We start from the raw sequence: 60,948 nt of genomic DNA, 5'->3' as shown, positions 1-60,948 counted from the left end.
GAGGCCCTTTACTCAAGCCTTCCCCCCTCCCGGGTTATTTTTTACTGTTTTTATGTGTATGAGTGTTTTGTCTCCATGTATGTGTTTGTACCAACCACCTGTGTGGAGGTCTGAAGCATCAGGTTCCCTAGTATTGGAGTTATGGATGGTTGTAAACCATCATGCGGCTGCTGTGAATTGAACCTTTGTCCTTTGCAAGACCAGCAAGTACTCTTGACTGATGTGAGACATCTTTCCAGCCCAAATGATAAATTCTTTGATGAAGTATGGTTGAGAGAAACCTATGAAATTATGAGCTTAGCTTGCACTCATCAGATGTTTAGGTTTTGACTTTCTCAGGGTCAGAAGTGGTTAGAATAGGGGACCATGAGGAAGACTCAGGGGTACAAGCCTTAGAATCCTTCTGTGCCACAGACAGTCTTAGATCCTTGTGGCTGATTTTATACCGGAGATTTTGGGAAACAGCTGGGCAGGGATGGACACACCTGGTGTCATCAGCCGCTTCAGTGTCACTAGGCGTGTACTTCCTTTTCCTGGGAGGAGTTATTCATTTGGAGTGACAATGTGATCCAGGCAACAACTGAGGGGTGTCTGAAAGAGGTACTTAGGGAACTAGAGACATCGCTTTGTGGTTAAGGTGAAGGATCTTCCCGACGACTGGTTAGCAGATCGCATCTGCTAACGTGGTGGCTCAAAATGGACTGTCACCTCCAGTTCCAGGGGATCCGACACCCACCCTCTTCTAGCCTCTACAGGCACTGCAGACATGTGGTGCAGACACACGCAAGCACAATGCCCAGAAACATTTTATGAAATGTTTTTAGTATTCTCAAATCTAGAAAAATCTGATAGGCAAGGAAAACCCATGACAGCCCATCCTCTTGGCTGAGCTGCCAAGAGGTAGATTCCATAGATGTCAGGAGCAGTCTAGTGTTTGCGTAGGCATTTCGTAGAGCCACTGCATGACTGGTATTTGAAGAGGAGCCAGGCTGGCTTCGCTAGGAAGAAGCCGCAGGGGCTCTACAGGTAGGAAAGGCCTTTACACAATGCTGGAACTGATGCGGTGTGTACAGATGAGGATGTCCGCCTGGCTGCCTCTCTACCCTACAGTTCTGCTCCCTCCGGACACGCCACGCCAGACATCGTGGCTATGCCTTCTGCCTGCGCAGCGAAGCCCTGCCCAAATACTTGAAGCATTATTTATTGACTGTTAGGCTAGAACCGGTGCATTCCTTGCTGAAGCAGCCTCCGCCATCAGGGGGCGCAGAGGTGCCTTTCCCCCAACCCCCAATGACATGGGAGGGGTGTGGGGTTGAAATTAAATTCACAGCGGAAAGATCTAGTCCTGGGAATTAAAGGATCAGAACTAGCCTAAGCCGTTCACTACAAAGATGGGCGGCTGCGAAGACACCAGCAGCTGTACAGAAGGAAAGGAAATTATTTCTATCCCGTCCTCCTCCTGCAGCTGCTCCCTCCTCCCTGGTCAGCATTAAGCCTGTGAACAGTTCGCGGATGAGGAGCTGAGGACTGTTGCCTCAGTTTCCTGCTCATCTACCTTGTACCAGGTCTTCCGTGTTCGCAGCAATGAGGCAAAGGTCCGAGACTTCCGCCTCGGGCCTCGGTTTCTGGAACTCTGGAGAACCGGCCCCTCTCTTGCCTTAGGAGAAGGAAGGCCGGTGGCGTTGGAGCTATGTTGGATGTCCTTCCCAGAAACCTCGGGCCTGAGCCGGACGGAGAGGGGTCTGGGTTCACAATGTTCGAATCCCCATTAGCGGCTGCGCCTGACCCACCTGAACCCACACCACACAACACGGTGGCTCCCCTCCTCCTCCGAGAAGGCCGCCCTGCTTTGATCCAGGATGCAGCACGCCAGGCTTAGAGCGGGCCGTTCTGGCCACAGATCCAGGGCTTTTATTGTCGGGTGAGGGTGGCTTCTTAGATCTAGGTTAGTTTCCCATTCCTCCTTTTTCACCCTCAACGCCCGACACCTGCGCGGGAGGTATGACTCAGAATAGCGGTTCCTTCTTACTCCCAGGGCTGGTTCCTGAAGTGCCACGACTTCTCCGACCCTAGGCGGAGGAGTAACCGGGTAGAGGCCGCCGGATCCGGCTGTTCGAGCCCCCAGCCCGGAGAGAGCTCTCCTCCCCCCCCCCCCCCCTGCGGGTCACTAGCGCGCCGCGCCCGGCAGGACGGTGACCTCTGCGGGTCACTAGCGCGCCGCGCCCGGCAGGACGGTGACCTCTCCACCCTTTTGAATGCCCCGCCCCCTGTCCAGTTGGTCTCCACCCCACCTCCCCATCCGCACACCCGCTGACTTGGGTTGGAGCCACCCTTGTCAGTAGCCTGGTTCCTGTGCACGTTCGTTCGGGTTGCTGCCGCTCACCCATAGCACCTGTAGACACTGTGTGCCCAACTGTCCCGGAGTACTTCGGGCCAACGAGGGCCATGATTCTGCCGGCTGGAACCCCCGAGACCAGCTTGCTGCGGGTTTTGTTCCTGGGACTGAGTACCCTCGGTGAGTCAAATACCCGGTCTGGAGGGGCTTTGATCAGGTTAACCCGATCTTAGGGAGGACTTTAGGGAGTGGGTCTGAAGGGACTTTTGTTTGGCTTTCTTGTCCTTCCTCATTACTCTCCACTTTCTGGGCACCACTGGTTGGTGCTGCACTTTCTGCCTTCTATGGCTAGAACGGCTTCCAGCTTTGGTGTGGTGTGTGGGGCTGGGGAAAGGGATAAAGGCATCTCCAAGCAAGACCTCTAGGATGAGTTAAGGCTGGGATGAGTTATTCCTGTCTATTCTCCACCCCCACTCATCACAACTGGATAAGCTGATGAGACTGTGACTAAAGAGCTTAAGGATTTAGTTCCAGTCTCCCCCAACCCCCGCATCCCCCCCCTGTACCCCTCATTCAAGCTGATGTGAAAGATCCCTGGGGAATGCCTGGTCCTCAGCCTTGACGCAAGTACTTCGAGCAGTACTTCACGTCCCAGCATTTCCCCCACCAAGTTCCTTTCTTTCCCTCCTGCTTCCTGCCCTGGAAATCAAAGGAGATGCCCCAAAGCCTGACCATGAGGTCATTGGGACACAGGAAATTCGGGAAGAGGTCAGTTTGCTCAGACTCGTCACACAGCACACTTTCAGGTCCACCCTCGTGCTTATTTCTCAGATCCAAAGGAACAAGGAAAATAGGGAGAGGGTGGCAAAGCGTCCAAGAGGAAGGAAACCCCCTGAAGCAAGGGCTTGGGGTGAGTTTCCCAGGACAACTAGCTTCAGCAGGAGTTGAAGGTGGCCCAGTGCTATATCAGCAGAGAAATGACTCAGTAGGAATTAAGTCCATTATAAGATATTCCCCGGGGCTGTTTTGCTATCTGCGTTTAGAATCCTCTGCTTTAACTTCTTCCTTGGCCTAGAGGATGTCAACGCATGTAAGACCCAGAAGAATGTAGAGTAAATCAGTGACATTGATGGTGGTCTCCCTGCTCCCGCCCATGGCCTCTTTCAGCCTGGTCTGTGTCCTAGGGGTGTTGAGGGCATGAGATCTTAAGGTTCCCAGATAGGAGTCTCATGAGCTTCTGAAGCTTGGAGTGTTTCCTGTTCCTTCAGCTTCTCAGCAATGTTTTTGCACCTTCAACGTTTCTGTTCTGCGTTCTTCCTCAACTTGGCCTTTACAGTATTGGAGAGGGCAGTGTCAGCCTCCAAGCCAGAGAGGGGGGAAAAAAAAACCCTATATTGGCTGCCTGAACATCACAGGCATCCACCCTAGGTCACCCATGGCCCCTCCTTTGTCTCTTTCAGCTTTGAGTTTGATTTTGTCATTTCAAAGATCCAGAGCCTGAGTTGCTACTGATGCTGTGAAGGCTGCCCTTCTTGGCCTCTGGAGGGTTAAAGGCACTCGCCGCTCCTGGGGAAGGCACAAGGCAACAAGGCCCTCCTGCTCCATGTGCTCCATGTGGCTGAGAACTGCCCCTGGAGCGTGAGAAGCCCACAAGGGGAATTTCTCAGAGAAAGAGGGAAACTAAAAATAGTAGCCCTGGGGAGCAGGGCCCATTTGCTCTGCTTGGGCCCTTGGCCCGCTCTCTCCCTCCGGTCTCAGATTGGGCCAAATGATGCTATTCTTGAGCGACTCCCGGAGCCCTTCATTGGAACCCAGCAACTCCCCATTTTTTCTTCTTGAAAAAATGGTCCCCAAAAGGTCTGATCAGTTAGGGGCTTCTTCTGTTCCAAGTGACGCTAGAGCAGAGGGCTGGGAAAACTCAGGAGCCCCTTGCTCACCTCGAAGCAAATGTGTCTACCACTGTTTCCCACCTCCCACTGCCAGGCCCTGCCCCGCACTTTGCAAAATTCAAGTGCAAAACCAAGAGCTAGGGTGCTCTTGGGGAGGGAAGCTTGAGTCTATCTGATGATAGACACTTTCCCCTCCTTATTGGCCCAGGGAGAAAAGGCTGGGAAGCGGGGCGGCCAGAGGCTCCCGGTGCGCCTGGCGGTAGCGGAACAACCTGCAGGAGGAGTCCCTGGGGGGAAGTGGACCTTCTCAAGGCGGGGTTGTTTTCGCCTGCAGAGCCTCCGGTCTAGCGGGCCCGGCTTCATTGTCTTCTGTCTTATCGGCGGGAGCAAGTTTCCTGCTCCGACTGCAGGGACCCGCCAGGAAATGTCAGGGGTGGGGGGTGGTGGGGATGCCACGAAGGACAAGGAATAGGGGTGGGAGCCTTGGTTAAGACGCGACGGGGAAGCGATGGGGGAGGCGCGCATCCTGGTCCCGTAGGGCTCTAAGCCTCCGCCTTCCGCCTGGCTTTGCTGGCGCTGATAGTCTGGGACCTCCGAGCCTAGGCTGCCCGCTCACCTTCCCCAAGGTGGCAGCTTGTCCTGCGTGCAGAGTGCTATGATCCGGGAAGAACAAGGCCCAGGACAAGAGCCACCGGTGTCTCCAGGCTCGGCACTGTGCTAACTCATTTCCCTCACCTCCGAAAGGCGGAAAGCAAGTGTTCTTGGCTCTGGAGTGTCATCGGTGTCCCGTAGCCGAAGGGGCACCCTCTTCCCTCTCCCCAACACGCTGGGGAAGCTTTGTACTTGTAGGAAGAATGTCCTCACCTCTCATCCTGAAACTTCCTACAACTCAGTGGCATTTCGCTCTGACAGCCAGGACCCCCAAAAGTATTCTTGAGGGTTTGGCTGCGTCTCAGGTGTGCGATTTCCTAGGGGAGCTGACTCAGTGGGACTGAGCGGAGCTCTGGGATTCCCCTAGTCACCAGCAGGCGCGGGAACTGGGGAGCGCAGGGCTCCGGCAGGCTCTCAGAGTTCAGAAGGAGCCGCGAGGTTAATGTGTAACTGCGTTGCGATCTGCCATCCGGTTGCGAGCTCGGACTTGAGGAGTCTGGGTGACCTGAGCTGGCATCTCCTTTCTCCCTTGCCTTTCACCAAGGAGACTTGGAGGAGCAAGCGTGTGCCGTGCTGGTGTGGGTCAAAAGCAGGTCTGCCTTCAACCTTCTGGAATCGGCCTTCTGGAGATGAATCTGCTCAGACTCTGTCCCTCAGGATCAGAATGAATACATAGAAATGTGGTTCCACCCCTACTCTAGACACAAGACGTCGGAGTGAGGAGAAGCAGGACTCTGGGAAAGAGGTCTCTGGGAGCGTCTCCAGGCTTTGTCCTCGAGGGACGCGTTTTCCCCTCAAGCGACGGAAGTTAGGCAGGCTCCTTCGACCGACCGGGGAGCCCACCCTAGGAGCTCACAACTCCCTTGCTCTGTGTTTCAGCTGCCTTCTCATGGGCTCAGATGGAGCTGCACGTGCCCCCGGGTCTCAACAGATTGGAGGCGGTAGAGGGAGAAGAAGTGGTGCTCCCAGCCTGGTACACGATGGCACGCGAGGAGCCGTCATCCCACCCCTGGGAGGCGCCCCTCCTGATTTGGTTCTTGGAACAAGAAGGGAAGGAACCAAACCAGGTGAGGGGGAAATCTTAGCCAAGGACAGCCGAGGGGTGTAAGGATGAGCTGACAGAGAATGAGCGTGGAGGATAATGTCATAGGGAAGAGAAGACGGCCTCACAATATCAGTGCTGGTTCTCATTGTCAAGCCCAGTACACAAACTGTGGTAAAAGTGCCTGTGGGAAAAGCACAGAGGCAGGGGTGGGGTCGGGGTGGGGTGGGGCGGGGCTCGGGGGTGGGGCTGAGGATAGAAGAAACACGGTGTGAGTAAAACACAACCCTTTTCCGTTTTGGTCTCATCCTGTGTACCTCACTGGCCTCAAAACTCAGAGACCTGTCTGCCTCTGCTTCCTGAGTGCTGAGATGAAAGGCAGGGCGCACCGCCCCTGCATCACCAATTTCAAAAGCTCCACAAGTGTGCTGACATTTTCTGGGCTTGGCATTGTCAAGTACAGGCCCCATCTCTTCCTGGATCCACCTGCCATTATCAACCCTCCTCCTCCTCTTCTTCCTCCTCTTCTTCCTCTTCCTCTTCTTCTTCCTCCTCCTCCTCCTCTCCCCTCCTTTCCCCCTCCCTCTCCTCCCCCCTCCTCCTCACAATGCTTGTGTAGATCTGGCATGTACAGGCCATGGTGCTAGTACTACAGCGTTCAGAGATAAACTTTCAGGAGTCAACTCTTTCCTTCCATCTTTATGTGACTTCCATGGATTGAACTCAGATCATCAGCCTTGGCGGCAACGTTTTATTTTATTTTATTTTTTTTTTTTTTTTTTTTTTACCAATAGTGAGCCATCTTGCCAGCCCCAAACCCCTAACCTAAATTCTTTATATTTGTAAAAGACAGTATGGCCTCCTGCGGTCACTTGGCATCTCTGTTCCTTCACTACACAGGACTGGCACTCACTGGTTCTTTGATCCAGAAGCTAAATAAAACCATTTTCAGATTCCCTCACTGTACATATTCCTCACATGGTCTTGGAAAATGTATTCAAGGAAATCATTTGATCTAATTACCTTGGGGTCTCTCTCTCTCTCTCTCTCTCTCTCTCTCTCTCTCTCTCTCTCTCTCTCTCTCTCTCTCTCTCTCTCTCTCTTTGTCAGCATCTCTCTATCTAGTCCTTCTAGTCCTGGCTGTCCTGGAATTCATTATGTAGACCAGGTCGGCCTTGAACTCCCAGAGATCTGTCTGCCTCTGCTTCTGCCAAGTCTGGGATTATGCATTGCTAGGTGTGGAACCTAGGAATTCCTGAATACACTAGGGCAAGGCAGGCACTCTTATTCAAACTCCCATTTAATTTTTGTGTGTACATGCATATTTGGATGTGTATGCATATTGATGTGTGTGTGTGTGTGTGTGCGCGCGCGCTCCTGTGTAGGCCAGAAGTCAAACTTTGGGCATCATTCTTCAGGTGCTATCTATTTTTTTTTTTCTCTATTTTATTTTTGAGACAAGGTCTCCTATTAGCAGCCCTGAAGCTCACGCGCTGGGCCGTGCTGTCTCACCAGCAAGTCTCAGAGACCTGTCTGTGTTTTCCAGCTTCAGAGTTATATGTGTTCCATCTATATGACCTTATATCAGCTTCTAGAATATTTGTCAGGAGGGAAGAAATAAAATGACACTGGCCGGTACAGTCTTTGGATCTTTAGGAAGGGGTCAGGGAGAAAGTCAGTTCTTGGAACAAAGCAGACAACCTTGAGGGTGAGATGTTTCGGGGCTGAGCAGGGGAGAAACTGTAAGTGTTTTAGTCTTTTTAAAAGGGTTGCTCTTTCTAACATAGCTATTTTTCTCATTCCATCTTTTCCATTTCAGCACACTGTGTGCTAGGTTAATGGCTGGTGCTGTATTGACTCTGTGGAAGACATTTGTGAGGAGTGTGTGGGGTTCTTCCAAGCCGTCAGATGCTGAATATCAGTTCACTCTGCCATTCCAATTCTGTCCCAATTGTGTCAGACATCACTGTTCTTGAATTAACTGCACAGTTAAGAAACCGCACAGTGCTATTACAAAATAAATGCTCCACCATGCTGAGGTTTTTGCTTTGATTTTTAAACGTGAGTTCTAGGGTCTGAACTCAGATCTTCCTGTGTGCAGGCCAAGCAGGTCAGAGACTGAGCTATCTTCCCAGCCATGTCCTTTTCAATTAAGGGGGAGAAAAAAAATCTGTTTTTTTTTTTGTATATTTGTTTGTTTGTTTGTTTCATTTTTTTGTTTTAAAATTTGTGGCTTTAAAGGTAGAACCTCTAGGTTTTACACAGTTGTGATGCACAACCTAGTTTTTTTTCATACATGCTTCCTCTTGCATTGCTCCGTCTTCTCCCAGTATAGTACTCCCCTAAAAGTCACCACAAAAGCAGAAGAGGTGATGGCCCACATGGGAAGTGAGGGCTGCCTGGAGCTGTGAGTGGGTGGGTGGGAAGATGGGTTAATGAAAGGTGGTTCAGGTTACGAAGACTGAGGAGGAAGACAGATGCATTGGAGACCACTAACGGACATCTTGTTCCCACTAGGTGTTGTCTTACATTAACGGCGCCATGTCAAATAAGCCTGGAGTGACCCTGGTCCACTCTATCAGCACACGGAATGTGTCTCTGCGCCTGGAGGCCCTCCAGGAGGGAGACTCTGGGACCTACCGTTGTTCTGTCAATGTGCTTGATGATAAAGGCACAAGTATGGGCAACAGCATCAAAAGCATAGAGCTCAAAGTGCTCGGTGAGTAGGAAGGGCACATCTCTGGGTCGGTCCCCACCCCAGCACAGGGAGGTCTCCCTCTCAAGCAGCTGAGCGTAAGACCTGGGGATGAAAGGTGGGATGACTGAAGAGATTGGGGGATGGGAACGGCAGGCCCTTAGAGTATGGATTTTAACCTGTCTTCCCCTCTCTAGTTCCTCCAGCTCCTCCATCCTGTAGTTTACAGGGTGTGCCCTATGTGGGGACCAATGTGACCCTGAACTGCAAGTCCCCAAGGAGTAAGCCTACTGCTCAATATCAGTGGGAGAGGCTGGCCCCATCCGCCCAGGTCTTCTTTGGTCCAGCCTTAGGTAAGGAAATTCCCGGAGGTCTCTGATATGCTGGCTGAAGATGAGGAAAGATGAGAGGTATCTCACAGACTAGAATGATGAGGGCAGGCTTTACGGAAAGGGCCATGGAAAAGATGATATATTATCAGGTGCTGTGCTCAGAGCTTCTAAGAACTGGGCTCTCTCTCTCTCTCTCTCTCTCTCTCTCTCTCTCTCTCTCTCTCTCTCTTTTGAGACAGGGTTTCTCTGTGTAGCCCTGGCTGTCCTGGAACTTACTCTGTAGACCAGGCTGGCCTCAAACTCAGAAATCTGCCTGCCTCTGCCTCCCAAGTGCTGGGATTAAAGGCGTGCGCCACCACTGCCCAGCTCTGGGCATACTGTTACTGAGGTCTGGAACAAACAGCCCTGATTCAAGTTCCAGTCCTGTAACTCAGTAACTTGGTGACTCTTTTCCCCATTCTCTTGTTTGTAAAATGAGATTTATACACACCAGCTATAAGAAATATTTGGGGGTTGTGTGTGTGCGTGTGTGTGTGTGTGTGTGTGTGTGTGTGTGTGTGTGTGTGTGTGTTACTGGCAAATTTAACTCAGGACCTTGTACATGAAAGGCGGGTACTCTACCACTGAATCATACCCCTAGTTTCTTTGGGTTTTGAGACAGAGTCTTATATATAGCTAATGCTGGCCTCAAATTCATGATCCTTCTGCTTCAGCCTCCTGATTACACACTATGATCAGTGACTGAAATATTTGAAATATGGGTCATTAGATGACTTTAAAAGCTCATTATTCATTGCTAAAGGCTTTGCAATGGTATTTTGATTGTATAAAAAATAAGAGGTGGGGTTTTTTTGTTGTTTTGTTTTTGAGGCAGGATCTCAAGTATCTACCTATGGCTGTTCTAGAACTCAAAATGTAGACCACGTTTACCTTAAACTCACAGAAACCTGGCTGTCTCTGTCTCCCTAGTGCTGGATTAAATGTACGCAACAGTACACCCAGCCTCATGGATATTGTTTTCAAAGATATATTTTGAAGTATTACTTTAAATATTTTAAGCAAGTTTATTATTATTATCACTATCATTATTATTATTATATTGTGTGTGTGTACACATGGAGGTATGCATATGTGCCATGGCATATACTTAAGGACAACTTTGTGGTTGTGAGCCACCATGTGGTTGCTGGGATTTGAACTCAGGACCTCTGGAAGAGCAGTCAGTGCTCTTAACTGCTGAGTCATCTCTCCAGCCCATCTCCTCCCACTTTTAAACTCATGTGGCCAGGCTCTTGTGGCAAGTGCCTTACTCGCTGAAGCGCCTCATCGGCCCACAAGTATTACTTTAACATGTCAGTGGGGGAAGAGGGATAAATAACAGGAGCATGGTAAAGTGTTATCCACCACTGGGTACAAATAGTTTTTCCCCTTTATACTTTTCACTGGACCATTTTATTTTATTGGTGCTATGGATAGAATGCAGGGTCTTGCACACACTAAACATCAATTTTACTACTGAACCGGCCCCCGGGACCCATTTGACATTTTTCCTCAGATATACATTGAGTGTGCATGCTTGAGCACGTGTGTGGAGGCCAGCTGTCACCCTTGGGACAGGAGCTGTCCACCTTAGCTTTTGAGAAAGGGTCTCTCACTGGGATCTATGCTTATTGTTATGGCTGGCCAGCATTTACCAAGCTATTTCCCCAGCCCCTCGTCTGAGCATTTTAATAATTATATGATAATTTTTAAAAGAGCTCAGTGAATAGGTTTCTTGTTAAGGATAAGCAGGTACTGAGCTTAGGCTAAGCTCAGCCCAGAGTCCACAGCCAAACAAATGGTCAGCAAGCTTAGTCTATCCACGCATCACAACCCCAGTGGCTGAAGAGTATCACCCCCATTTTACAGACGAAAAAGTGGGGACCCACAAGGGTCACATGGACATTGGGGATATCAGCTCTTCTAGTTTCTAGTCAAATCTTTCTGCCTGATCATCCCCCAACCCCCATTGCCTTTCAGAAACAAATGTCAAAATGAGGATTTGTTTTTTTCCCTGCATAGCACTTTTGTTCAGGGATCAGTTGGGACCATTGAAGAATAGAAATGGAGCAGGCATTGAGCTAGCCTGTCTGCAGATCCCAGAGTAAAGCCACATTCTTCCTGCTCATAAGGCCAGAGATCAGCAGTGACTCTCAGAGACTCAGAGGTCATTCCAGAACTAGGGCATGATATATGGTTGTTTGTTGGTTGGTTTGTTTAATGGAAAACTTAGCCTTTGGACTGAAAGCTACATTTGGTTTCATAGATGCTGTCCGTGGCTCTTTAAAACTCACCAACCTTTCCACTGCCATGTCTGGAGTCTATGTCTGCAAGGCCCAAAACAGAGTAGGATTTGCCAAGTGCAACGTGACCTTGGATGTGATGACAGGTCAGTAAGGGGTAAGTGTGGTGAAGAAGTGTGGTCAGTGGGTGGCTTTGCAGGAAAGAAAAGGTCTGTCTGCTGTGGCTTCTCATTGATTCCTGACTGGGAATTGGACTTGGTCAAAGGCAAGTACAGATGTTTGGTCAGTGTCTGGCCATTTTCTACTTGGCAGCCCTCTACCCCCATTTTAACAGAGAGAAGCGCAGATTGCCATGGAGATGGCTGGGTGGTGGAACTTGAGTGAATAGGGACCAGGTAAGTGTCCCGTTTCTGACACTAAGGCTTTTTCAGGGTCCAAGGCTGCAGTGGTTGCTGGAGCAGTTGTGGGCACATTCGTGGGGTTGGTGTTGATAGCTGGGCTGGTCCTGTTGTACCAACGCCGGAGCAAGACTCTGGAAGAGCTGGCCAATGACATCAAGTAGGTGTCCCTGATCTTTGAGGAGGGGACAACTCTTCTGACTTTTCTCTGGCATCTGGGAATTCAGGCCTCTCCCATTTTTAATAGAGAAGTGGGCAGTGGGTGTAAAAATATTCCTATGGGAGATTTTTTTATTCAATATATTCTTTATTTACATTTCAAATGCTTTCCTCTTTCCTGGATCCCCCCTCCCTGCAAGTCCCATAAGCCTTCTTCTCTCCCCCTGTTCCCCCATCCAACCCTTCCCACTTCCCTGTTCTGGTATTCCCCTATACTGCTGCACTGAGCCTTTCCAGAACCAGGGACCACTCCTTTTTTCTTCTTGGGCACCATTTGATATGGGGATTGTGTCTTGGGTATTCCAAGCTTCTAGGCTAATATCTGCTTCTCAGTGTGTGCATACCATGAGTGTTCTTTTGAGACTGGGTTACCTCACTTAGGATGATGTTCTCCAGATCCACCCATTTGTCTAAGAATTTCATCAATTCATTGTTTCTAATGGCTGAATAGTACTCCATTGTGTAGATATACCACATTTTTTGTATCTATTTCTCAGTTGAGGGACATCTGGGTTCTTTCCAGCTTCTGGCTATTAAAAAATGCAGAATAGTGGAAACAACTCTTTTTTTATTCTTTCTTTTTTTGATTTTTTTCGAGACAGGGTTTCTCTGTGTAGCCCTGGCTGTCCTGGATCTCACTCTGTAGACCAGGCTGGCCTTGAACTCAGAAATCCACCTGCCTCTGCCTCCCAAGTGCTGGGATTAAAGGCATGTGCCACCACCACCCTTTAAATCTCCTATGGGAGATTTTAAGGGAGGAGGGGGTTGATGTATGTGTGTAGAGGAACAGTAATACAAGCGTGTAGAAATTCTTTTCCCTTTTCTCCTTTTGGCTTCTGATGTGTTACTTATTTGATGTCCAGGGAAGATGCCATTGCCCCCCGGACCTTGCCTTGGACCAAAGGCTCAGACACAATCTCCAAGAATGGGACACTTTCTTCGGTCACCTCGGCACGAGCTCTGCGGCCACCCAAGGCTGCTTCTTCAAGACCTGGAGCATTTACTCCCACACCCAGTGTCTCTAGCCAGGCCCTGTCCTCACCAAGACTGCCCAGGACAGATGGGCCCCCACCTCAGACAGTATCCCTGACCCCGGGTGGGGTGTCTTCTTCTGCTCTGAGCCGCATGGGTGCTGTGGCTGTGATGGTGCCGGCACAGAGTCAGGCTGGGTCTCTCGTGTGATAGCCCAGGCACACGGTAGCTACATCTGGTATCTCACCTTTCTGTAAAGGTCTCCCGCGATGCAGAGGACTGAATCTTGGGAGGATGCCCACATTCTAGACCCCCAGTCCTTTGCCCCTACCTCCTTCTATTGTTGGAATACTGGGCCTCAGGAAGACCAAAATCTGGGTCAAAAGACAAAAGGAGGAAATGGAGCTGAAGTTGGGGGTTGAGAGTGAGGAGGCTTTACTTCCTGCTTCTCTCTGTGAAGCCAGATGAATGCTGCGGAGATCTGAGATGCTACCCACCAAGGGCTCCGGAGGAGACTGCCAGTCAGTGATGCCCCTGGCTCTGTGACCTGAAAGCTCCCTTATCTAATGCTGTCCGTTGTCACTCACTCCATCTCCCTGTATTAATATAACCTGTCCTGCTGGCTTGGCTGGGTTTTGTTGGAGCAGGGGATAGGAAAGACATTTTAAAAAACCTGACTTGAGATATGTTGTTTTTGGTTTTATTTTGCAAATTTCAATAAAGATACATTGCATTTGCACGGACAAGTAATCAAATCACTTTTTGCCAACTAGGACCTCTCCGAAGCCGAGTTTCGGGAGGCTACGAACTCACCTACCTACTCAGGTTGTGTTTCCAGGACACACTCACAGGGCTTCCTAGCTTACAGTTCTTCTAGAGTCTGTAGAAGGACCACTCATTGCCATATGAAAAGAGAAAGTACCAAGAGCCTGAGGCTGAGGGGCCCCTAACCTGTTCTGAACAGCAAGGAGGTGAGGATGAGCTGTGGCACTTGCTGCTGGAATTCTGGGACCCTGAGATGGAGTCTCCACACACTTCACTGCATCTTCCTCTCTGGCACATAGGAGAGGAACGTCACCCACGTCTCCTTAGCTGTGCCACCGGGTCCTTAACAAGCAAACCTTCCTACCCTGTGGGTAGCAGGCCCCCTTTTCATTTGAAGAAAGGCATACATAAGATGCCATGTGTGGACTGATATCCTAATCCTACCATGGTCTTCCCTACCAAGTGTGCGCTCTTCAGATTTCAGGTTCTCCGTTCCTGGTGCCTCTGGGAATGGAAAAGTGGGTGTAGTTTCCCTCGAGAGAGAGAGACTCATACCCCAGGCAAGTGGTGGGAAGAGAATCTCTACAGAGTCTACAACAGCTCCTGGAACACATGCTTGTTGCCTAGGGCCTCCGAGGTGACATCATCACCGGACAGTCGGGGTATCAGAATCCCTTCTCTTCTGCTAAAGGTACTTTCCTTGCAAAGTGTCGGTTCTGAACCCTTGTCGCTAAGGTGCCCATCCCAATCCCAGCACAAGGGCCTGAAAGCTTCAGAGGTTGGCGGGTGAGGGGGAGGAAAAATTATCCCAGAATCCAGCCCGGAGGAGGGAGGAGCGTTTTTCTTACCTGAGGGTGCCTGCCTCTGCCCTTGTTTGCTCTGAGATAGCCAGTCTCTCTCCAGCCCAACAGAAGGCGGCTGCCCCCTTCGGGCTTTCCTAGACCCAACCCCTTACTTACATCCTTCAGACCGATAGAGGACAGGACCCGGGAGACAGCAGTGGCTATGGCCTGGCCTCTGGTGGGGGCTTTTCTCTGCGGGCATTTGCTGGGCTTCCTTTGCCTGAGCGGTGAGGAGAGGCTGGGTGGGCGGGATCAAGGCGAGAACTGGGGGCAGGGCAGGGCTTCCCAGGCCTGCTCAGTTCCTGCCCCTGGGAGTCCCTGTGCCAGGCTGGGAAGGGGCATGGAAGGCTGGGAAGGGAAGCGAGAGGCAAGCTAAGGAGTTTGCCTTCTCTCACCACCTGAGGATTTGCCACTGCAGGACCTTTTCTTATTTCCTTTTCTGCCAATACATCCTCATACCAGGCCTAATCGTGGACCTTTTACCCACAAAAAACAGGGTTAGGCCATGGGCTCCTCCCTCCCGGAAACCTCACGTTTCAGGAGGGAAGGGGTTGAATTGTAGGAGGGGGCTGTGTTGTGGCAAAGGAGGCCTCAGTCTCTAAACAGCCACAGTAGTGTGGGAAAAATCCTCTGGATCTGTGTTGTTGGGGTCCTTGGTCCCAGGGCTAGCTGTGGAGGTGACGGTGCCCACTGAGCCACTCAGCATGCCGATGGGCAAGACGGCCGAGCTGAGCTGCAGTTACAGAACATCAGTGGGTGACAACTTTGCCTTGGAGTGGAGCTTTGTGCAGCCTGGGAAACCCATCTCCGCCTCTGTGCCTGTAAGTTGAGGGCAGGGTGCCTGCTGGGGTTGGCCAGAGACAGAGGGCTCACCCAGGAGTGAGGTTGCGGAGGACTTCAGCCATTTTGGCCCTACGTTCTCACTTCCAATTCCACACAGCTCATGAGTCCCAACTCCCCTGCGCAGATACAGCCTGGTTCAGCCACTAAATTGACTGAACCCGAGGGTGTGATTGATAGTAGACTGTTCTGCTTTTTTTTTTTTTTTTTTTGGTTTTTTGGATTTGGTTTTTTTCGAGACAGTGTTTCTCTGTATAGTCCTGGGTGTCCTGGAACTCATTCTGTAGACCAGGCTGGCCTCGAACTCAGAAATCTGTCTGCCTCTGCATCCCAGAGTGCTAGGATTACAGGCGTGGGCCGCCACCGCCTGGCTTACTGTTCTGACTTTTGCTGCTTTGCAGAAAAGGGGTTCTTTTTGCCTCCCAAGTGCTGGGATTAAAGGTGTGCGCCACCACTGCCAGTCCCAGAAAAGGGGTTCTTATATGCCTCTTCTCAGATTCTGTACTTCACCAACGGCCACCTGTATCCTACTGGCTCCAAAGCAGATCGGGCCAGCCTTCTCCACGACCCACCCACAGGAGGACTGGCTACCCTGAAACTGACTGACCTTCGCTCCTCGGACACCGGAACCTACCTCTGCAACGTTAACAACCCACCGGACTTCTACACCAACGGGTTGGGGTTAATCAACCTTACTGTGCTGGGTAAGGCACGCGGGGGATGCGCTAGCGTCCTCCTACGCTGACCCTGCTACTCCTACAGCACCCCCACCTCTAGTCTTGATATAGAGAGCAAGCATACTCAGCTGCACTGGGAGCCTCGAGAAAAAATTACCCTACTCTAGATGGTCTCACTACAACTCCACCCCACGGTACCTCCCTTAGGGCCTCGTATCTAAGTGTGGAGAGAGGGGAGAGGGTAGGGAGAGGGGGAAAGAGAGGAGGGAGAGGAAGGGGAAGGGGTAGGGGGAGGGAGAGGGAGAGGGGGAGAGGGAGGGGAAGGGGGATGGGAAGGGAAACAGGAGGGGAGGGGGAAAGGGAGGGGAGGGGGAGGGGAAGAGGGAGTGGGGAGAGGGAGAAGGGGGAGGGAGAGGGGAATGGGAGGGAAACAGGAGGGGAGGGGGAGAGGGAGGGGAGGAGGAGGGGGAGGGGGAGAGGGAAAGAGATATGCACTAGCCGAGTACTAACCATATATGGGGGTGTTTAGTCATACATAGTTCACTAGCTCCATCATTCAGGAACCTCCCACTGGTGGCTCAGATTTGGATTCTGTCCTTCCTAATGTCAGTGACAGGGAAGGGAAGTGGCCATCAGAGAAACAAGGCCTCCATAACTGAGTACCACATTGTGCTTAGAGCTCCCACCTCACCATAAATCAGAGCCGGTTCAAAGCTGAGCAAGACGTCTGAAAGGTGGACAGGGATGTTTATACGAAAAACAAAAGGCCCAAGATGGGGTACGCGACACGTGCATTCAAATATCTGAAGGGCCTTCATGTGGAGGAGAACTTATAATTTCTCTTTATGGGCCCAGATTGCCAAGAAGTGAAACCAATCCGTTGACATTATATTAACAACGTGCTTGGACTCAGCATGAGGAAGACCTTTCTAGGACTCAGAATTCCCAGTAGTAGAAATCACTTGAGTGGTATAGACTACTATTTGGCAGAGGAATTGAAAAAGGAACTGTTGAACCAAGTAGGTCTAGGGTTAGAGGATTACTGAGGTTCTTCTGTGTTTTCTGCAGTGCCCCCCAGTGACCCCTTATGCAGCCAGAGTGGACAAACATCAGTGGGAGGTTCGGCCGCCCTGAGGTGCCGCTCCTCTGAGGGAGCACCCAAGCCAGTGTACAGCTGGGCACGCCTTGGGTCTTCTCCTACACCTCCTCCTGGCAGCATGGTTCAAGGTAAGAGCACAGGGCATTGGAAAGACTGGATGGAGACTTAGGGTCTGGTCTCTATACCCTGTTCCCCATATCTGTTATGACCAAGGCCTATTCCTCCTCCTTTTCCTGTATTGATGCCTTCTTGTCTGTCTTCCTGCTGGTGCTTGGGAAACACTTCTCAAGCTAAATGTCTTCCTGGATAGCACGGAAGAGAGCAGAGGGCAGGGAACAGTCTCACACTCCCTACTTGTCTACCTATCATAGACTTGTTAAGGATCACAAGTTTCTTCCAAACTTTCTAGAGAGGCAACTGGAGTAGCTTGGACTGGTTCAAACGTTTGGTGAGTTTCTTTGGAGACCTACATCTAGAAGGTTTAGCTTCCTTTTGTTGGTCCCAGATGCCCTGTTTCCTTGTGTAGTTACAGTCCCAGTAAACTGCTTTATCCAGCAAATCTCCTCCCCTAGATCATTTCCTGATGTGTTGTTCTATGCCTTCTGAGGTAGAAGAAGTAGAGTTCAGAAAAGCAGTTGGCTCAGCTCAGATCTATTTTAGAGGATGAATGTTTAGTTATTAAGACTTTCGCTGCCACCCAGGATCTGAGCTCATCCAGTAAGTGTTCCACTGTCCATTATCACCTTCCTGGACATGCGGTTCCTCCTCCTCCCCTTCCCTCCTCCTCCCCACCCCCTCCTTCAAGAAGGCAGCAGCGTGGGGTGGCAAGGGCACAGACATTTTGCAGTGACTTTGGAGTTCCCCCCTAGGTCTTCCTTTCTGAGGCAGGATTCTGGCCAATCGTGGTTAAACCTTTCTTGGTAGATTGTTTGAAGGACTAAATGCATCGAGCTTTCATGGTAGTAATATGGGCTCACCGTGAGTTGAATACACAATAGCACATATCCTTCTCACTCTCTAGATGAAGTGTCTGGCCAGCTCATCCTCACCAATCTCTCCCTAACCTCCTCTGGCACCTACCGATGTGTGGCCAGCAACCAGATGGGCAGTGCCTCCTGTGAGCTGAACCTCTCCGTGACTGGTAGGGGATGCTGGGTAGAGGCCTGGCCAAAGGCTCGGCTTGGGGGAGATTATATGACACTGCTATCTGAAGGTGGGCCAAAACTCTGAGGGTCATGTCTCCCTAGACTCATCTGAAGGCCGAGTGGCTGGGACCCTGATTGGGGTGCTGCTGGGTGTGCTGCTCCTGTCAGTCGCTGCATTCTGCCTGATCAGGTTCCAGAAAGAGAGGAAAAAGGAGCCCAAGGAGACATATGGGGGTAGTGAACTTCGGTGAGCAGGAGAGCTGGGGGTGGTGCAGAGGGAAAGGAAAGAGATCAGGGTCCAAGTGGATGTGTTCAGACTTCAAGTCGATGTCATTAAAAGCCTTTAAGGGAAGGGAGTTCTGCTTAGCCCTGGCACAGGATGGGGAGATCGAATCATGAACTGGGATAGGGATGGCTCAGTTTGTCGGACTGCCGTGTGTGTGTGTGTGTATGTGTGTGTGTGTTATATCTTACCCAATGCATTTAAATACATATCACTTGATGCATTTATCTATATATCACTTACCTGATGCATTTAGGTATATCTATCTCAGGTAGAGGTAATGGGAGGAGGAGTTTTATTTGTCTTGAGATTAGTTTTTCTGGTTAGGGAAAACACAGAAGGCCAAAGCTCCCCTTTGTGGTATACTTGACAATTTAGCTGCAAGGCATGGTATCTTGCATGTAGAGATTAATGTAATATTTCTCTTTCTTTCCTTAGACAGGGTTTCACTGGGTAGCTTTGGCTGGCCTGGAGCTCTCTGTGTAGAGTAGGCTGGCCTCAAACTCATAGAAATCCTTCTGTCTCTGCTCCCCAAGTGCTAGGATTATAGGTGTGCATCAATGTACCTAATCATTTCTCTGTCTGTCTGTCTGTCTCTCTCTCTCTCTGTGTGTGTGTATAGTTTGCACAGGTTGTATGTGTATGTGAACAGAGGATAATGACCTGTCTAGGAAGGCCATTCTCTTATTTTCACTTATTTATTAGTATTGTTTATACTGTACACATGTGGAAGGGCATATGTGCTCTGTCACCCATGTGGAAGCACGAGGACAACTTTTTGGAGTAATGTTTCACTGATCTAGAGCCGGCCAAGCATGCTAGATGCCCAAGCGAACCCCAGAGATCCACCTGCGTCCACCTCTCCAGCTCTGAGACAATGGGCTTGTGTCTGACATATTTTATGATAATTCTTCGGCTTGGGTTTAAGGTCTTTCTGCATAGAAATGAAGCGCTTTACCCACTGAGCCACCTCCTCAACTCCCAGGACACGTCTTAAAATGTGGCCTTCAGATGACTAGACAAAGCCACCAGGAACTTGTTTAAAACACTCAGATTTAGGCCGATTTCTATGCCTCCCAAGGCAAAGTGTATGTCAGTGAAGACGGCCTGGATTCCCTTCATTTTAAACAAAGTCCCACAGGTGATTCTCAGGACAGCAAAATGTAAATGTCCCCGAGTTAGAGGATGGCAGGTGCCTACAGGATGTTTCTAGCCTCTGTATGACTTTGCTTGTATCCTTCAGGGAGGATGCCACCGCTCCTGGGGTTTTTGAGCAACCTTCTACGAGAGCCGATTATAGCAAAGGGCTCCTGGAGAAGTCTCCATCCGCCAGCACTGTGACCACCACCAAGTCCAAACTCTCTATGGTTGTCTGACGTCTGACCCACGAGGGTGGTGAGGGGCAATGTTAATAATTAAAGCCTTTAGGTACCACGCTACCTTGTTCTCTAAAGAGATGAATTCCTCTTTGTGGCCCAAAGAGTACTATCAATAAGGGAAGGAATAAATTAGAGATCCCAGAGATGGCGTTGCAAGTAGGAAGTTTGGTTGAGTCAAAGGGATGGGCTTCAACCCAGGTGTCTTTGTATAGCCCCACCCTTTTACCCCACGCCTTCCCCGGGGCGTCTCTTGAGTTTTGGTTTGATTAAATGAGATTTGTTCTGGCTTCCATTAGTAACCTTATGCAAACCCAGCTTCCCTCACTTCCCATTCCCTCCCACCCCCCACCCTGCACCCCTCTGAACACTTAGACATTCCTCTTTATTGTTCACATTCCAACCCAGTATGGTAACATGCACACGCAGAGATTAAAAACCTTCCAGTCACAGCCCCAGGAGCCCAATGCGGGGAGAGGCTATCATGGGGGCCGGGCTGCGGAAGACTCCTCCTGCCGGAGCCTCCAGGCGCTCCCGAGGCTTTTGCATAAACAAAGGAGAGCGGGAGGGGCTGCTCTCAGGGTGCTTTCTCAAGAAAAAAGGGGGCGACAGGCAGGTGTGGGTAGGACTTCACTTCCCATTAGAGCAAGGGTCGTCATCAGATAACCATGAAAACCTCCTCCCCTCTTTCCTAGCCCCAGGTTTAGGAGGTTGAAGTTAAGCTAGGGTGGAAAGACGCGGGGCGCCCCCTTTCGTTGCCCACAGAACGAAAGGACTTGGTTGCTTTTCTTTTTCTTTCTTTTTTTTCTTTTTCTTTTTCTTTTTTTTGAGAGTATTTGGGCGACGCATTGGGCGCCCTCTGCAGTACGCGCAGCGAAGCGCACCGAGGCTGCGGAGGCAGAGCTGCATGCTGGGCGCGTGGACGGGTGGGTGTGAAGCGAAAGGACATTTTTAGGAGTATGAGGTTTGGGTCGAGGGTGGGGAGAAAGGGCGAAAGGAGACCACGTTAGACTGAAGAGCTAAAAAGGGCACGGACTTGGCTACGCCACGACGAAGCCAGCCTGGGAGAGGGAGTCTCTGGGACGCGGCAGGGAGAGGGGAGGGCTCCTGAAGCTGGCTGGTTGGTGGGAAGGAGGGGCTCACAAACACAGTAGGGAAGTCTTGTCACTGCGAAGGGGACGCGGCATCCGACTCTCCTCTGGAACTGAGGAAAGAGAAGATCTGAGAATCCGCCTTCTGCTGGCACCGTTCCCCCCTCCCTTTCGGGGAGTGGCACCTAGACCACCGCCCCGGCTCACTGAGCTGAAGTGTGCCCCAGGGCAGCTACGTGAGTGAGCCTCCCCGTGCTTATGGCCGTTGGCCTCTTGTGCAGTCAAATGAGGGTGACTGTGGGTACGTGTTGGTCCAGGTGTGTCCCTGCTGCAGCCTTAGGCGTCTGGACATACCAGAGGCCTACAAAGTTTTATGTTCCTCGGCAGGGAGGGGCTAAGGGCTAGCAGAGAGAAGAACTAAGGATCTGGGTCATTTCTCCCACCAAGCATACTCCCCTACAAACTCTGCCGCTTTGGTTACCTTCTAAAACGTTCAGTTCTTCGGTCCAAGGCGAGGCAGACGAGAGGAAGGGAGAAACAGGTTAGCTCTTGACATATCAGCATCCTTGGCCTTCTCCCGCCCACTTGCCTCGGTGTTCTAGGTCCCCACCCTTAACTCCCTTCACCATCTTCTCCACTTCCAGCCCAACCTTAGACTTCCCCAGCTTTTTCCAAGCAGGCCCGGAAGACAGCGCCTCCCCGCCTGCGAAGCACTCCAGCCAGCCTCACCTGGCCTAATCTCCGCTGGGGCCGCCGCCCGCGCCTCCCCGGGCGCCCCCAGCTCCGCCTGGTCCCCCGGGGCCCGGCCCCTTCCGGCCACACTCTCCGCTCTTTATCTTCTTCCTCGCCATGTGGCCCCGGAAACTCGCCTGGATTTTGGCTGCAGCGGCGTTGGCTCCCGGATCATCCAGCGGGATGTCTAGAATATCGTCGTCTGGCTTGGAGCAGGCGCTCTCCTGAGGATGGGGAAGGTTAAAAAAAATGGGGGTGATAAGGGCCAGACACGGAGGGGATGGGGATGATAAAGACCAGACTCCCAGCGGATGGGGTAGGCCTAGTGCCCTGTAGGATTGGGAGGACCTCGAGGGTGGCAGGGGTAGAGAGCGAAGCCTGAGGGCTAGCACGGCTCCCAGGCAGCAGCCACCGAGAAGGTTCTGGGCCAGGCGGACACAGGAAGAAGTGCATGGGAAGATGGAGAAAACAAGGCCAGCTAGTCCCATTTGAAAGTATCCTTTAGTTTCAGGGGCTGCCGAGTTGAGTGTAAGTTGAGTCTGGAAGAGCAGCAGGCACGCCTGGAAGTGACCACCCTTTGCTCTCAGAAGATGCCCGGCAGCTCATAAAAACCTTTCTCTGTACAGGATTCCTCAGGGCATGGGCACACATTGCTGCTGCCGAGCAGTTTTCTCCGCAGCAAGACTGCACCAGAACTCAATTCAGGAGAAGATGGCGCCACTGCTCCTGGAGTCAGCCAGAGGCCCAGATGTGGGGTTCCCATTGGGCTTGCTAGCTCCTATTATTTCCCAGGTTGGACTCAAATACCCCAAAGAGGTAAACCAGCAATGACTGAAAAGGAAACAGAAGTCAAGAAGTTCTTTCCTCCTGTCCTCACGAGAGGAAAGGAATTAGGACCATGGCTGCCATTTAAGCTTTTCCCTTGTCCCAGGTGCAAGAGCTGTGTTTCCCCAAGCATTTTAATTCTTCCTCAACAATAAAAATGGGGAACTCTTTCATTCTTTCTTGAGTTTACCATGATAAAAGCATTATCAAGAAACATGATAATTAAGATTGTTAAAACAAAAACAAAAAAAACCCCAAAACCCAGCCTTACCTGGGGTCCCAGACAATTATCAATAGCTGCTAGATTTGAACCGTGTTATATCAAAATCTAGAGTTTATTTTAATGCCTAAGAAAGGAAATGCAACCAGCTGACCGGCTTAGCTGTACTCTTGGGAGTCCTGTGTGATCTTAGGAGGTTATCTCAGCTTTTCCACTCTTAGATCTTTCATTTGAAAATAATCACAACGATAATATTCACCTCTATGGGTTCTGGAGAAGAGTAAATTGAAGGGTTTCATGAACGTTCCTGCCATGTTCTAGTTGATCAGCAGAAGTAGCTATGCTATGATTGCCTTGTAAAGCAGTGATGTAAAATGATCAATTCTGTAAGTTGGAAGTGGTCCATAACAACAATCTTACACAACTCATCCTAATAATATGCTATGTACCATGATACGTTTAGCCAGTGATATATCCCATACATGATGGCAGTCCCCAATTATATTAATGATTGATGCTGTAGCCATATTAGTTTACGTATACACCCTGTAGTGTTTGAGCCATTATGAAGCTGGCTAGTGACAGACACATTTCTCAAAACATACTTCCATCATTAAGGAATGTGTGATATCATCGAAGCCACCTCTGTTACCCAGGGTTCCTCCTTTCCCTTTATTGCATTAACTGTGACTCCTACTATTCTGCACTTTCTGAGTGCTGGGGACTAAATCTATGGCCTTGTGCGTGATTAGCAAATGTCTACCATTGAACTACATGCCTAGACAGAAGGCTATGTTCTTATTGCCTCTACCTACAGAACGCTGCAGGCATATTTTCATGCCCAGCTTCTGTTCCTCCATCACCCTGCTCTAGGTGAGAATCGAAAGGATTGGCGGCCAGGTATGGATGGTGGTGGATTTCTGAGCTCTCAGTCCTGTGGAATTTTGGAGTCTGAGGAAGTGAAATCAGGAATTTAAGGCCACTCTGGGCTACATGAGATCTTTCTCAAACACACCACCACCACCACCACCACCACCACCACCACCACCACCACCACCACCACCACCATCCCACTACACACAGAATAAGAATAAAGGATTTGGAAACTGATGGTATCAATTTCAGAGGCTCACTACTACAGTCATCAGTAAGGACTGGGGAGAGGAAGTAGCTATGACGCCAGAAGGGCCTAGAAGAAGCCTTCTATGGCTTCTGGGATTTTGTCCTTGGTTTTTGACCAAGAAAAGCTCACTGCTTTCATGGTCTTTCACTTCTTACATGAGGGGGCCAAGATCTCACATTGTAAGTTAGCTTCCCTTCTGCCTCATCCTGGCCATCAGCTAATTGGCAGATACGGGCAGGGTATAAGTGAAGATTCAGCCATCGGTCTCTGACAGGTCTGCCCCAGGAGCATAGTTCTTAAGTTTTAATTAATTAAAATTAATTAATTATTATTTTGAGTCAAGGACTCGTCATGAAGCCCTGGGTGACATTTAATTGGCTGTGTTAGGCCATGCTGCGCTTGAACTTCCCACAGTTCTCCTACCTCTATCTCCGGAGTGTTGGGAATACAGGTGTGGCCTACCATGCCCAGCCTGTCAGCATAGCTTTCTACTCCAGAAGCCCGAGGCAAAGTTTACAAAAGATGTCCCCCTCATCATGTTTCCCCAGCTGCCCTCATTTTCTGGGCCTCAGAGTTCCTTAATTTGTGCCCAAGATGCTTCTCGATCGATTTAACCACAATTCAGGGAGTTGTCAAGGGAGTGTGGACAGATAGGCCTAAAACACCCTCTGTCTTCTTATCTCTCTTAGCTAGCTCTGATGCTCTCTCTGACATCTTATACTTCGCATAAGATTCTGATCAAACCCCTTTGGCTTTTCTGGTTCTCTGAGTGCAATTCTCTCTTTGGGACATCCTCAGGAAGTAGGCTTTCCGAAAGAGGACAGACAGCAGGTACGAAAACCCATTTCGGATCCCTCTCCTTGGTCTTGCCCCGCTATTGGAGGTTGTGGTGGTTTGGGTGGTTGATATTTTTTTCCAACCACCCTAAGACCTGACCTCATCACCACCCACCACAGAGGATCCAGAGAATGAAAGCTGGCAAGACAAGTAGAGTCACCCCAACGCAGCCTAGCATAAGCTTGTACTGTTCTTCCCTTGAGTCTGCTCCTTGCCCGCTGGCTGGTTCCTTAGGACGGGCTGCTCACGACTTCACATAGGCAGACCTGGAAGCAAATGGGATTGGAATCTGGGAGCAGCTCACTCGTTTTGGTGCTTGGGCAGCTGCCTCTCTTAAAGCCAAGGCTGATGGCAGTCTGTGTTGAGGGCCTCAGAAGGAACTGGAATCTGGGGCTGGGAGGATGTACTTGCCAAGCAAGGGGGAGCCATGGATGGCCACATTCCTTGCCTCTGAGACTCTCATTTTCTTCAGGGCCAAGCAGAACTTAGCTCAGGTGAATAGTACCCTTCAGCTCCCCAAATCTGAACAGCTTTAAGAACGACGCCTGTCAGCTGTCGGTTATATATCGGGCCCTGTGTTGAGTACGTGGGACATTTTATGCTATGAAATCCCCATTTTAGAAGTCAAGAAACAACCTCTGAGACATTTTATAACTCCCTCAGGTCGCATAGCAAACAGTGAAATGGTCCTCTTCAGAATTCGTACTTTTTCCCCCTGCCTCAGGGCTGAAGGTTACTTCTACACTGTGAGCTGGTAGGCAGTCAACTAGACTACAAAGAAGACAGGAGTGGGCTATCGAAACAGATTTCTTTTCCTTTTCCTGTTAAACAGAGGCAGGAAAGTCATGTATGTTTGTTCTGTCAATAAGCCACTGGAATATCGAATAATAAATAGCTCCTTTAAAATACATTCCCTTAAAAAAGAACACCGATCTGTTTTCTTCTTCTTCATTTCTCTCTAAGCTTGCTTACCAAGGGGGAAAAGAAACAAGCAAAGGCGAGACTAGATTCTTCCCAAACATCAGGGGGGTTGGTCATGGAAGAGAACCCCAGAGTAAAACGATGAGATGAGGAGACATACTGTTCTCTGACTGCACAGGGCTGCCTGGTAGCAGCCCTGCCCTGTCACAGTCCCCCACCCTTCTTACCCCCACCCCCATCCTCTTCTTTCTGCCTCCCTTCAACTCCACAGAACGAGACTGATGCTGAATATTGCCTGGCCCTTTGGTTCGGCGGACTTGAGACGTGAAAACAGAAGAGGAGGTGTCCCTGGACCCTGGACATTGAATACTTCAATGTCCCTCTTCTTCTAGGGCACACTGATGTCAAACACATCAGCCACACCCTCGGCTCTTATCTATCAGTATGAGTTATCTGGTGTGAAGCTATCTACCTGCCATGTACCAGTGGCTTCCTGGGTATTCATAAGCACTAGCCAGGAGAGGCAGGGTCAGAGGCTGGAGCCCCACATCTCACCCTCTTCATCCTTCTCAGGCTTCCTAGAGTCTTCACCCATTCATGTCTTCCCCGCTGGAATGTTTCCCTGTTTCTTTCCCCAATCGTTCTTGGCTTCTCAGCCTTTTCTTTCCTGCCAGGCAGTTACCCTCCCCCTCCCCCCTTGTTGACTCATATCTCATAATCTGCCATCTATTATTTATTTATTTATTTATTTATTTATTTATTTATTTATTTATACTTAATGGAACATTGCTGGGGATGAGGGGCTCTTCCTCAGCTGAGACTGAAGCCCCACACCTCTCCTTTCCGAGCTAAAAAGTGATTCTTGGGCTCGGCATGTAGCTCAGAAGCAGAGTACATATTTAGCAGGCTTAAAGTCCAGAGTTCAATCCCCAGCACCAAAAATAAGTAAGTAAATAAGCAAATAAGCAAACAAACTGTTCCCTGGAGAATAACAAACAGCTTCCTTGAAAGAACCCCGGGGTCAGTGTTCTTCAAAGGGCGGGACTGTATGTGATTGGCATGCTTCTTTTTATTTTTATTTTTTTCCCCTGGGCTATACATTTACTGCTATGAGCATTTACGGTAATGAAAATCAGTATGCTTCAAAGAGGGATTGGAGGGCAGTCTTTTGAGTAGACAGGGCTCCACACTTGTCAAAGGTACCTATTTGGGGGAAAAAAATCACATTTCTAAACCCCGTTTGTACAACTGTAAAAGATCTACCTACCTGGGGTGATCGGGCACACTGGCAGCTATTACTGATTTAACATGGGTTAAAATGTCAGCAGTGGCTTGCCCCTAAGTTCTCACTGCCTCTTGGCACCTGGACAACACGAAATGTCACCTCTCAAAGAAATGGTCTATTCCTTCCTTCCAAACTTATTTATTTTGCACATTGTGGGAGAAAGATGGGGTTCCTGCTGTCGTTAAGTAACCTCTGGCGTCTTTAGCCAGACTGACAGAAAGAAAACATTAGGAGTTTGGGGTCGTCTTTTTCCATAGATCGGAGGCTAAGAATAAGCAGACACATTTTATATAGGTATGGGTCACTCAACTCCTTTTGCCGGGTCCTGTGCCGGCTGCCTTCATACAAGAGCCCTTAACACGATCTGCTTTGGCGTTAGACATTTGCAGCATCCAGTTTCCGTGTAGGCGCTGACACAGACACTTCCTCCCCTTGCCCACAGGGCCCTCTCACGGTCACTCACCCAGCACCTTCCAAAGGGGAAGGTCTTGGGGGCTGGACCAACTCCACGTCAGAACAACACTGACTAAGCTCTTTGCTGCCCACCACCACCAAGACCAGGGTGGGTTTTCCCCGCCTTCTCCATCTAAGGGCTTAGAAGATCATCTGAGGTTCGTGAAGATCTTGCCACAGTCCACGACGGCAGCAGTGGGATCGTGTGGGGGTCAAAAACAAAAAAACAAACAAAAACAAAAAAACAAAACCCCAAATCAAAACCCCAAAAACCCCAAACAAACAAACAAACAAACAAAAAACCAAGGGAAAGGACTAGCACACCAGCAACTTTTCACTGTCTCCGTGGGGGAAGTTCCACCTCTCGTCTAAGCAGCAGCCTTCCTTCATGAAAGCTCTGCTCAGATCCGGATCCAGCCTAGATTGTCTGGCCCATGGGCGCTCAGACGCCCCCGCGAGCTGGGGAGCATTTTCCCCAGGGCTTGGCTCAGATCAGGCAGGCGCCTTTCACCATCCAATACAATATCTCAGCACCATCCTTCCTCACATGGCTCCTAGGTCTTCCGCACCCACTTCCCATCCCTCACTCACCCAACTAGAGGTTCTCGGGTGCCCCTTGCCCAAGAGCACGCTGAGTTCAAGTATGGACTCACCGTGCAGCAGTCCATTGCGGGTGTTGAGGGTCCTGGGCTGGGGTGGAGTCTGGCGCAGAGCGGAGGTGGGTTTGTACGATGCTGGGTGGCAGCTCAGGGGCTGTCGGGCACTCCCGGACCAGCACGCAATCTTTGCAGAACCAGCCTCTCCTCTTGGGTCCGGTCTCCCGCGCTCCGCAACTCTTGCGAATGTAACCTGAGCCCTGCGGCCTCGAAGCCAATCAGGATACAATTTCTGTAGGGTGGGCGGGGAGAACTGGAGCGAGGACCACTCCCTCTCCCGACTCTCTCCGCCTCGCTCGCTTTAGTGCCCCAACCTCTCCGCCTACACACTTCCATGCATTCCTCCTACACACCCCATCTCCCAAATTCAACCCCCCTGCTTTCTAAATCGCAGACTGCCAGGCAGATGTACGTTGGAGTAGGCACAAGGCCCCCAACATCCAGGGCACAAACACACATCTGGGTGCAGCACGCCCTACCGCCCATAGATAGAAAACCACGTACCCCACCCACCTCCCCGTACTTTCACAGCCCAGAGTCCCAAACATTACTCCCTGTATCTCCCCTCTCTGCAAAGAGATGCCCTCCTCACTCTAGCTACAGAGAAAACGGATGATAGACAGCCTACATGATGGGCACACAGTGACACAGCCCTCCAAGCCTCGTGCATCCATCTATACTCCCAGACTGAGTGGTGTGGCTCTCTTCCCACATACAGACACTGCAGACACAATAGGCAAAAACAACTACACAAACAACATCACCCTGTGAAGCACGGGTAAATTGTAGACCTCCTGTTCGCTAGCACATAGACAAAAATACCTGCATTCTTGCCGCTGGCAATGTCTGCATTAGGTGTTTTCTTTTTAAAATTTTTACCGAGAACATTGTATTGGCACACGTAGATTCTACATAATAATTGGTTTTATTGTGACTTATTTATGCCCTTTAAATAATGTTCACCTGGTTACCCTGTTTCGCCACCTCCTACTCCTGATAACCCTCATTCTTTCCAACCACAAGTATCCCTTATTATTGTCATGTCTTTTTGGGATGGGGGGGAGGGAAGGAACCCTTTGAATTTTGTTAGTGTAGTTTACAGGAGCATGGGTAAGGCTTCTTTATAGCATCATAGGCATCATATTGGTGACTGTACCCCTAAAGTAAATGTCTCTCCCTACCTCACCAACTATTAACTGTATATAAATCTTGAGGGTGCGGTGGAACCTTGTAAGCCTCTCCTCATTCCAAAATAAATAAATAAATAAATGAATAAATAAATAAATAAATACATAAATAAATAAAAATAAAATCACGGATGCCCAGCACCCACTTTGAATGAATTTATATGCTGGTACAGACGTAACACGCCCACCCATCCCACTCCTCACACTAGATTCCTAACTTTTGATTCACTGCCTCAAAATAAGACACAAGTTAGCCACCCTCATACTTGCTCTTTGGAAGAGAATGGATGCTGTCAACTCAGTATCACTGGTTTTGGCCCTTTGGGCTTCTGCTGGGGAAGGATGTGGTTTAGAGAGAGGCTGGGAAGCAGTCATATAGAAAGGAACATCTGGGGTAGGCAGCTTGACCTTTTTGTGGTCTCTTAACCTCCCAGTCTGTCAGTGTGGTATAGCTGACTGTGTCACCTGATACCCAGGTGGTCAGGACCCCTTTGAGAAAACTCAAGTCCTCCTCAGCTAAGTTCTCCAAGTAGGGACAGGGAAGAAATTCCTGCTTAGAGTAGAGAGGAAGAAATGCCTGGTGTCTCTGAGTAGAACAGGGGACCTCAAATAGCTGAACGGCAATGGGTCCGCTGTCACAGGGCAGCCACAGTGGGACTGTTGAATGCTTCTGTCCCACTGAGTGTCTGTGTCATGGCTGTCCCTGTTAAAGGGAGAATGAGTAGGAGGGATAGACCAGTGTCCACTCAGGTTGGGGACATGATTAGCCAGCTTGGGGATCTAAGCTGAGCTGGAGGCTGACTGGGATTCCAGGGTTGAGTGTAGGGATGTCTCTCCCAGCATGTTTGGGACCCACCCACCCCTGTAACAGCAAATCTGTTCCCCAATCTGTCTCTGGCACATCTTTAGTCCCCCCACCTCCACCAAATGGCAGGATGTCCTAGGAACTAAGGTCCTTGCCTAAATAACAAACACATCTGGAGCCTCTGGCTGTGCCAACTTCCCCTGGGCTTTTACACCAGGACCCAGCAGGGAGATGGAAGGGGGGAAACTGAGGGGCAGAGAGGATATCAGATCTGGACTCTGCTTTTCCCAAATTAGAGCTGAGGAATTCGGGATTTGGTGAGTCTGCGGTAAAGTCTTCGAGTTGCTAGGCAACGTTACTCCGCAGGCTCTGCTGCCTCTGGGCCCTTCTTCCTGCTGGTCAGAACCGAAAGGAGGGGGTATCTTCACCCCCCTCTTCCAACTCCCACACAGCACCTCCCTCCCTTCCTCCTGCAAGACACCTTTGTGTGGGGTGAGGGTGTCTGAACACTGGCAGACCCATGGGATACCAGATACAGCAACCGTCAGTTCCAACCACAAAACAACCATTTCAGCAACAGCCCACTTGAAGTGCCCACACAGTACTGGCCTCAGTGCTTGGCATGGGGGATGGGCAGGCTTCAAGGTGAGGAAAAGACAGAGAGGGAGGCAGAGCCCAGATTGAGAAGACAGACACACTCACAACTCAAATACACAGAAGTAAGTCACACACACACACACACACACACACACACACACACACACACACACACACACACACAGATTCAAAGGCATACAACACTGGCTGCTCATATATCTTCAGGAACACTCTGAGCAGGCTGTCACACTGTGACATCCAACACTTCTTCCTGTTGGATTCCATCACTGCCTCAGAGCACAGCTTAAGGCTAGTGGGAAGCCTCTCTTCTGGACAAGGTGCCTGGACTTTGTCAGCAAGGTGAGCTGATGGGGCTCTGAACCTGTGGTTTTTCTACCTGAGCTTGGAGAAGGGACAGGAGCAGCCTCGGGCCCTTCTGTGTGACTGCATGAACCTGGTCTTAGGCAAAGTGATGTCAGGTTGTGCTTCTTACCACAGCCTGCTTAGCTTTAGGGTCTGGGTGTAGGAGATCAAGTTTTAGAGAACATCTTAAAGCTAATTTGGCTTAGACCTTGGACCTCGTTCTTTTTGACGCCTCCACTTTCAACAGTCCTGCCCATTTGCCAGCTCCCACAGCTGTCAAAGGGAGGGACTGTAGACCTGGAAAGAGGAGTTCTAAAACAGGTCTGGGTTAGGGAGGGAGCGGGAGCATGCCAGGACCCTGGGCTGGAGCCAACAGGAATTGTGGGAGCAAAGACTAGAAGGTAAGGCAGGTAGAAGAGAATGGTGCAACCAGCGAGAGGATAAAACTTAACAGCGTAAAGCCTCCGTAGTCCAGTACATATCCTTCTCGGGACAGATGGAGATGAGATTTGGAGAGGATTGGTCCTAGTAAGCAGGCGGGAAGGGTGAGGTGTCATGTGACTATCTATTTGCCAATACTTGTGGCTTCCCCTCCTGGGAGTGGGCCCTCTCTGAACATAACATCCCCGCTCAAGCCCACAGACAGACTCCATAATAAGAAGGGGTGGGAAAGCTGGAGGCTTGTGCCTTTGGCAGAGCCGATCCGGGGCTTCTAAGGTCAGGTTCTACCCATTTGAGTGGAGGGAGTGGGGGTAGCAGGAAATTCAGTTTTCTCTGCAAATATTTCAGCTTTCGCTGTAGTCGTATTTTTAGCAACCTGGTTGGCAGAGAAGGAGCCTGGGTACATTTTTAAAGGGGCCTGTGCCAGACTGGAGGGCTCTTTCCACCCCTAACCCTCATGTCGGGAAGGGAGGGGGAGGAATGAGTGCACATGACAGGAGGGTTGCATTCAAAAGCAAACTCCAGAGTTGCTGGACCTGCTGACCGTGAAGTCATCCTTATCAGCAGTCGCTGTTCATCACCAACACCCTTAACGTCTACAACATCATCAAGAAGAGTAAATATTTCCTGAACTCGTGCTGTGAAGAACACTATGGGGACACAATATAGAATTGTATAATATGTAGTTCATCCTCCATATCTATGGGTGTGAATATATGGACTAAGCTAACTGTAGGCTGCCAATATTCAGAGGAAGAAAAAAAGAAACCTCATCTATACCGCTCAGGCTTCCTTTCTTGTCATCCTTCCATAATACAGTACAAGAATCATTTACATAGCATTTACATTGAATTAAGTATTATTCATAAGCTAGAGAAAGTTTAAAATATACAGAAGGATCTGCATAGGGTACTCGCAAACATGTCATTTTAAACAACTTTTAAATCATTTTAAAAACACTTTTTATGTGTGTGTCTGTATATGTCTCTGGGTGGGTATGTGCAGTGAATGTAGGTGCTTGTGGTGAACAGAAGATGGCGTTAGATTCCCCTGCAGCTGGAGTTACAGGAACCTAACAGGTGTGGGGTGGGGTGGGGGCTGGAGCCAAACTTAGAGTCTCTGAAAAAGCAGTATATGCTCTTAATGGTTGAAGCATCTTTCAGCCCCAAATATGTCATTTTGCATTAGAGACTTGAGCTTCTGTGAATCTCCCAATGGATATTCAGGGACAGACTCAGAAAGAAAGAATCATCAACAGTGAGTGAATACGAAGCTAAATCAAATAGTGTATTACAGAGGGCTTCCACTAATATCATCCAGGGTGGTACTTTTTAGAGCATATTAACACTTTTAATCCCCTTTCCTTGAGCCAAGATATGTGAAATGCCCTGTTATTTGTGTGATACTAGGTCTCCGGTGAGATATAGACCTGGGGGTGTGGCGTGTTGAGTTTCTGTTAAAAAGAACCTCTCAGGTCTGGGGAGATGGTGCTGGTCATGCAAGCATGAGTACCAGTTGGTTCCTCAGCTTTCCTGTTAAGAGCTCTGTGCTGGGGAGGAGAGAGATGGACAGATGTCTGGAGCTCATTTTCCAGGTGGCCTACCTAATCAGTGAGTTCCAGAGACCCTGTATGAAAAATGAGCTGGAGAGCCAATGAGGAAGACATGTAATATTAGTGTCTACAAGCACTTAACTTAAGCATCCACACCTGTCCCTCCAATCCCGCCCCCCCCCCCCAACTTTGTGCTTGCTGTGGCAGGTTGTGTTTGATTAAAAAAAAAAATAAAAGAACCCTGTCCATTTCCTTCTTAGTTCTTGGGCATAAAATAAAAGCAATAAACCATACATACTGAATGAATGACACAGATAGTCACTATCACGGGAGCTGAGAATTTGGGTGATCACAAATTATTTCTGAAGAAAGCTGGCCTGAAGAAAGTTTCGACCCACATAAGTGAAGAGGTCTGAGAGTGGGCAGAGGGCATGGGAGGTAGGGGCAAATTTTGTGAGCCACAGTGTTCATTTCAGGTCACAGAACTCATGCAACCTTTGTCCTGGCTGGAGGAACCCTGAGGACTGAAGTCTTGATCTCGTTCCCTATCCACGGGGTTTTTCTGTTTGAAGTTCAGCGTCTCATTGCCATCTGTAGTGACATACTGGAGCATGTCTAGACCAGGAGAGAAGCATACCCAATGGTACTCACCACCACAGTGCTCAGCCTCACTGCTCTTTAGAGATCTCCCCAGCCTGTCCCTTACTCCTGCAGGTAGGTCAGGGGTCAGCTTCCTTCCCATCCTCCACTTCTTTTCTGAGCTGAGATTCAGTGTGGTTCAAAATCCTGGACATGGCTTGACTCTCCTTCCTGTATTCTCTCAAACATCTGCTTCTCCTACCTCTTCCCCTCATTCTGTTTGCTTTCTGCTTATCCCATGAGTAAAAGCTTCTTCTGGTTGACCAGTGCCTCCTGGGCAAACACATCTTCCTAAAACATGTATCCAACATGACAGCAAGCATTTAATATCACTTGAATAGCAAACACGAGAAACAATCTGAAAATAACCTCATTAGTCAGAGGTCTAGACACATTTTTTTTTTAATGTAAAGAGTTTCATGTAGCATTGTCTTGCCTCAGACTTGCTATAAATAGCCAAGGATCTTGAACTGCCAATTCCCCTGTCTTCATCTTCCAAGTACAGGGATTATAGGCATGCACTACCACACCTGTTTTATGTGATGCTGTGGACAGAACCCAGGGGTGAGTGCTTGCTGGGAGTGCATTCTATCAATAGGGCCACATTCATAGCTGCATTTTAATTGGCTTTTACAGAAAGCCAATTAGTGAGTTAAAATTCTTCTATTATTCCTTAGTCTGTTTAAGGACCTTTATGTCTTTTGTCACTTAGCTTGATAGGTGAAAAAAAATTCTTGTTCAAGCAGCAACATCAGTGTCCTTATCTAAGTGACAGTTCTGGACACTCTGCTGTTTCTGTCTACCACAGAGAAGCCTGGGGATGCCTTATTCAGGAGATGAAGATCCTCTGAAAATCACCAGAATGAACATCTCCTGGCTTGCATGTATGTAGTCAATTTTGTAGACCCGTGTCTCACTGTGATGACGTTCCCTGGAGGCTCAGAGTGGTTGTTCTGATCATACGCCTTGGTCTATGAATGGCTCACTGTATTATTTCTCTTAAGATGCCTTTTGATTTCACTAATATAAAAGGTAGTCACATAGTATGTATAGATACAACGTATCTATACATCTTTCATCATTGGCCATTTTCAACTAGTTACCAAACTTTAATTTACATCTCTTAGAATTTTCTCATTATTTTATTTATAAATACCTACATATATATCTCTGAAACATAAGGCCTCCTTGGTACTTATTTTTTAAACTTATTATACCATGTGTTCTGTAGGGGAAGAGATGATATTCTAGGGACCCAGTGTAACATGGTAGTATTTCCTAAGAGAGTGACACTTAAGTATACAGCATACAGACACCAATAACTATGTATAGGTTGAGTTAATTTGATTGTGGTATTCATTTTATAGTATGCATGTCTTAGTTAAGGTTACTACTGGTATGATGAAACACCATGACCAAAAATAAGTTGGAGAGGAAAAGATTTATTTGGCTTATATTTTAACATCATAGTCTATCACTGAAGGAAGTCAAGGTAGGAACCCTAAAAGGGCAGGAACCTGGAGGCAGGAGCTGATGTAGAGATCATGAAAGGATGCTGCTTGCTGCCTTGCTCTCTATAGCTTGTTCCGCTGCTTTCTTATTCAGCCAAGGACCACCAGCCTAGGGATTCACCACCCACAATGTATTGGGACCTCCCACATCAGCCACTAATGAAAATAATACCCTATAGGCTTGCTTGCCTACAGCCCAATATTTTGGAGGCATTTTTCTCAATTGAGGTTCCTTCCTCTCAGATAACTATAGCTTGTGTTAAGTTGACATCAAACTAGCCAGCACAGTACACGTATACCAAATTATCACATTATATACACTTTCCATTGTATTTATTAAAGAAAACATAAAATGTAAAACGATAAGGAAAAATTAGAATTACCTAGTCATTGTAGCTTTAGGGCACTCTATGTGATATAGCAGACAATGTATGTTTTTTTCTAATAACTGAATGAACAAAGGGTGAGATTAATAAACATATATCAAGAGGAAGCAAGATTTAGAGTGCAAAGTGCCCATTGCAGTAATCAGGCATGACCTTACTAGAAATGGAATGGGACTTATTTTTTTTTTAAGAGGCCCAGTATTTCTTCAATAAGAAGAACAACTGCTATTCTTACAGAGGACCCAAGTTCAATCCACAGTACCCAGATGCCAGCTCACAACCATCTAGAACTCCAGTTCTAAAGAATCTGATGCCCCTTACTGGCTTCTTGTGACAGTGTACACATATGCACATATACACACACAGGCAAAACACTCATACACATAAATTAAATGAAGAAAAAAAAAGAAGACAAAAAAGGAAAGCCTTTCTGAAGGGGACAGATTTTCATGGCTCTGCAATTTGGTCTTAGGTTTCCGTTCTTATGAGCTGAGACCCAGAGATGTTTTTCATAGGTTCCTCATTAAGAAGGCTGCATTGTGGGGACATGGCAGATAGAGTATGCCAGGGCTTGAAGACCATGAAAAAGCCGGGTTTGTACCCTTGATTTGATTTAATGCTATTTATTTCAGTTTTAATATTTTCTTTCTTTGGCTTGGTGAAACATTTCAATGTCATCTCACCTATGCCCAGCGATGTTCAAGGTAGAACTATAGTCTATAGACTAGGTATTGGACAAGAGAGGCCTGAGGCAGGCAGCCAGTTTGGAAGCAGTGAGTCTGAGCAGGTCCCACAAGAGAAACTTGCCTTGGAGTTTGAACTCTGTTTTTTTGTTTGTTTAGTTATTTATTTATTCTTTGTTTGTTTGTCTGTCTGTCAAGACAGGGCTTCTCTGTGTAGCCCTGGCTGTCCTGGGACTTGCTCTGCAGACCAGGCTGGCCTCAAATTCACAGAGATTTTTTGCTTGAATATCTTCATATGCTACTGTGTGTTCTTGTTTGTTTTTTGTTGCTATGATAAACACTATGACCAAAAAGCAATTGGGAAGGAAAGAGCTTATTTCATCTCATGTTTACTATCCGTCATCCAGGGAAGTCAGGGCAGGAGCGCAAGGCGGGACCTGTAGGCAGGAAGGGAAGAAGAACCTGGGAGGAATGTTGTAGACTCTCTTGCTCAAGGTTTTTGCTTTTGTTTGCTTTTTGTTTTTTTAAATAGAACCCAGAACTTCCTGCTCCAGGTAGCACCACCCACAGTAACCTTGGTCCCCCTGCATCGTTATTCCAGACAATTCCCCAGAAACACGCCCACAATGAACTGATGGAACCAGTTGAGGTTTCCTCTTCCCAGGTGGCCTCTAGTTTTCGTCAAGCTGATAAAACCTAAGCAGTACAATGGCTTCTTTCTATGAGTACAAGCCAGTATCTGTTATGTGAATAAAGACTTAGGTGTGACTACTATAAGGAGCTACGGGTGCAGCACTTACCAATGTCTTTAAACCTATAAAAATTATCTTGTGCTGAAATTTCCAAGGTACTTCTCATGGTAAACTTGTTGGGATAGAAATGTCTCTTGCCCTCGAACGTCAGGAGGAAGGAGACATTGATAGAATCGTTCGCACCTGCTGCTGTGCTGCTGTGCAGTGTGGCCATGATATAGGTGAACAATTAGAACTCAGTTACTGCAGCTTCCTTATGGGTCATACCCAGAATGAAAGGCATTTCACACTGCCCGGGGATGGGATCACAGTAGGAATTTGGTTATTTGGGCCAATGTATTTCCATATTCAAAATTAAGAATACTTTTATCCAGATAGCATACCCTTCTTGCACAACACTGGGAAGCGAGTTTGTTTTCTTGAGTTCTATTTTGAGTAAGTTTTTGTCAGACTAGAGCCCTGAAAAATTAAGATTACTAATCTTAAGCTTTTGTTATTCAGCAGTTTGTGTGGAACATTGAAATGTGTGCGTTGATACTGTTTGGGTTGATGTGTATCTGTGTTAGTTTTGCTTTGCCTTCACTGGGTTGTGTGTTCAAGTGGGGTGACGGGGAGGAAAGCTGAACATGACTTGTTTCTGGGTTGGATTGTTAGTGGGAATGTTCCTGCTGCTTAGAAGCCATGCTAGGCAAAACCATGTCTCCTTTTGACCCTAAGGCATCAAGAAAGTCCATTAGCATTTCAACAATTCTTTAGTCTCTGTACAGACTGTGTCTACACTGTCTTATATGGCATATGCTCTCAAAAAAAAAAAAAGAATGTCAAGTTTGATCCTTAAAGAAGACGTAACACATCTTATTGCACTGGGTAGAAGAGTGTAGCCCTGATACATTACAATATGCTCAGTGGGTGTCAGGTCATGACAATGCACCCCTTGTTTTGACAAGATGGGGTCCACATGTGCTGGTTACTTTCAGGAATTCTCCAATGACAGTCTCTGAAAACTCTAGGGACAACTAGCCCTATCAGACAGGAGCTCATGTAGCCTTGCTCTCCTAATTGGTTGTTCTACCTTGGTTCTGCTTTGTTGAAGGGACCATTATGGAATCCGAGGTGACCACTCAGAGTCTTTGCGGTCACACAGGAAGCCCTGTCTCCTCATGTCTCATTATTTCTAATTGCTCCTATAACCTCTCCACGTTGCTCCAAGTTGGAGACATAAGCTTGCTACACTTAGAATTACCAGCAATTAAGGAGGTGTCCCTTAAGAGAAAGATGAAAACTAAATGGCTTGGAACATTTTATCTCTAGCCAGATAGCAGGTCTTCTGACTGATACATCTTTAAATAAAAATAAAGGCTTTCGGGCTGGAGAGGTGGCTCAGCGGTTAAGAGCACTGACTGCTCTTCCAAAGATCCTGAGTTCAAATCCCAGCAACCACATGGTGGCTCACAACCATCTACAATATCATATGATGCCCTCTTCTGGTGTGTCTGAAGACAACTACAGTGTACTCACAGACATAAAATAAATAAAATAAATAAATCTTTAAAAAAAAATAAAGGCTTTCAAGGTTAGCTCTGGAAGGAGACAAATTTTTAGCTCTGGAAGGAGACAAATTAGAGGGAGAGAAATGTTCGTGCAGAGCCCCTTGCTCATCTAACCTCTGCAGCTCCTCAGGCAATGAGAGTAATTGATAATCCATAAACAGCTACCAATCTATTTTGGAAGGGGCGATTGTCACCCCAATGATAAAGATTCCCTGCCCATTTTTTCAGCAAATGTGTGCTTGTTTCCTTTGAAATGGACATTACCTTTAGATAGGACTGACTCGTACCAGTGAACTGAGACCTTAGGGACAGTGAGGTTCTTTTTGTTTATTTATTGTTCATTACTATTACTGTCAATACCATTACCACCAGCATGTACACATATAAGCCAGCATGGACACATTTGTGTACATGCTCATGGGATGAGTTTATCTTGAGTCAAAGCAGAGATTCTGTAAGCGGGGAAGGTCTCAAAAACATTTTCTTGGGAGCATTTCCTGTGCCAAATATTTATTATGAGCATTTATTATATTTCATCTGTTTTGTGCTGCGTTCATCCACATTGTGCCCATCAAGATTCCCTTGCGTAGAAGGTACAGAAATCCAGTTCATCTTAGCATAAGCATTGATTCACCAAAAGAGCCAAGGTTGAGTTCCAGGAGCAAGTCAGCCACCATGAGGTAAACTGACCCAGTTACCACACATTCCCACCACAAAGTGTGGCGTTGCCAGTAGCCTAAAGCAATGGGACTAAGCAAGCAGAACCTGGGGCCTCTGAAACTATGAGCTCTATAATCTTCCTTGTAATCAACTGTTTTAGATGTTCTGTCATAGGAATGGAAAGCTGACTAACAAAATGTGTAAATGCCCATGACAGACACACACACACACACACACACAGACAGAGACGGGGACAGAGGGACAGGGAGACAGAAACAGACAGACAGGGAGACAGAGACAGACAGAGAGAAAGAGAAAGAGACAGAGATACAGACAGACAAAGAGAAACATCTTTTAAAATGATTTACATTTTTAAATTTTTTATTTGTGTATGAGTATTTTGCATGCATGTGTGTAAGTGCACCATGTGCATGCCTGATGAAGAACATGGTATCCGATCCACTGGAACTGTGAGCCTCTATGGAGGTGGCCATGTGGGTTTGGGAATCAAACCTAGGTCCTCTGGAAGAGCAGCAAATGGTCTTAATTACTGAGCAACTTCTCCAGCCCTAAGAAAGGGACTTTGTTTTGTATTTCGACACAGGGTTTCTTTAAATAGTCCTGGCTGTCTTGAAACTTGCTTTGTAGACCAGGCTGGCCCTGTACTCAGAGATCTACCTGTTTCTGCATTCTGGGAGTTGTGATTGAGGCATGTGCCACCGTTCCCAGGTGGAGAAAGGGATTTTCTCTTATGGAACAACCTGCCAGAGTAGATTCTCTCTTTCTACTACGTGGGTAGCAGTCAGGCTCTAATTCAGATCTAAACCGGGGCTCTAATTCAGGACCATTCACCAGGCCTGGTGGCAGGCACCTTTACCTACTGAGCCATCATCACCCCAGTGCAGTGTCCGTCCTTTCCTTTTAAGGGGCTGGCATGCCAACAGTCTTCTTTGCTGCACCATGTGGAATAGCTAACATAGCAGTGCAGAACCGAGCTCTTTCTGTGTGACTCCTGGCTTGGCTTTCTTTTGCAGCCGACCCTGGGCCTTTGGTGATTGGCCACCTTGAACTTAAGCCAAGACAAACTTGGGATTCAAGAGGAAATACAACCCTTCAATCCTAAATTCATCAACAATAACCTAAAAATTCTTAGAGACGTTGCTCAGCTTTAGATGGGGACCCTTGCCCTTGCCTGTGTCAATCCTTGTGGTAAGGGAGATGAAATGTCACAAGTGACCGAGCCCATGCGGTCTGATGGACTGTTCTCTACCTGCAGTGTCCGCCAGAACCTTTTCCTTGGAGTTGGAGGGAAAGCCGTGTGCCACAACAGAAGGGCAACGTGCTAGACAGTGATTAAAGGAAGCCTGTCTTATTATATAATATATAATAGTATGTACTCTTAGTGTATCAAGTCGCATTATGCTCAAGACAATCCAGTGAAGCAAATGTATTCATAGATAAGGACTTGAAGGGGAGGCAATGGCTAAGTGGCTGGAGCAAGAGCACACAGGTGATAGATAGGCAGCAAACCTTGAGTTCCCTTTAATTTCAGCCTCTGCACCGTTTGGTCTTTCCTACTGCCTAGATGGGTCTGTATACATCATAGTGCCAGCGATCCATGTGCACACCAGGAAATCATCTCCAACCCTTTGTTCCCCTCTAGGAGAAGCTACCCCGGCATCAAAGGCACTTTGAAGTGTGTACTTCCTTCTAGCATAACAAGCTTAAACAAAACCAGGCACTTACTGGATGCTTAACGAGGGTGGGATGACTGGACCCAGGGCTCAGAATGATGTTGCGTCTTTTATGTTTCTCCCTGTCTTTCAGCAAGGTTTCTCTCAGAGGCTTTCTGCTGGTTATATCCTCAGATAGGTATGGTGTAAGAAAGATAACTGGTTGCTGACATTCTAAGTTTTTAAAGGAAATGAGATCATCTTTCTTTCTTTTTATTTATTTATTTATTTATTTATTTATTTATTTATTTATTTATTTTTCTATATTCTTTGTTTGCATTCCAAATGATTTCCCCTTTTCCAGTTCCCCCCTCCCCATAGGTCCCATAAGCCCTCTTCCCTCCGCCCATTCTCCAATCAACCCCCTCCCACTTCTCTGTCCTGGCAATCCCCTACAATGCTGCATCAAGCCTTTCCAGGACCAGGGTCCTCTCCTTCCTTCTTCTTGGGAACGATTTAATATGTGAGTTGTGTCTTGGGTATTCAGAGCTTCTGGGCTAATATCCACTTATCAGTGACTGCATTCCATGTGTGTTCTTTTGTGAATGAGTTACCTCACTTAGTATGATGATATTTTCCAGTTCCAACCATTTGCCTAAGAATTTCAAGAATTCATTGTTTTTAATTGCTGACTACTATTCCATTGTGGAGATCATCTTTCTATGTATCTATACGAGACATTTTTGGGGAGGGTTCTAAGTACACCTTGGGAATTTGCCCAATGTGTTAGGCAGCTTTCCATCACTGTGACAAAGTTCTGGGAATAATCAGTTGTAAGGAAGACAGATTTTTAACAGCTCATAGCTTCAGAAGGTTCCAGTTTGCCAGGCATGGTGGCACACGCCTATAGTCTCAGCACTTGGGAGGCAGAGGCAGGTGGATTTCTGAGTTTGAGGCCAGCCTGGTCTACAGAGTGAGTTCCAGGACAGCCAGGGCTACACAGAGAAACCCTGTTTCACACACACACACACACACACACATACACACACACACACACACACACACACACACACACACAGAGAGAGAGAGAGAGAGAGAGAGAGAGAGAGAGAGAGAGAGAGAGAGAGAGAGAAGGTTCCAGGTTCCAGTCTGTGAGCCCTTGGGGTCTGTGATGGGGCAGTACCTCGTGGTGGGCACATGAGATAGAGGAGGCTACTTACCTCATGAGAGCATGGACACAGAGAGAGGAAAGGGTCAGAATCCAGAGGCCTGCCTTCCTCACACTAGGAAGAACCTACTGATCTGTCAAAAATGGCTCTGGCTGGAGATCAAGAAAGCATTCAGGATCCAACCTATAACACTCACCACACTGACAAATATTCTAGGTCCACATGGAGTCAGGGAGATGATGGCTAACCCCAGGAAAGGATGCTGGCAGTAAAACCATTTTCCACTAATTTGTAGCAAGATGAAATCATTAGGGTGCAGAGCTGTGTCTGTATCTTTGCTTCTCAGTGTCTCCTGGCACTTCCGTTGTGACAGTGCTTGGCTCATTGTGCTTTCTTTCCCATGGAGACAGTCAATACCCGCGGAACCAGAATTTGGCCCTTCATTCTGAGACCCCAGCATCTAGCACAGTGCCTGACATACAGCAGAAGGTCAATAAATATTTAGTGAATGAACACTATATACTGCTACAGTTTATATAGTTTATGATGCTATGGTTAAAAAATATAAGCTTTCTCCAAAGGTCTACCTAGCGTGTGCCACAATAATGAAAACTGGAACTCAAAAGCTGCTGTATAATTTATCAGTAAATTACGAGTACTTCACCAAAATTTTTATGTGTGCACCTCATTTCAAATCAGACATCATGAAAATTTATGTGCCACATGTTATAAGCCTTGCACTCAGCTGGGTGCAGAGGAGGTGAGGGAGGCTGCAGGAAGGAGGGTGGAGGTGCAGCCTATGTGGAGCCTCTGAACTTGTCGGGAGGCAAGAGAACGCAGCGATCAGGGAACCTCTCCGGGACGACATGCAAGAAGTTTCTCCATTTGAGCTCTGGTGCTCCGTGGGGGAAGTCTGGGGTCTCTTTCAGTTGCCAGGAGGAGCTCGGGGTCATATTCAAGACGGGGTTAGAGAAGCGGCAAGAGGAGCTGGGGCACGGAGGGAGGGGGGTGACACGCGGAAAGGTTAAAGACTTTGGATGACTCAGGTTGGAGAAGAGAAGGTTGAGAGGAAACTGAATCATTTTCTTCAAGACAAAGAAGGGCTCTGGCTGGGGGATGATGGCCAGCTGTCCTCCGTTGCCTCTGCATGAGGAGCAAGGGGAACTGGGCTTAGACCGGAGGCAGGGCTAAGATTAGAGAGCAGGAAGAACTTGGCAGTGAAGGATGTTGTATAACCTACTTTTTGAGACAACTTGAGGACTGAAGAGACTCCCACACTCCTGGTCTGGGCCCAGTGGACCAGTACGCAGGTCTGATCTAGCTGGCTGGCTGCAAACGGAGGAGGTGGTCCTGTGGCTGCCTCTCTTCGTGTCCTCGATTTCCCGTTGGAAGTTAAGTTCCCAAATTTTGGAGCTGGCAAGGCAGCACCTCCCCCACCCACCACGCACTGCTCCAGTGTTCCTGGGCTGGGTAATAATGCCTGTCATTTCCTTTCCCGGGGGAGTGGGGCTGCAACCGCCCTGACAGCCCCGAGGGATTGAAGGCAACTAAAAATAGTGCATTAAATATAATCTGTTGAGGGGCACATTTGCATTGCTTTTCTTTACCCCCGCCTATCTCTTCATCCTTACTGGTGTGCCAGGCCCTGGGTCTAGCTCTGGGCATTGAGAAACAGGTTCTGGGTATCAGCTGCTCTCACTTAGTGGTAGAAGGACTGGCAATATGCAAGATCTGGGGGCAGTCATCTATCAAAAGTACAGTCGAGGGGCCTCGGGGGTGCTCCCGACACGCCTCCCCTGGGCCTCTGGGTCCTTTGGAACCCTTCCATGCAGGAGGAAGAGTTGGAAGTGGGGGAGGTAGTGTTGACAGGGAGAGCCAGCCAGGGCTTTGTTCTCCCATCAGCCACTTCCGTCTGCTACACAATCTCGCTGAGGTTAAATATTAATTAAGAACAGAATGACAGTGAGAACTGAACAGTGTCACTTTCTGTCCCAACATAAATGCTAATTTCCTTACAGGTATAAAGTAATTCTGGGGTGGGATTGGCAGCCCAGAGAATAGCTGGAGAAGGAAGGGAAGGAAGCAGGAGGTGGGGGATGGGGGGTGGGGGTCATCATCAGAACTGCTAAGAGGCAGGGAAAGTCTGGGCGCTGGCATTGAGAGGAAGGCCAGGGCAGGCCTTGGCTGGTTGCAGGCTCCTGTGTAGTCCTAGGAGCTCTCCATTCTAACAAGTGATCGCAGAGGTCAGGATAGTACTGGCTCCTTTCACTTCTGTAAGACAGGGACTTTTTTTCCCCCCTTCTATACAGAGGTCTTATGATTGAAAAAAGTAATTATAACATACAGCTAGGCTTAGTACTTCAGGCCTATAATCCCAACTATTCGAGAGGCTGAGACAGGGGGATTATATAAATTCACTGCTACCTTGGTTAGCTTTGTAAGATCCTGTATGAAAAAGAAAAGTCAGAAAAGGGCTGTGGATATAGCTCAGTGTTAAAGCACTGGCTTAGTGTGCAAGAGGCCCTAGGTTAATAATATAACAAAACCCACAAACAACAACAGAATAATTAACAAAGGAACAAGAATGTGACCAGCTATATAAATGGTCAGTATTTGCAACCGAGTCTCCTTTTGCAGTAGATCAGAGAGACCCAGGTGTACCCAATAGAGTTCTGAGACTATCTTGGCAAAGTCCAGAGCACATTCCTGCAACCCATATGTTCTGGAGTATGGTGAAGCTCTGAACCTGAATTTTATGCATCACTTTGGTGGTGTATCAGACTCTGGAAACTGCTTGTGTGTACGCAAGCGGTAACTGGAGACAGTTATGAGTCTCTAGCGGAACTGAGACTCATTTCATACTTAGAATGTGATACTTATCAGTAGAGCCCCTCTATGCTTAAGACAACTGCTACAGTTCCAGTTGACTGTCTGTATTCTAGGCAGGAAGAGGAAAAAGAGAGGTGGGGGGGGGAGGTGGTCAGAGAAGCAGGTTAAATGAGTTAATGAATTTCCCTAGAAACTCACTTCCAACGTACTGTCACCAGAAACCTGCAAGACGGACTGGAAAACTTAATCTTCCAGCTAACTACATGTAACTCCACATAAAACCAGTGTTTTTGTTAATGAGAAAAGAAGAACGAATGGTAGATGACCGGGAGTTTCTGCTGTGCTGTCTCAGAAGAGACAGGAACCTCTGATCCTGGGGAGAGAGACAGTAGGAAGATCCCAAGTCCAAATCCGCAGGCAAAGCAGATGGAAGGGAGGCTCCTGACCTTGGACGGCCACTTCAGTTTGAGGTTGATCAACGTCCCCTAAACTCACAATTGGGCTTCTAAAGCTTGTTGTCCTAACGCAGGCTGGTGGAGCTAGTGTTTCACCAGGGCTCAGATATTTGACCTTTCATCCTTATGCTCATCTTACTCGGCTATGAGCTCTGGAGACCTCAGCGTGAACCTGTCAGGGCAGACATGCCCACCCATGCAATAGCGGCGTGGCTGCTACGGAGCAGAGTCAACTGCCTTTTTGTAAAAACTTAGATCCATGCCTACTCCATGGGAGGGAACTCATACCTTTTATTTTAAATCTGTTTAAATCTGTTTAAAAGTGTAGTGCTGTGGAGGTCACATAGCCTTAGCAACCTATTACTGTTTTGCTAAACAGACATGGCAGTCAAATCACTTTTCAAATATTTTTGTTTATACCTATAGATTAGTATTGCAGTCTACCTTGACTAGAGAAGCTTCTGATTGAAGTAAACAATGGCATGTAAAGGCTCAGAACTTACTGAAGTCCTGAGAATAAATGACTGATGAATGCTCAGTCTTAAGTGGATATCTATATAACCCCAACTTTCAAGGATCAGGGAGTGTCATGAGGGGAATAGAAAAGAAGTAAGAACTAGAGGGTGTGGGGGAGCACTGCAAAACACTGTCCTCAGGACATGACATAGTCACTGTACTCATGAGCTCACAGCAGTGGTGATGTGTTGCCTTTGCAGATCTGTCCAAGATGGAATCCATCAACATTGTACCATGGATATGTGAGAGGTGCATGAGGCCCTACATCCAGCTGAGGGGCCTTAAATAGACGCTAAGAGAGGAGGAGTCATTTTCTGCATTGGTGTTGCCATTAGTAAGTTGCCCATGCTTTAATAAATAACCCCTCATCCATGCTCATGATAGTGGGCCTAATTAATCTCAGAGGGTCATACACAAAAAGGAACAACAAAACGTCATGGAGATAGGAGGGGGACTTGTCGGGAAGAAGAGGGGTTCAGCAGGTGTGGGTGAAGGACGGGCATATCATGCATGGGAGCTGGGAAATGATTAGAATATGTTAGACGTGAACGAAAATCTCAAATAATAGTGGTGGTGCTAAGAATAAAGCCTAACATGGGCTTGTCACACTGTGGAGCATACCTTGGCAGTGGGTGGTGGGTGGTGGGGTGGGTGGTGGGTGGGTGGTGGGTGGGGGTGGGGGGAGCTTGCCGTGTATGCCTAGGAAAGACTTTGCTTGGTCCCTGGTAATTACCATCATCCTGATAGCACTTTGCTCCCCACATCTGGGACAGATGGACAAAGGAAGAGAAGGCATGTTTCCCTCCTGAGAGAGCTACAACTGGGAAAGATGCGGGAGGGTGAGTTGAAAATCAGTCTGGTTAGGACCACTGGATAGGGTCGGCTCAGTTCAGCCTATTCTCCTAGGTCTTTGCCCCTTGGCACAGTGGTCTGTCTGAATCCACTGGGCATCTGTTGTGGACTTTCAACCTTCCCAGGGGTCTTCTCTAAGAAACTATCCTTTATTTCCCTCCCCTATCATCTTGACCCCCGTAACTATCCTAGGAGCCTTTTTGCAACTCTCTGATTGTCTCATATCTTCATTATCATATTCATGGTTTACAATCTTTTCCCCAACAGGGATAAAGATCTCTAGTGGTAGAGAAGGCTTCACGGCATACACTTCCTACTGGGGCTCAGTATGTGCTTGGTAGGGATAGACATAGGTTCCCCCCCCCCCTTTTTTTAGTATTAGTCTTTTCTCACATAATATATTCTGATTACAGTTACCCATCCCTCTACTCCTCCCAGACCCTCCCAACCTCCCTTCCCATCCAGATGCACTCCTTTTCTGTCTCTCATTAAAAAAAGAATTGGCTTGCCTGGTCTACAGAGTGAGTTCCAGGACAGCCAGGGCTATACAGAGAAACCCTGTCTCGAAAAAACCAAATCCAAAACAAACAAACAAACAAACAAACAAACAAACAACAAAAAAGGAATAGGCTTCTAAGAGATAATATTAAAGTATAACTGAATAATGTATAATAAGATAAAATCGATTGCATTGAAGTTTAAAGGGTATTAAAGAACGCCAACTATGAGCTAGACACTACAAAAGCAAGAAAGGAGCTACCTTTAAAAATGACTTAGGCATCAGCTTCTAGAAGCACAGAGGTAGAAGACTAAATGCTTGATCTCATGAAAAGGCAGCGGTATGAGGGGCTGGGATTTTTAGAACAGAAGGCAGTCTACAAAGGTAATATTCTTGTGAAGGCTTGCAGGAGAAGTCACACATGTGTCTGAGAGACCGGGGAGAGAATGAGCCAGGGCAGAGGAGAGATCTGGAGCATGTTGGGACGGCAGTTGTTTGGGATCTCAAAGTGTTTCTCTTCGATTGAAGTTTAACCAAGAGGAAACTGTGGCTGTGGGAATTAGGTAGGTTTTAAGTTTTGACCTCTACTTTTCCTGGAAGAAAATCGTGCTATCATGTTCCCTTGTGGCTGGAAAGTACTGGTGAAGGTGTCAGACTGTTCTGTGGTGCCCTTGGGGGTAAAAAGAGGAGGCGAGAAGCTGGCTGGGTTGGGACCTGGAGTGGCTATTGCTGTGGTCTGTGAATTTGGGAAGACTTGGGGAAGGAGGGCTCACGTTAGGTTCTCCTCTCACCCTTTCTTTTTCTGTCTCTCTTAAAATACCCCGTGTTCTTGCAGCAGTGTGGCTGCTAATCTAAAATAAAAACAGCAGGAAATGTAAATGGTCAGGTTCTCCTAGCAACAGGAGCCAGCCCACTCAGGGCGTGTGGAGCAGAGCAAAACTGTCCTGAGGCTGAGATGAGGGTGGCTAGGCTAAGGAGGGGGTCTCCTCTTCCAGATGGCCTCCTTTAGCTTCTGCGAGGGATTGGCTGGTGGGAAGATACCTGCTAAACAGAAGAAACCCTCTGTAAGCTGAATCGACAGAGGACCAAGTGTGGAAAGAAAAGGCAGGGCAAAGAACTGGGGTCAGAGAGCAATACTCTGGTGTGACATCCCTCCCTAGGAGTGTGACTGCAGCTGCTTCTCTCAGAGAAGTTGGTGAAAGATGGTGAAGTCAGTGAGTGGCTAGATGGTTGCTGGGAAGGGCCTTGGATGGCTTATGTGGTCCCTTGCAACCAACTCATTGAGCTTTGTCATTTCCAAAGTTATGGGATGAAAGAAGATGTAAAGTAGTTTAGATTCCGAAGTATAGGAAACTGACTGCAAAGACTGTCTCAGGCATCTGGTTTAACCCCCTGCTGTGAACGAAGAAACTGGGGTCAAGAGAGGTAAGTGAATTTCCCAGGACACAAAAGTAATTAGCAGCGGAGGAGGAATTGGAAACCAGGGTTCCAGGCTGAGACATTTCATCTTAAGTAGAAGCTGCTGACACTCCTCCTCTGCTCACAGCTTGATAATTAGAAACCATGATAACCTTGCTGGGCCCCCGGGAGAAAAAACTTCAGTCATCTTAGGCACTTTGAAAAAGGCTGAAAGGCATTGAGAGACAAACTGGGGGTGGGCACAAGCCCAGAAAGGTGCCATGTAGATCATGAAAGTGACAAAGGTGTTGGCTGGGGGTAGAAACAAGACCACCTGTGATGATTCTTGGCATGTCTTGGTGGGGTGGGGCGGGATCTATCCTGGAGAAAGGGGAGGAAGCACATGTCTTTGTCAGGACACTGGAGAAGGTGACTGTGACTTGCTCAAGAGGGTTGGCCCAAGTGTGAATGATCTTGAGAGAGAACCCTGGGGGAAAATCGGCTCTGTGGTTCCCAGAGAGGTCCACGTACTCTAGATGGCGTGGATCCCTATTACATAAGCAGTTCCTTCCTTACTCACACCCCGCCTTGCTTCTGCAGTATTCCTACTTCATCTCACCTAGAAAACACCAGGGAGAAAAGGGGTTGGTTCCAGATGAATAGTGGAGACTTGGGTGCATGGTTGTTCCTGCAGGTTCCAGGGGTTGTGGGTAGGGCAGATGAAACAAACGCCTCGGGAGAACTGGTGTATCCAGAGATTGATTTCAGACCAAGCTGTACCGGCCTCCAAATGACCTCTCTGTGCTTCACTTCACCACGGACATCCCCACAGCAACTGAGAGTGACTTCAGTTCTTGTTTTCCCATGCTGCCTCACCCTTCCTGGCCAAAAGCCCAAGTGGAGATAATCACCTGATTATCAGAATGAACACGGAATGTTAGTGTCTGTAGTTTGACTCAAATTTTAGGTTATCGGCTCTGTAACCTTAGACAACTTCCCTTGCTTCTGAAATATTGGCTTCTTCAACTGCAAAAAATGAGAGCAGTGATGTTTGTCTCAGCGATCTATATGAAAACCTCGTATAGCCAGACATACAACAGGCACTCAATAAATATTGCTCTCCACACTTCTTACTTGTGGTTGCAGTTGCTCGGAGACCAGGTGGGAGATCCAACTGCTATTGCCAAGACAGGGAATGCTATTTTCCAGGTAGCCCAAGATGGAGCTGTGATTACAATCTTTCTCACACAAAATGGCTTTGCCTTTATAACTGATGGACTCAGCTTTGATGGTTGATCTGGGAATGTCATTTCTCTGTCTTGTTTTTCATCATTGTATCCCCGCTGCAGCAAGCACACCATAGGCATTTGATACGTTGTTTATGTGTAAACAGATACATCAAGTTATTGATAGTCAACTAATAAAAGAATATCTAAAACCGTGAGTGGATGTTTGGGCTGCTTCAGGGTTCTCGTTAAGGCTAGGTCTAGGAAGACAGCCTATCAAGCTACTCTGGAGCCTCTTCTGGATAGCTCCTTCACTCAGTCAAGACCATAGGCTGCAGGGATTGTTGTAATCAGATTTTGACAAGGTAGGAGTATGTATGTGTATGTGTGTGTGTGCATGAGTGTGTGTATGTGTGCATGTATGCATGTGAGTGCATGTGTGTATGAGTGTATGTGCATGTGTCTGTGTATGCATGTGTGTGTTTGAGAGTGCATGCATGTATGTGTGTGTGTGAGTATGTGTGACCGTGTGTTCTCTAGCAGCACAGATGGACACATTTCACTGAAGTATCTTCCAAGAAATTTGTTCTTTTCTCTTAGTTATGACTCCATACTCTTTCCACCCCTGTCTTTGCCTAACGCCGTCTCCCCTTCTTGTACACAGAACTGTGCATTTGAATTTTGATCCTGCCGTTTTAACTCCAGTTTCTAATACTGTGCACAGTATTGGTCCATTGGACCGCTTGTGCATTGTTTCCTTGTTGCTGGAGTTGTAAAAATCAATGTCCCATTGATAAGATGATAGCTCCCTCATCTAAAGGGGCTCAGCATTGGACCTCTGGGAAATTCCAGAGACAACCTACCAATGACTCAGCAAGTGATGTCCCCAGAGATTCACAGCGCACCCCTCCTGAGAAGTGTGCACCCACTGAGATCACCACAACTTCTGGAGTTGCAAAAGCACTAGAGTTTAGATTCCTTTCTGTTTACCTTCTGCACAAACATATTCCACTCATGTAACAGGGATTATACTTCCAGACTTCCACAGTGAAAAATAAGGAGTTTACCTTTTCCTTTCTGAAATAAAGGTTCTGGCTCCGGGAATGAAGCTGCCCAATACCATTATCTGTGACGCTGGTGGAAAGCAAGAAAATAGTATTTCTCTTCATGGGTGGGAAATCAGGTCAGGCTCTGCCAAGGTATAGCAAACTCCCTCGGGCTGTAGAGAGCATGTTCTGGTTTCTGCCCAGAAGAACTATAGAGGCAAACTGTGGCTGCCTACTACTGAGTATCGGGGGGAAAGCAGAGATATTTTTAACATACTGAATATCAGTGAACAGAATGCTAAGGAACTAGGAAACTTATTCCAATAAATATGAAGCGCATATGCTCTGCTCAAAGCAAACCCAGCTTTTGCTATATACAAATTTCACAAAGAAAAAAATAGGTTGGAGATTGCATTATCTGATGGAAAGTGGGCTACTATACCACGGACTGCAGGAGCCCTGGAAAATGGAACGAGAAGGGTGGCTAGTGGGTCAGGGTGCGGAAGCTTCAGCTATCTTGTCTTTGGGGTCCTGGGTTAGTTTTATGCCCTCTGGTACAGAAAACACCCAGTTTAGCACCCCCGTTTATGATGACAGGGGACCTTTTGCAGCCATCAGAACGTCATCTCCAGCTTCTCTATTCTGAATTGTCAGGGATGCAAAATGCGTGTGTTGGTGGCAGAGATGCCTAGGTTTAGGGGAGAAAAAGGAAAGGAAGAAAATAAAACATAACATGGCACTTTGAATTTCATGTGACAGGTTCTTCCTCTTGCAACTAAGCAAGGCAATTTATATTTGTCTCATTAGCAAGGCTCTAGTAATTGGGGGATATTAATTTTATTGCTAAACCTGACAAATATTTTACTCTCTCCTGTAGAGGGTAATTGCATCCCCAACAGCCTCTCCTTTGTGCTGCCAGATGGAAAGGATGTGTGTTTGCCATTTTCATTAATACAATTAGTACCTCAGCATCTCAGTCTGCTGCCTCCCTAGCTGCACACTGCCTGCATCCTGGAGGAGGGAGAGGAGGAGGAAGGAGAGGAGGAGGCCAGCCTGACTAGGACTTGGGTGCTGGGGAGGCTGTGCCCAGGGGTTGGCAGAGAGCTGCTGAGAAACGCTGTTGAGAGCCAGCTAGCACAGCGCCTGGAGGCTGCCAAGCACTAAACCACAACAACAACATCACCGCTGCCTTCCGCCACCACTGACAACTGTGTGGTTAGGGAGCAACAAATCATTATGCTGCCTCGAACTCCCTGGGGCGTCATCACGATCCCATGCACATGTGGGCGCCTCTGCTACCCTGGCTCCGGGACTGCCTGACTGACATGCTCCTGCTGCAGTTGCCCTCTGCCTCCACACTCCATTCTGTCCAGCATTTCTGCCAGGAGGGCCGGGGTGGGGGTGGGGAGCAGCTTCAGAAGGAGCATGGTTGCCTGTTCTCTCTTCCTAGGGAAATGGTGTAAACCTCATGCAATTACTGCCTGGTCCTCTACATTTGCGCCCAGATCAAACTCCTTCTTGCTTTTCCCATGCCAAAGGCTGCTAACTGTTCCGAAGTTTTTCTGTGCTCCTTGCTCCTCCGACACCATAGGCTCAGCTGGTCAGAATCACTGTTTATGCAGTTTTTGAAGAAAGAGATGGCCGTGATGGCTGAAGCCACAGGATACATGCACTTAATTAAGTCTGGGTGTCAACTCACAGGATGCCAAATGAAAGACCAGTGTTGTATGTAGAACAGTCCACCTTCAGGTGTTGGCTGGGGGTGTCAAACCTTCAGGGGTTGGCCTGGAGACCCTCAAAATTATACAGGCTATTGTTACTGCTTCTGTTTGGCCACCTGAGCAGTGTGGCAAGACCTTGCCACTGAGGACACCACACAATATGGCTACAGGACAATGAGAAATCAAGTTGATACTGACCAGGAAACTTTCTTCCTATCAGCTAGTACTTCAAGCAGCTATGGCGGCTCTTGGAATACAAAAGTCATCAGAAGTCTTTCCCAATTGTGAATTATAATAGTGACGAGCATGGCAAACTGTGCTCACGAGTGCAGCAGTGCATGAGTACCAACTGATCAGATTTCAGGCCTGCTTTTAGGAGAAACGTGCACCCAGCACTGTAAATCAGGAGCCAGGGGTAAAACTACTACTGTTATTTTGCTGAATGAACATAGCATGAAACCACCATCTCTATGTGCATCTCCATGTCAATAAATTGACCAGTGCAGCTCAGATCTTATCAGGGATGTTTGTTTGTACAGTGAATAGCTTTTAGGGTAAAAATCCATGACTGTTTGAAGTGTAGGGAACAGTGGAATAGTCAGCCATAAACGAGGCCTCTAACTCACCCCCTTTCCTCCCAAGGCTCAGGGACCATGATGAAAGAGGAGGCAGAAAGATTAGAGGAAGCAAGAGAGTGAAATGGTGCCTTGGGGACATGATGGGACTGCTGCACTCATGAACTCACAGCTGCAGTAGTCGCCTACACAAGACCCATTCAAATCCAAGCCAGTCAATGCTCCAGCATGGGGGCTAAGGACTGACAAAGATCTCCTCTTGCCTGAGAAGCTGTTGACAGCTGATGGCTTCTGGCTAAGGGACAGTACATTTTACACAATGTTGTGGTCTTCGGTAGGTCAACTGTGGAGTAAAACAAATTGCAACTGATGGTCTATTAAAAAAAAAAGAAACCCAAGCCGGGTGGTGGTGGTGCACGCCTTTGATCCCAGCACTTGGGAGGCAGAAGCAGGCAGATTTCTGAGTTCGAGGCCAGCCCGGTCTACAGAGGGAGTTCCAGGACAGCCAGTGCTACACAGAGAAACCCTGTCTCTAAACAAACAAACAAACAAACAAACAACCCCAAATCAAAGCAAAACAAAAACCCAGAAGATATGCAGGAGGTGGAAGGTGGGGAGTGTTGGAGAGGAGAGGTAACTAGGAAAGGATGGATAGGATATGATCGGAATGTATCACATGCACGTATGAAGGTCTCAAAGATTTTCTAAAAATTAAAAAAAAAATAAAAAAGATTTATTTACTTTAAAAACCAGGGAAGTGGGGCTGGAGGGATGGCTCAGTGGTTAAGAGCACTTGCTGGTTGTGCAAAGAGCCTCAGTTGGATTCCCCAGGACCCACAAGATGGCTCACAACCACCTGTAACTCCAGTTCCAGTGTATGTAACTCCCTTGTCTGGCTTCCTCAGGCACTGTACACATGTGGTACACATGCATATATACAGGGAAACACTCGTACACACAAAATATTAAAAAAATATATTTAAAGACCAGGGAAATAAAAACAAAACAAAAAGCACATTCATACTCCAAGAAAGCACATTCACAACCCCCTGGCTATTAGCTGGCGCTTCCCATGGCTATAACTGATACGCTAGAGACTGATGGATTAAATGACATGTGGGGTTTGTTGTTGTTTTGTGTTTTGTTTTTTGCTTTTGTTTTTGTTTTACTTTGTTTTAAATGACAAATGTTTATGTTTCTTGTTCTGGAGGTTGAAAGATCTAGATCCAGGTGCCGGCTAATCCAGCATCCCTGGAGAGGGCTGTCTTCTTGGTCTACAGACAACAGTCTTCTCTGTGTATCCTCCCATGGTAAGGGGAGATAGATGGGAGGCAGCTCTATTTGATTTTGTTTTGGATTTTTTTTTTTTTAAGACAAGGTTTCATTATAAAACCCACACTGTCCTGAAACTCACTATGTAACCCAGGTTGGTCTAAAACTTGTGAATGATCCTACTGCTTCTGCTTCCCAGTGTTGGGACTACAAGCATGGGCCTCCAGGCCTTTCTTCTTACAAGGTCACTGATCTCACCATTAGGGAATCACCCTCGGGGCTGAACTGCCTCTAAGACCCCATCTTAAAAGAATAGGGTTCGGCATTGGGGTGGGGTCAGACAGAGGCACTTTCAGTTGGTCACACTTGTCAGGAAGGATATGTGTGAGAAAGATACCACTTGTTTCTAACCTGGCCATAGCAGGAAATAAGGCCAGGTTATAGGTGACAGGGCATCTGTCCTCTGCTTTCTCTGGCCTCTCCGTGCTGATTTGGAAACCAATAAAAAAGAGTCTCAGGGCCCTGGGGGACAGTGGTTAAGAGAACTGGCTGCTTTTCCAGAGGACTCAGGTTTGATTCTCAGAACCCAGACACTGGCTCACAACCATCTAAAACTCTAGTTCCAGGGGATCCATTTGAAAGTCTCTGCTGACCTCTGTGGACACACATACATTCAGTCACACACACACACACACACACACACACACACACACACACACACACACACACATTTGCATAAAATAAGTGAATAAACAGATAAATAAATATTAAAAGAAAAAGATTATGCTCTAGACAGCAAAGTTCTGCTCCTACAAAAAAAAAAAAAACTATCTTTCAGGGAACTGTGGTTGTTTTGGAATAGAAAATATTGTTATAAAATATTTTTGTTTTAAATCATAAATGTTGAGTGTTTAAGATCAATGTTTATACTGATTTAAACATTATATTATGTTTGAATGTATTGAAAATTACACTATTGCCCATAAATATGTAAAAATTTATGTTTTTAGGGATAATTAAAAATAAGGTAAATAGTTGGACAATGTGGCTCACACTTAAAATTGGGAGACTTGCTATGAATTCAAGGCTAGCCTGTGCTATATACATCAAGACCCTGTCTTGAAAAGTCAAAATGATTTCCTTTTCAAAGATTTATTTAATTTATGTGAGTACACTGTCACTGTATTCAGACACACCAGAAGAGGGCATCAGATCTCATTGCAGATGGTTGTGAGCCACCATGTGGTTGCTGGGAAATTGAACTTGGGACCTCTGGAAGAGCAGATAGTGCTCTTAACTGCTGAGCCATCTCTCCAGCCCCCAAAAGAGGTTTTAAAACATACAATAAAATAAATGAGCGTCAGAAACATCATGTAAAACGGGTCACAGCCACCACAGTATGCAAATATTTCGCCAGGGACATTAAGTCCCTTTTCTTCATTTCAGGCTATTGTCTCATGTCATTTTAGACAATGATTTCCTTCCAGTGTGTGATTCTATACCCCTTCCTTTACTAAGTATCTTTCCTTCACTACAGCTGTGCAAAACAACCATTGCAGAGATCCACGGAAGAGACTGCCCTGCCTGCTCTGTTCTTTGACTGCCTGGAGACTTGTTGGCCAGGAGATGATGCCCAGATCTTTAGCAAAGGAACTTCTTATTCTGGACCCCACTTGAAACTGACAGCCCCATGGGAGTTTTCAGAGCAAAGGGTAAGTCACATGTGGCACACCACCTTGTGTCCAGAGTCTGCAGAGACCGCCCACCCATTTGGCGGTCATACTTCTTTTCTTTTGCTAGCTGGGACCACGTGTCCCCCCCCCATTCCAGTGACCAGCAAAAGTTTATTCAGATTGGACAGCTTTATTAGAGCTTAAAGGAGAGACCCCAGGGCAGGCAAGCTATAAACCCCAGCAGCTGCCTGCAGGAGGAGAGAAAGAAGAAGAAGGGAAAAAAAGGAGGGGGAAGAGGAGGAGGAGAAGGAAGAGGAGGAGGAAGAGGAGGAGGAGGAGGAGGAAGAGGAGGAGGAGGAGGAAGAGGAGGAAGAGGAGGAGAAGAGGAGGAGGAGGAGGAAGAGGAGGAGGAAGAGGAGGAGGAGGAAGAGGAGGAGGAAGAGGAGAAGGAGGAAGAGGAGGAGGAAGAGGAGGAGGAGGAGGAAGAGGAGGAGGAGAAGAAGAAGGAGAAGGAGAAGGAGAAGGAAGGAGAAGGAGGAGGAGGAGGAGGAGGAGGAGGAGGAGGAGGAGGAGGAGGAGAAGGAGAAGGAGAAGGAGAAGGAGGAGAAGAAGAAGAAGAAGAAGAAGAAGAAGAAGAAGAAGAAGAAGAAGAAGAAGAAGAAGAAGAAGAAGAAGAAGAAGAAGAAGAAGAAGAAGAAACCAAACCTGTGCAATTTGAGTTAAGCCAGCAAGAAGTCAGATCCATGAGGGATAAGCAGCCACGTGGTGAGTGATACTTTAGAAAATGTATCACGACATGGACTATGACCTTTTGATCTTCACTCATGTGGCGATTCTTTGAGTGTTATACTATACGTGAAGTTTTATAGCGTTCCAAACAGGGCATCTCTAGATTACCAGCATAGGCTGAGGTATGAGGAAGGTAGCATACTTATTTTGCTCCAAGAGGTTAAATTGCTTCTGACTATCTCTGATCATAGCAGTGGTAAGGAAAAGATTTTGTTAAGCTCATTCCTACGTACCCGTTTCCAAGGGCTTTATTGTTCTACTTTACAAAGTTACTGCATCCAGAATTGGTCATGAATGATGCCAGGAGTGAGTGCGTGATAATGTAGAGTTGTTTTCCAAAAGTCTGTAGAGGCTGAGCAAACTGCTGAGGAAACTACTGAAGGATGCAGTTGGAATTACAACTCTGCCTCTGTGTGATCATCATGAAGTAGAATCGAGTCTGTAATCCTTGGGATGGTGGCCTTGCTTTTAGGTTCCTAGCTTATTCAGGGAGAGTGGGTTGGGCTGGCCCGATTCTCTGAACTTCTGTTTGCTGCTCAGTACCCTCTTCTGGCCCTAGTAGATCCCACTCTATGAACCAGGGAATCTATACAGGAGTCTCCTGCTTACTAAACATTGACTCAGAAGACATATTCTGAGGCCAGAAATCACAAAAGAATACAAATCCCACTGATCTTAGACCAAAACTCCATTTTGGACTGGTTTTTATTTGTTTTATTTTGCCTTTTTTTTTTGACAAGGTTTCTCTGTGTAGTCCTGACTATCCTGGGACTCACACTGTAGACCAGGGTGTCCCTGAACTCAAGAGATCCACCTGCCTCTGTCTCCTGAGTGCTGGGATTAAAGGCGTGTACCACCTGCCTGGTTTGGACCTGTTTTTAATAAGGATACTTTCATTAGTCAACCAAGATAGCATTTTAGATTTTATCATTAGAGTCAGTTCAATTTCTTTCTTTTTTATCCTTTTACTGAAAAAATATTTTTTCCTCATGTAATATATCCTGATTATGGTTTCTCCTCCCACTTCCAGATCCACTCCCTTTCTGTCTCTAATTAAAAGTCAAACATGCTTCTAAGGGATAATAATAAAATAAAATATAGGATAAAACAAAACCAACACCAAGGAATTGAGCAAACAAACAAAAAATCCAAAAATAAGGCAAAAGAAGCAGAGACCCACTCATTCGTAAATTTAGGAATCCCATAAAAACACCAAACTGGAAGATCATAAAGGACTTGGTACAAATCGGTGCAGGCCCTTGAGTGCTAACTCAGTCTCTACGATGGAGACATCTCATTTAGGGTGGAATATTCTTCAGGCTCTCACTCTATGCATACAGTCTGGCTGTGGTTCTCTGTATCTGTTCTCGCCTGCTGCAGGAGGAAGCTTCTCTGATGACGTCTGATCAAGCCCTGATCTGTGGGTATAGCAGAATGTCATTAGAGGTCATTTTATCGCTGTTTTTGTTTGTTTGTTTTGTTTTAGAAGAGCAGTGGTTTTACCCTAGGACCATGGGCTATCTAGTCTCATGTTCTTGGCCACCCAAGCAGTGTCAGATATGGATTCTATCACGTGGAGTGGGCCTTAAGTCAAGTCAGATATTGGAAGGTTACTCCTTCAAGCTCTGTGCCATCTTTGCTCTAGCATACCTGGCAGGCAGGACATTTGTAGACCATTGCAGACCAAAGCGTTTGTGGCTGGGTTGGTGTTCATGTTACTTTTTTGGTAGCATGCAGAGTAGCATCCTGCAGCAAAGAGGCTAGAATGTAGGGGTGAAGGCTCTGTGTAGGCAACAGTCTGGCATCCATCACCACTTTCAATGAGCTGTGTAGATGTTGTTTTTAGCAATGGGACCTTGCTGTCTGTTTGTGGAGAGCAGCCTATAATCTTGCAACAACAGCTTGGGTTGTTTAGAGATTCTCATGGGACCCCTTTGGCCAGAAACTCAATTAGATGTAACCCAGTCCTGGGACTGAAAGCTTCATTTGGTGACAAGAGATGGCCAGTTGGGACCCTGTCTCTCCTTTACTTGGTGATTTCATTTAGATCACCTTTATATTTGTATGTATTTTAGGAAGCTTCTACTGTATTAAGTTTTGATACTACCTCTCAAATGACCATTATTTTTAACTCTCTCTCTCTGTATTTCCTCCCTCTTCTTATCTGTCATCCTACTCCCTTACTCTTTGCCTACCCTTTGTGGTTCTGTGGTTGCAGTGGATCATTGACTTAACAGCTAATACCCACATGTAAGTGAGTACATACTACATTTGTCTTTCTGTGTCTGGGGTGTCTCACTCAGGATGATTTTTTCTGGTTCTATACATTTACCAGTGAATTTTATGATTTCATTTTTAGTGTCTGAATAATACTCCATTGCACAAATGTACCATATTTTCTTTATCAATTCTTCTGTTGAGGGATAGCCAGGTTATTTCCAATTTCTGGCTATTAGGAATAGAATAATAATGAATACGATTAAGCAAGAGCCTCTGTGGTAGGATGAAGTATCCTTTACGTATGCCCAAGAGTGGTAATGCTGGGTCTTGAGGTAGATCTATTCTCCTCTTCCTGAGGAACCACTACACTGGTTTCCATACTGGCTGCACAGATTTTCACCCTCACCAGCAATGGACGAGTACTCCCCTTACTCTACATCCTCAGGAGCGTGAACTGTCATCTCACAGAGGTTTTAATTTGCATTTCCTGGATGCCTAAGAATGTTGAACCCTTATTTCAGTGTTTCTTAGTCATTTGCAATTCCTATATTGAGAATTATGTTTAGATCTGTTCTGCACCCCCTTTAAAAGTTGGGTTATTTGTTTTCTTGATATCTGGTTTTTATTTTATATATATATAAAATATATGTATATATATATATATATATATATTGGATATTAGCCCTCTATTGAATTTATAGTTGGTAAAACCCTTTTCCCTTTCTGTAGGTTGCTATTTTGTCTGATTGCCAGTGTCCTTTGCCTTACAGAAGATTTTCAGTTTCATGAGGTCCCATTTGCTATTATTATTATTATTATTATTATTATTTGTTTTTTTGAGACAGGGTTTCTCTGTGTAGCCTTGGCTGTCCTAGAACTCACTCTGTAGACCAGGCTGGTCTCGAACTCAAAATCTGCCTGCCTCTGCCTCCCAAGTGCTGGGATTACAGGCGTGTGCCACCACCGCCCGGTTTGAGGTCCCATTTATTAATTGCTGATCTTAGTGCCTGTGCTGACAGTGTTTCACTTAGAAAATATCTTCTAGCACCGATGAGTTCAAGGCTCATTTTGTATCCAGCTGTTTTCTGAAAGTGTTTATCAGCTGTAGGAGCTTCAGTTAATTTCTTAATGCCTTTGGTCCTCTGAGAAGAACATGGCCAAGTAGCCGTGGATGAAAACACATATAGCATATCAAGTTAACTTTTCTACTGTCCTCTAGCACTTTAACTAGTTACCCATGCCTGCTATGTTCTAAGGAACTTCTGACGTCTCAGCTTTGCTACCTGTAGCTTACTTTTGGACAGCCTAGCTGACTCAATGCTGCTTCCGCGGATCCTGTCAGTAAACCCCAATTTCCCATAGTGCATCTACCTCAGCCCCTTTGTCTTAATAAAGTGTTGTTATATTCTTCTTGGCCCGATGACCATAAAATTCCATTGAATATGTGATCCCAGACTATTGAAGGCCATGGAAGCAGATATTTAGGAAAATCACATTTCATTAAGGGGCACCTTCCTAAGGTATGGTCCTTGAAATGTTTTAATTTACGGCACATGAGCAGCTCTAACTCTCCTGTTGGAGGGTTAGGACAGTTTCAGCTCAGATTGTAGAGCTCTTTCTAACATCTCAAAGTCTCATTACTTTCCCATTAGCACAGTTAACTTATTGTGGGAGACAGAAGCTGGAGATTTCAGGGTATTTCCCCTCAATGGTGGGGATCTAATCCAGAACCTTCTGCATGCTAGTCAAGTGCCTGATCACTTCGCTGTCATACTGTTAGCAGTTATTAGGCTCAAACCTAGCCTGTCAGATCTTATCAATAAGCCAGGCTTTGTCCTCTGTCCTAAATAGGTCAATTGAGCAAACAAGAAATAGAGAACCACAGAAAAGGGAGACATATATAATTTATACATGGAGAAGAGAG

At 47.3% G+C, this 60,948-nt stretch overlaps 3 protein-coding genes across 3 annotated transcripts; 2 read left to right on the top strand and 1 right to left on the bottom strand.

Moving 5' to 3' along the window:
• The first annotated feature begins 2,280 nt into the window (after positions 1–2,280).
• On the top strand, positions 2,281–13,561 carry Esam (endothelial cell adhesion molecule). The gene is made up of 7 exons (XM_052188668.1): positions 2,281–2,515; positions 5,755–5,942; positions 8,435–8,636; positions 8,810–8,965; positions 11,250–11,372; positions 11,658–11,784; positions 12,707–13,561. The coding sequence occupies exons 1-7, from the start codon at positions 2,446–2,448 to the stop codon at positions 13,023–13,025; spliced, it is 1,185 nt and encodes a 394-aa protein (XP_052044628.1). The 5' UTR covers positions 2,281–2,445; the 3' UTR covers positions 13,026–13,561.
• A 423-nt stretch (positions 13,562–13,984) lies between these two features.
• On the top strand, positions 13,985–20,132 carry Vsig2 (V-set and immunoglobulin domain containing 2). Its single transcript, XM_052188671.1, has 7 exons — positions 13,985–14,649; positions 15,086–15,243; positions 15,759–15,966; positions 17,008–17,166; positions 18,060–18,179; positions 18,286–18,430; positions 19,710–20,132. The coding sequence occupies exons 1-7, from the start codon at positions 14,586–14,588 to the stop codon at positions 19,840–19,842; spliced, it is 987 nt and encodes a 328-aa protein (XP_052044631.1). The 5' UTR covers positions 13,985–14,585; the 3' UTR covers positions 19,843–20,132.
• Positions 20,133–20,208: 76 nt separating this feature from the next.
• On the bottom strand, positions 20,209–28,186 carry Nrgn (neurogranin). Its single transcript, XM_052188669.1, has 4 exons — positions 27,983–28,186; positions 21,663–21,889; positions 21,415–21,432; positions 20,209–21,046 (listed from the first exon to the last, which is right to left on the bottom strand). Exons 1-2 carry the CDS (start codon positions 27,995–27,997, stop codon positions 21,668–21,670), a joined length of 237 nt encoding a protein of 78 aa, XP_052044629.1. The 5' UTR covers positions 27,998–28,186; the 3' UTR covers positions 20,209–21,046; positions 21,415–21,432; positions 21,663–21,667.
• Positions 28,187–60,948: the final 32,762 nt, after the last annotated feature.

Source organism: Apodemus sylvaticus, chromosome 7 (assembly GCF_947179515.1).
Source record: "Apodemus sylvaticus chromosome 7, mApoSyl1.1, whole genome shotgun sequence".
Lineage (NCBI taxonomy): Eukaryota > Metazoa > Chordata > Mammalia > Rodentia > Muridae > Apodemus > Apodemus sylvaticus.
This window is presented reverse-complemented; position numbering and strand designations above follow the sequence as displayed.

Excerpts from the sequence above, each read along its gene's own strand:
- Esam (XM_052188668.1), top strand. The coding sequence starts at position 2,446 with ATGATTCTGCCGGCTGGAACCCCCGAGACCAGCTTGCTGCGGGTTTTG. Across the intron at positions 8,637-8,809 it reads CATAGAGCTCAAAGTGCTCG|TTCCTCCAGCTCCTCCATCC; the intron begins GTGAGTAGGAAG and ends TCCCCTCTCTAG. Across the intron at positions 8,966-11,249 it reads CTTCTTTGGTCCAGCCTTAG|ATGCTGTCCGTGGCTCTTTA; the intron begins GTAAGGAAATTC and ends TTGGTTTCATAG.
- Vsig2 (XM_052188671.1), top strand. The coding sequence starts at position 14,586 with ATGGCCTGGCCTCTGGTGGGGGCTTTTCTCTGCGGGCATTTGCTGGGC. Across the intron at positions 15,244-15,758 it reads CCATCTCCGCCTCTGTGCCT|ATTCTGTACTTCACCAACGG; the intron begins GTAAGTTGAGGG and ends GCCTCTTCTCAG. Across the intron at positions 18,180-18,285 it reads GCTGAACCTCTCCGTGACTG|ACTCATCTGAAGGCCGAGTG; the intron begins GTAGGGGATGCT and ends ATGTCTCCCTAG.